The 72,089-nt window shown below is 41.8% G+C and overlaps 1 protein-coding gene across 3 annotated transcripts; it reads left to right on the forward strand.

Moving 5' to 3' along the window:
- Positions 1–20,436: 20,436 nt before the first annotated feature.
- Positions 20,437–39,818, forward strand: LOC147435186 (kinesin-like protein KIN-UB). 3 transcript variants are annotated; one of them, XM_086488295.1, is made up of 21 exons: positions 20,437–20,838; positions 21,296–21,518; positions 21,735–21,835; positions 21,957–22,079; positions 22,301–22,486; positions 23,575–23,796; positions 24,063–24,228; positions 24,307–24,456; positions 24,656–24,744; positions 24,881–25,093; positions 25,611–25,760; positions 25,841–26,020; positions 26,101–26,226; positions 37,627–37,761; positions 37,862–37,997; positions 38,104–38,196; positions 38,443–38,568; positions 38,649–38,774; positions 38,853–38,996; positions 39,087–39,215; positions 39,286–39,818. In XM_086488295.1, exons 2-21 carry the CDS (start codon positions 21,335–21,337, stop codon positions 39,453–39,455), a joined length of 2,949 nt encoding a protein of 982 aa, XP_086344421.1. In that variant the 5' UTR covers positions 20,437–20,838; positions 21,296–21,334; the 3' UTR covers positions 39,456–39,818. The 3 variants fall into 3 exon arrangements, with proteins under 3 accessions (XP_086344421.1, XP_086344423.1, XP_086344422.1); XM_086488297.1 differs by having other exon boundaries at positions 21,369–21,518; XM_086488296.1 differs by having other exon boundaries at positions 20,438–20,838; positions 21,352–21,518.
- Positions 39,819–72,089: the final 32,271 nt, after the last annotated feature.

Genomic DNA, 72,089 nt, shown 5'->3' on the forward strand with positions numbered 1-72,089 from the left:
GGGGATTTGTTATCATATACATGTGGTAGTGATGTGTGTGAACACACTAGGACCGCCGGGGCATTTTTTTCCTCTTTAGGAGGTTTTTCCCCCCGTGCATTGTATATACGCCCATCACTCTAGGGCTATCTTTTTTCCATTGCACACTAAGTAATACACTCTCTATTGCGTGCCTTGAGCTTCCTTCGTCTTCTCTAAGTTGTGTGCGTTTCTCTGCAACCCTAATTCCAACTCTACCAAGTGAGAGTGAGGTGCTCCTTATTCTCATGTATATGAAGAATAAGGATATGTACACATGTGGACGGCGGGCGGACATCGGATGTCCGACTCGGGCAAAAGCGTAGCACCTCTACCTCAACAGTTTCAGCATATGGATCTGTGGAGATCATCATGCGGAGCATGTCGGTCTTTTCATATCGTCATTTGGAGCTACAATTGCCATGATGTGGTTGGTCGAAGTTTCCTTGGAGGCCAACTCCGCGTCGGTTTGGTCGCCTCGATTGGTGTGCCATCTGAGATTTTTTGAGTTTTGTTAGGGTTTGTATGTGTTCTATGCGGCAAGTGAAGACCAGGGGAGTTCACGACTCGTCAGTCAGACATCGGCTCGGTCAGATACTGAAGTTTGAAAATGATGGCAGTTGTCGGCCAGGTAGCAGACAGTTTTTCCAGTTGTTGTTCGGGGTCATGGGGATGTCAAAAGGTAGGGAAAATGGAGGGGATCATAGCCCGGTGTGCAAGCTTGGAGGAGATTTTTTCGGTCCAGTGGTTGGAATTCCAAGCAAGATATGGCGAGCTGTGGGAAAAAAGAAAAAAGTTTTTTTTTAAAAGAAGTTTCTTTAAAAGTTTATTGGAGGCATTTTAGGTCCAATCAGCGAGGAGGTGACACGTGGCATGCCAATATGCCCACATGCGAAACCGGATGGCATTGTCTTGGGGTATATGTGCTACGCGATGAAGAATTTATGGTGAACAAGTGAGCTCGTAAGCTCTCGGATATGGCTACTGCCTGATGGACGTTGCTCAAGCTGAGGTGGCACCGACGCTGGTGGCCATGCCATGCGTAGCAGTTGCAGTCGACATTCGATGGTGGTTGGATGTCGTCGCGCTATCAAACGCCACTGAAATGCACATGCTAACATGGTTGCCTGGTGGTTGTTTTCGCGGCCGTAAAGGCCAAGCCTTTTTTTTAGGGCAAGGGGGGTCTCCCACCCTTGTCATGGCGTCGTGACGGGGGGGGGGGGGCTCCCACATGACTCGGAGAACAAGGGTTGCCCAAAATAGAAGCAGCGGTGCACACGCGCTAAAAAAGGAAGGGGCCATCCGAAAATAAGGGGATCTCCCACACCAAAAAAAAGCAATTTTTTTTGCACAAAGGGGTTTATCTTTTTGGAGCCGAAGGAGGAGAAGAAGGCAGGCTTTTTTGGGGAGAGGGTTGCTCTTGGAGAGGAGGAAGGAGACCTCGGGAAGCGGGTTTATGGCAAGCTCAGAGAAGACGAAGCTCAAAAGGAAGCTTCCATAGGATCTCGAAGGGAGTGGCTTGGGGCCAACAAAGGTGCCAATAGGAGGTTTCTTGACAAGTGCTCAACGAGGAGAGCCACGCGGAGGTGGTATCAGTGATTGCCCCGTTTTTTTGGTCTTTGATGCTTTCATGCCAAGCTGGATAGTAGATGTGCGTGCCTCCCCGGGCCTTTGTGTGGGTGGGAGAGAAAGAGAGAGCGGTGCGTGCTGCTGCACGATCGTAAACGGGCAAATATGGTGTGGTCTGCTATCAATTGTGCGATTTCTGAAGGTGAACTCTAGTGGATTGGGGTGCAATGATTATCTTGGGCTATAGAGAGGGAGACTATTTGGGTTCCGGATGTGTTCCCCTTTCCCCCCTTCTTCTCTTTGCTTTGTGCCAATTTTCTTGTGCCGGTGTTTGAGATGTGCGTGCCTCCCCGGGCTTTTGTGTGGTTGCAAGAGAAAGAGAGAGCGATGTGTTCTGTGGCACGGTCATAAACAGGAAAAATTTGGTGTGTTCTGCTATCGATTGTGCAAGTTCCGAAGGTTAAACTAGTGGATTGGGGTGCAATAGTTATCTTGGGCTATAGAGAGGCAAAGTGTTTGGGTTTTGGGCGTGTTCACCTTTCCCCCCATCCATCTTTTAGTGCCCCCACTGAGGATCTAGCTGATTGCTCCTATTTGAAGACGAAGTTGTGGTTTCAGAGTGGATGAAGTGCATATTTTGAAGAGCAGATATGGTGGAAGATAGTGTGGATGGGTTTTCCTACTTTTACTAGGGTGGAGGATGCGAAAACCTGGATGTAGGATTATGGTTTATTTGTTTTGGAAAACAGGTTGACGAGAGAAGAAGGTGTGGTTGTGCGCTCCTTGCCGCACTGTCGAAGCAAGGGACTTGCCGATACACCGTGTGCGAGCCACAAATGGCTCCAAGCACACAACAAGACTAATCTAGCAAGCTCAAAAGAGGGCAATGGTGTGTCACTCACCGCTCTATGCTCCTGCCGTGGAGGATTCCTCGCCGCAATGAAGAAGAAGCTGCAGTCGTGCCGCACTCAACCGCTTCGCCGCCGTCGTGCCTTCGTAATGCTCGATCGCACACACACTCTCCCTCCCTCTCTCTCTCTCACATGCACATACACACGAGGAGGTGAAGAAGAAGAAGATGGAGATGGAGATGGAGCAAGAGTACTCTTCTATTGCACAAATGAGAGAATGAGTGAATTTTAGGTTTAGTTGGCTTTTATATGAGTTCACCTCATTCACACTTGGGCGCCCATGCTTAGCCAACTAATCCCTTGAATGTCCCAGTTAGAGTGCGCCTCTCATCGGCGATCACTCTTACCCTTTTCCTATTGGTCCGAAAAGCCCGATACCTGACTCTACCAAATACATAATACACGTCCGTCGTAGGTGATGGGGTGTCCGTGAGCCGTGAGGGTTAACATGCCCCCCTTCCTGATGTAGATTCCGTCCTCGGAAGCTATTGAGTTGAAGCTTGTTCGTCGAGGTGGAAGAGCATTTGAGATGAATGTCCTTAGCCTTCTTCAGTCACTGCAAAATCAAACAACATTGGCACAGTAATTGCATTCATAAGTGATTAAAAAGCATATGCAGTTTTAGGTGGACAAATTGATTGGTAAAAGAATTTCAAACAATTTGTCAGCAATGAACATTAAATTGCAATGTAATCAAATGCATAAACAAATGTAAAGGTAAAAAATTAAACAAGTCTGGGGTCGCTAATTTGATGGTCGAAAGGCACTAGAGATCGAATATTAATACCATGGGTAAGCTTCTTAATTTTCTGTGGTCAATTAAGTTGTTTAATCGCGAGAGCCAAGTATTCATGTTCGAGGGCTGACTAGAGGCTATATCTATAAGACCTTGTAGTTAAGCTACCATAAAAGGAATTTCTCATGAAATCATCACCTGACTGATTACTTTTTCTTTGACCCCCCAAAGTTTTTTCACATTGATTCACTTGATGTGTGTGCTTATTTTGTATGCCTTGGGTTTTTTGCTTTTCAAGGAAAAGCGCCCACACTGGGAACCTCTAGGGCTCTAGTACCATAGGCAATACATGTGAGTGAAGTATCAAATCAAGCTGAGATTTCTCTTCCAGCTTAAGATTTTACAGTGTGGCACTTTGATTTTTTGTTTGTTCATTTCCAGCATTTTAATTTTGTAACTTTGGGGGGTCATATAACACTGATACACCTCCCAGGCTCATCACACCAGTAAACTCCCTTTATAATACTTAAGCTAAAGGTCAATAGAGTCAAGCCCACTAAAAAGCCCTAGTACATTTCACACAATGCTGCCTAAATCGGATTAAGAACCTAAGTAACCATTAATTATTAGGAAGGCATTCCCCATGGTATTAAGAGAAGATTTCTAACACCTAACTTGGTCAAACTAGCTTAGTCGGACTGCTTGATTTTTAAACTTAGACAAGTGATTATGATAAAAAATTACATTGAATTAAATGTTTGATACTAAGCAAATGCGGTGAATATTAGGCTACCAATCACAATTAAAGCTGACAATCATAGATGCAAAAAAGATAAGGGGCAATGCTAATGGACAAGAAACACTTGTTTGTGTCGATGGTCGCGCTTGATTTGAAGAGTGAGTCGAGATAAAGATTCCATGAAGGTCCAAATCCTACCAATAGCAACATGCTCCTGTACACACTAGGAAACAAAAGGAATACCTCCAGGACGCACATTAATGAAAAAAGGTACCAACACTTATTGAACACAACAAAAAACATAAGGAACCCTAACCTAATTATTTGCACTCCCCCTAGAGAGTCAAGGGAATAGGATATTGTAGAGGTTGGGGGGAAACCCTACGGCTAAACCCCTATCCTCGTCGTCGAGATAAACAAAGTCATCATCCATGAGACCATATGTGACATCCGTGTAGTCCTGTAAATTTTCTTCTTCATCATAGGTGCCCATGTTTACTAAGAAGGTCACTAGACGCCTATAGTCATCTTGGTCAAAAGGGTAGGCTTGTGCAATGGGAGAAACGCTCTCTACTAAGTATGGATCAGACGTGGTCAAGAGACGTATCAGCCATTCTAACTCCTCAAAATTCCTCTCACGTGCTAGCATACCTATCAAATCCTATTCACATGCAAGCACTGGAAAGACCATGTGAAATATTCGTGAAAAGTAACGAGGGTACCTCTCACCCAAGGCAGGAGTGGATGACTCTAGCGTACTAGTCATATCTGTACACGCAAATAGATGATGGTTAGAGTGCAAATATTACAAGGGTCGTGTTCTTGTGCATAATTTGTTTTATGATTTGTGTCATGGCTCTTGCTCTTTTACTTTTTTATCTTGTTTTTGTAAGTATAAGGCTTTATATATACATTCCCTAAGATTGGAGATTAAGAGGTCAGGGAGAAAGGTTGAGAGGGAAGCAAGTGAATAATGGATGTCCACAAACACTCCCCCCTTCCTTGGGTAGATCATACCGTTTGAAATGATGTCGTCACCCTTTGAAACCAATTGTTCCAGTTGATAATAGGTGAGGATTTTTGCCAGTAGTTTTCTATTACCCTAGGTGCCTCGTCAAGTTGCAAGGGTGGTAAGGTACTCTCCCAGGATCGAACTTGAAGTGGTTCATCAGGTGATTCTTGAACACTGGGAGGTGTGGATTCTTTTGTAGCTTCATGGAGGTCCACTACTATAGATGGAGGCTGTGTAGAAGCTTTTACCTCTATGGATGTATTACATGAGGAGCTAGAAGCTTCATGGAACTCCCCCCTTCCTGAGCTAGGTGGAATAAATTGGTTTTTCTTTGGAGCCCAAACTAGCTCTGGACTAGGTGTGTAGCATTCTGTGATCTTTCCCTTCCCACGGTCTGCCATTGGCTTTAGCGTTACACTGTTTGACTCATATGGGTTTGTTGTCGATAGGGAAGGACACATTTTACGTTTAGGTACCCAAATTTGCTCATTTCCATCATAGTCGCCTTGGGTTTCTAATAGTTGTTTTGGAATCCATCGTGATTTGGTCTTGACTCTCCTAGGGCGCGCTCTTGGTTTTCCCAGGAAATTTTTTCTTGGAATGGATGGGAGGGTTGAGGTAGTTGGAAGTAAGGCCTTGGGGACCCATTGATATGTACTCTTAGGTCGTGGATGAGTACTTGCAATATTACTGCTTGCTGCAACTACAAGTGTTGAAGTGCTAGGTTCATGGGTAGCTGGCAAAGACGAGTTAACCACCTTGGCTTGTGAATGTTGGCTATCCTTCAACTTTGCTAGAGTTTGCAACGTAGGTGACTTTGCCTGAATGATAGGGGTAAGAGTCGGTGGTCGCGTCGTGACACTAACAGTATCCCAATCAATAGTGCATTTGGTTGCCAACATCCACGTGCGTCCCAGGTTTACGTTGCCTTCCATAGCTCCCGCGGGCATGACTAGAAACCTCTGCACTATGCTTCCATTGTCATAGACAACAGGGGTCTGAAGGACTCCAAGAATAGCAGTTTTCTTTTTATTAATGCCCTTGACTTGCATCGTACTCGGGGATCGGGTCGGTTTCCCTAATTGACACCAAACTCCATAGGATAACAAATTGTGTTTAACTCCCGTATCTAATAAGGCATTGTATAGTACTTTCCCATAGGGGCTATTTAGCTCAATTGGGTATCGTAGGGGTGGCTCAGATTCTAATGAGTCGTCATCTGTGTCCTCGAAAAATGCTTGTGTGATTCCCAGATTAGCCTCTCGTTGGCGTCTAAGACGTTGTTGTCGTTCTCGAGCCTCAACTCTTGCTTGGATTTTTTAAAGCTCTGCTTGTTCCTTGGCAGCCTTCTTTTGATGGATGGCTTGCAACTCTTCCTGGCTTAGAGGATCATAATATCTTTTGAATTTACTCCCATTAAGGAATCCAATGGTTTCAACTCCATCTAGAGTCTCCACACGAATGGTACCTTGCGGGGTTATTTCACACACTCGATATGGCCCCTTACCAGCGTATTTCAATTTCTTCTTTTCATTACGTACCCCGTACATAAGAACTTTATCACCAACTTTGATGTCTTTATCCTTTAAATGGTTATCAAACCACTTCTTTCTCCTATCCTTCTCCACTAGAGCATTTCGCACAGCTAATTGCCTCTCTTCATCTAGCCTTTCCAGGATATATAATCGCTCCACTAAGGGGTTACCATCCCAACCTTCTTGAGAAGCTACTCGAAAACTAGGAATGACAAACTCCCATGACATAACTGCTTCTTGGCCATACACCATCTTAAACGGTGTGCAATTAATAGCAACTTTATACGCAGTACGATAAGCCCATAAAGCTGATGTAAGCTTTAGGTCCCAATCAGTGCGATGAGCCTCAACTGTCTTTGTCAAAATGGAGATGAGAGTTTTGTTGGTACTCTCAGCTTGGCCATTTGCTTGGGGATAATAGGGTGTAGACTTGTGGTGAGATATCATGAAGTTTGATGTGAGTTCTTTTATTACTTCATTTATAAAATGAGTTCCATTGTCACTCACAAGTTCAAAGGGGCATCCAAAACGTGTGATAATGTTCTCAAAGAGGAACTTAGCTGTTGTTTTTGAATCCGCCTTTCGTGTTGCTTTTGCTTCAGCCCATTTGGTTACATAGTCGGTAGCCACAATGATATATCGTGATTGTGTGTTACGTGCAGCTGGACTAATCGGTCCTACAAAGTCTAAGCCCCACTTTTCAAATGGTTGGGTTACCTTGATGGGATGTAGAGGCATCCTATTACTTCTTTGCGGCTTCTTGAAGCGTTGGCATTCATCACATCCCTTTGCAAAAAGTGATGCATCCTTAAACAGAGTGGGCCACCAATAGCCTGACTGTAAGATCTTTCGGGCAGTCAAGTTTCCTGAAAAGTGACCACCAGCTACACCCATGTGTGCCTCTTGTAGAATATATAAATACTCATCCTCGCGGGCACAGCGTCTAAGAACATCATCTTTTCCTCTCTTATAGAGAGTTCCAGCCAGTAAGAAATAGGGTTCGCATTCCTTGATTAATTTTCGAGCTATATCTTTTCGCAGTTCTTTGGGTGGAAAACCATTAACTAAGAAGTTAACAATCTTTTCACTCCATTCAGGCATTGTCTCAACAATGAACAAAGGAGTATCAGGCAATTCATCATCAACCCCCGTAGGAGCTTCGCCATTAGGGATACGAGATAAATGATCCGCCATGACATGTTTCCTCCCAGGCCTCACAACAACGGTGAAGTCAAACTCAAGAAGAATTAACAACCATCGTGTAATTCGACCTGTGGAACACGGCTTGTTTACCAAATATAGCAATGCTTGATGATCAACATAAAACACAAACTTGGTAGCAAGAAGGTAATAGCGAAATTTCTTTACTGCGTAAATCATAGCTAGACCTTCGCGCTCTGTAGTAGTGTAGTTCATCTCGGCATCATTTAATTGGCGACTTGCAAAGCTAATAGGGTAGTCCAATTTATGTTCTCCTGGTTGAGTTAGAACACACCCAATAGCAAAATTTGATGCATCAATATGCACATGAAAAGATACATTCCAATCAGGTGTTCGCAGGATTGGAGCACTTGTTAGGGCCTTCTTTAATAACTCATAAGATTGATGACATTCTTCCGTCCAGTGAAACTCGATAAGAAGCTTGTACAATGGACGCGCTATCTCGACAAAGTTTAAAATAAATCTTCGATAATAACCAACATGACCCATAAATCTTTGAACTCCTTTATAGTTCGTAGGTGGTGGCAAATCGGTAATGGCTTTAATCTTACTCTCATCTGTGGATATCCCGTTCTTGGACACTATATGCCCTAGAATGACTCCATGCTTAACCCAAAATTGGCATTTGAAAGGGTTCAATGAGATGCGATAAAATCTACACCTTTCAAATATTTTTCGTAGATATAACAAATGCTTCTCCCAAGAAGAATAAACACAAAGGTCGTCTAGGAAAGCTTCACAAAACTCCCTTAGAAATTCTTTAAACGCAGTGTTTATTAATCGTTGGAATGTAGCAAGGGCATTTGTTAAGCCAAAGGCCATAACACGAAATGCAAACACTCCAAACTCTGTGATAAAAGCAGTTTTAGCTTGGTCCTCTAATGCAATTGTGATTTGATTGTAACCAGAGTACCCATCTAAAAAGCTATAAGCTTCCTTGCCCGCAACTCTTTCAATAACATGTTCTGAATATGGCAAGGGATAATGATCTCTCCTAGTGGCTGCATTAACTTTCTTGAGGTCCACGCACACTCTTAGTTTCCCATTCTTTTTTGGCACAATGACTATTGGAGAAACCCATTCTGAGTGCTCAATAGGGTATATGAATCCACATTGGATAAGTTTTTCAATCTCCTCTTGTACAATTTTGGCATACTTAGGATTCATTGGATAGGGTCGTTGCTGGACGGGTTTAGCAGTGTTGATCATGGGAATTGTGTGTTGCACCACAGAAGGTGGAACGCCCTTCATGTCATGATATGTCCAAGCAAAGATATCCTTGTATTCCTTGAGGAGCTCCTTAAGTACAGCCTCTTCAGTTTCGGTAAGGTCTTGAGCAATAAAGACTGGTTTAAACTCCTCACCTGGTTCTGCTAATTCTATCTCTTTAACTACCGCTGGACCATCATAGACTCCACTGCTTCCATTGGTAAGTATTCGTTGGGCTTTGGCATACACAACCTTTCGCTCCCCCGTGGTATAAGATTTAAAATGTTCAGGAGCCGTATGTAAGTCAGCAGGCTCTCGTCCTGACGGAGACCTTTCTTTTAGTTTTGCCTCCTTTTGTTGTTGTGCTAACTCTCGGTTTTGACGTCTTCTTATAGTTCGACTCAATTTCGGCTCTGTAACCTCCAATTGAGCGAGGTCAATGGGTCGCGGGCTGCACCACATGACATTCTGGAGATGTTCACCCCAATTGTCTACTAGCTTTCGATGAGCATCACATGCCCCTAGATAGCTAAGCCATTCTGCAGTAGATCTTTCCTTGTTTATCCTAGCTCTCACATTTGCTCGATATCGTCGTCTCTTATATGACCTTTGTTTCTTGTTAAGGTTTTGATTTTGGTAAATGTTTGAACTCGACTCGCTTGATAGGTCTTCGCTTGTATCTTCTTCACTCTCATATAAATTACCATAGATGGTCGTACTAGACCTTGAGTGTTCAGTTTCTATACTTGGCTCACTCGATGTTTCCTCAGGTTCTGAATCCATTTCTTCCTGAGATTCCGTTTCCGATGTGTATTGGCCTGAAGCCTTTGAGGAATCATCAGTTTCACTCTCAGGTAGGTGTGCCTCTTTCTTATCATCAGATGTTACATGCGCTACACCTAACATGTTTACTGGTGCAATGTGTGGTATCTCTTCCCCATCTGGTGTTACCCAGGTTGTTCCTCTAGCTCCCCATGTATCTATAGTTACCGCTAGGTGTACCCAATCGACATTGTCTGACTCAACCATTCCGGGTAGGATATCCATATAAGGAGAGTTCTTCCCAATATCCGTGTCTTCGTTACACGTGTAACAATATTGTAATGGAGCTGAGTGAATTGTTGTGTCTGATCGATTATCAATGATGAATTTATTTCCTAGAGGATGCGTTCGACCACTTAAAAGATCAACTCGAATGACAAAGTCTTGGAACTGTAAGTAGACGTGGTTTTTGGACCAGCCATGCACCATTTTTGCTTCCCTCATGAATGGACGCCCTAAGATCATCTCAAATGACATAGGATGCTTGGAAAAATCCATAACAATGAAAGTTTGCCTTACCTTGTGTCCCAAGACCTTGATTCTGAGATCCTTTAGCATTCCAATAGGCGTAACAATAGATCCATTAGCCATTTTTACCACTACGCTTGTGGCTTCAAGGTGAGGTCGCCCCATAGACTCCCAACAACTCTTTGTCACCATGTTGACTCCCGCACCACCGTCAAGGACTCCCTTTACAGTTAATCCTTTAGTAGTGATTGGCAGAGTAGCATTAGATTCATCACCTTCAAAGTATTGCCCCAACTTGTTAACGGGTACTTCAATTACAGATTCATGTCCCGCTAGGTCAGATGGTGGTGCTAAATGTTCCTCATCATTCATTACCGAGTCAGGTTTGTTCATCTGTGCAAACTGTGGTAATCCGGCCTGTAATTCTCCATTGAGGAAGGCTCGAAGAGCTAAGACTAGCTCGGGGTCTTTATATAGTTTGGACATGATGGTGGTTCTAACCTCTGAAGACATGAAATCCATCAATTTGGCAACATTTAATGGCATCTTGTGGGACGTAGGACCTTGACAAGAGAATGGTGAAGATGGAATCTCCACTTCCTCAAGGGGGTCGGGCATTCCCTCACCAAACATTCTCTCTAGTAGGAAAGGTGTGTGTCCACTTTCAGATGTCCTACCCTCACTCTCTTCCCGAATGATACTGGGTATAGCTAACGGCCTGTAGTTCTTGTGAGGTTGAACTTGTGTGGGAAACACTATGTCCGACATCTGGATATGTTTGGGTTCAGGTTCTAATGTTCGTTGAGTTTCTTCCACCAAACCCCTCAGTTGTTGGACTCGTTCAATTTCCACCGTTGGGTTTGGATAGGTTTCAATCTTTCTCTCGCAATCCTCATTTTTGGTCTCTTGTGGCTTATCTTGGGGGTTCACAACTGGGTGGTTTAACTTTGAATACTCTTTTGGTGCTCGTCGTAATTCCCTCTCGTGATCCTCCTCACTGGCTTTTTCCTTTGTAGTAATAGTTTTGGTCTCCGTGGTCTCTATCGAATCTGAGTCATCCTGAGGGTCATTCATATACACGGGATCCTCTCCTGTCCCTATGTTAGTCTTTGAACTAGGTTTTGAGCTAGAAGCGTTAAGGGATTTCTTTCTTCGTGTTTTCTTCTTTCTTGCTCGGCCAATGGATGTAGCATCTCTCTCTTCGAGGATGTAATTTTGCTTTTGGAGCATCGACCGTGTGAGTGCATTCACTGGTGCTATGTTTATAGTTGGTGGTGTCCCATCAACAATCTCTATTATGTTCAATGGTGTGATTTTCGGTGCGTTTGGATTGTTAGGACACTGTGCGATCAAATGATCTATGCCACAACGATTACAAGTGAGTATTGGCATTGCCAATGCACTCCCTTGACTTGTTTGCATTAGTGCGGCATTCTTTTGTATTCTAATGGGGCACTCAGCTACTCGATGTGGTCCACCACATTCGTAGCACTGAAGAGGTGGTCTCCTGGCAAAACTATTAATGTTTTGGCCTCTTGCTGCTAGCGCAGTAGCTTGATATACCGGTTTGATTTGTCCCCAATGGTCTTCCATATAGTACATGGGACACTCCTCAAGCATGTCGACTCCATAGGTGATACTAGAGTCTATGTCCTCTTCGCAATCTACATAAGTATTAGATGACTCGCAACCTATTTGGTTCATAGGTGTAACTCTTGGATGAGGGGGTTGCAGTCCTAGCACTGGAGGTGGCAACGGTGTGGTTTGGACCACATTTTTGATTCTAGTGACCATGTGCTGTAATGGCAACTGTTGCTCCATGGGTGGGGTAGGCATCAATGCAGGAACTCGAGGTGAGTCTGCCCAAGCTATAGGCGGTCTATTTTCCATGATGCGTTTAAGCATTAGGCAATCCTTCGCTTGATGGCCATACCTACCACACGCGTTACAAGTCCCGTTAAACTTTACTCTGAAAGTAGGGCATTCACTCGTAGTATGTGGGCCCAAGTAAATTGAGCACCATTGTTGCTCCCTTCTTGGATACATATGAGTGTTTTGTGGAGCACGATTACCCCTAAGGCTTTCTTGGATGGCCTTTGTGAGATCTGCCAAAGTCATCTCAGATATCGTTTGCTCTTTCACGATTGGCTTTATCTTCATTGGCTCATGCCCTGAGGCTTGCGAGCTACTAGACTTCGGCTCGGCAAACACTCTTTCTCCTGCAATCATTAAATTATCCTCCAATTGGATTGCATTCATGGTGACTGCTTCCCAAGTAGTGATACCTCTAATGACTAGGCCATTATAAATACTTTCATGTCGTAGTCCCCTAATGAATCTATCGAGCAATTGGTTGTTGTTGAATCGCTCGTTTCGATTGCATCGAGAATTCAAATTCTTTAGGCGACTAATGAAGTCTCTCACGGATTCGCCTTCTTCTCGTTGGGCTTTCTGGAGCTGAGAGGCTACACCCCAAAGTACTCCCTCTCGTATGTATTCTTTTAAGAACAGTCTCCTAAGAGTAGAGTAGATCGTTTTTTCTTCTACTCTTAAGGTTCTATACCAATCTCCAACCTTTCCGCTTAGGGTCAAACTCAAAGCCTTACACTTATGTAGCTCATTGTGCTCTTCCAAGGAATCGCACACATGTTCAAAGACTTCCATATGCTTTCTAGCATCTCCGTCTCCATTGAATTTCTGTGTGAGCTTAGCTACTTGAACTGCCTTGCTCCTAGGCTCTCTATCATGCGTACTACGCATGTTTTTCGCAATAGAGCGACCGATAGTTTGAGCAAATGCTGCCAAATCTCCTATTTGAGCAGGTATAATGGGTGTATGTGCTCCTGGAACCACATGTGAGATGGGAGTTGGCCTTGGCCCTGGCATACGCGCGGCTCTTGGGTCCCATATTTCGTATGGTGGTGTACCAGACGGTGGTCCAAAGTTTACAGGCATGGCCCTAGGCATAGGGGGTGACTGATATGGCATGTTATTATTAAATGGCATGGCTCCACTTGCATAAGAGCTTGGATAATTCCATTGTGGATTGTAAGCTCTTGGAATAATCGGAGGTGTAGGAGCTACATGAGGCTGAGGTACGACAGGTGCACATGATTGATACATACATGTAGGTATAGTTGGGGGCACTGTGCTACTAGGCATCGGCGCAGTGTTAACAAATGAACTCCATGGTGTACTTCTTGTCATGCTCACCACTGGGATATGCATGGTAGCCGTAGTGTCATTAAGAGAAAGATGAGCTAGATCTGGGAAGGTAAAGCTGCCACTTGTGGGCTCATATTGTATTGAGGCTCCTGGCGAAACAACATATGGAGGATCAATGGGGCTCACTGAAGGAGTTTCCATTTGTGATAGGGTTGGTTGGTTGGCCTTTCCCGTATCCAAGAATCTCATTAGGCCTGTTGAAGGCATGTTGATCCCTGTGTTCTGTGTTTCTAACTCGACAATCCTATGGAGGACATCACAGACTTTCTGTTGTTGCTCATCTATGCTAGTAGCACCCGATGTGGATTGTAGAACATCTAACCAACCCACATGATAGGTGTGTTCTGTGTACCGATCAGTTAAAGCTTCTGCTTGTAGGTCATACTCCCAATTTTCGTTAGGAATATCCCATCTAGGCCTGGCGTGCTGGAGGTCTCCCTGGAAGTGGAAGCATTATTGCTCCCCATAGCTTGCCCCTCCGTGACTGCTACCTTGGGAGCACTCGGTTGCTCGGCTGGCATGATTGTTGTCATAGGAGCCTTTTCTTTCAGGGCTCGACTTTGTTCCAGCCTTCGTAGGTTCTCAATTTCCCTCTCCCTTGTTGCTTGCATATAGCGTTCGATCTCTTGCACTTCGGCAAGACTCCTACCGTCGGGTAGTAAAACCTCAGAGGGAGATAGTCCTAAAGGATCAGGAGGTACAGTGGATGGAACATTCACATGCACACTCTCAAGAAGCATAGGGTCCATTTTAGGCATGAATGACGAATTTACTTCCCCACTCTCTTCATTTATTTCATTAACCGCATGTTCGGAGCGAGTAGCTCTACTAAGGGTCTCTTTTAGGCGGCTAAACACGCTGGACCCGGGCCGTGGGCCCATGGTATGCATGTCTTGACTTGAACTATCAGGGTTTGGTGTAGGATACCCCTCCATGACTTCGTAGTCAGAGGAAGAATCACTAGACGCGATATGAGGATCTTGGGTCGCGCTACCTTGAGTCCCGGCCGAAGGTCCAAAACCTAGGGTGGAGGAATAATGGGTGCCCGCGTAAATGGAGGCACTACCAATATGCTCGTGCTCTAACACTCGTCCAGAGCGTAGGTTCATATGACTTGGATCCCCTAGAAGTGTCAGCGAGGGCTCGTGAAGGCTGCTCACCTAGTAATTTTGGGTGTTTTGCAACCCAAGTCTTTTCTTATTTTTTGATTTTTTGGTCTTTTTTTTCTGACCCAGCTATAGAATAGAACGTATGATAGCTCAAGACGAGTGTCTCGGTCAGAGGGACATGCCGTGCTTTACAGCCCTCCGTTTGGTCACTTTATGCCCTCGGAATCCCTAAAACCGTCAATTTCTAGTAGGGAACTAGGCCCGAATTAGAAAGTCTAAGGGTGCAAGTGGGAAGAGAAGGGAGGAGAGTGGAGGACTTGCCCCACATGCTCTCATTCCCTCTTGAGGGGGTAGGGTATATATATAAGAGTGAGTCTAGTATATATCATAAGACTGAGGACTGAGGCTCGGGCTTGGGCTCGGGCTCGGGGAAATGATCCCGATCCCGATCCCGATCCCGATCAAAATTTTAGTGTAGCCCCCCAGTCACTCACGCTTAAATATTTTCGCTTTTTTTTTTGGAAACGATCGCGCGCGGATTTGGTGACCCTTTCTTGGCCACACACACTCTCACCTACCTAACCTCCCAGTAAACAGCTCACAGCTCACAGACAGCTCACTACCTTATCTACTTACTAACAATGCTGCTAACCATTAACTAATCTGTTAACTGTCTACTGACAGTGACCTAACTGTCCACCTACTTCCTTTCTCACTACCTTACTGTGCAAAAAACTGTGTGCAGGCAAACCTTGACAGAAACTGTGTGCAGACTGTGTACAAGCAGAAATTACTAACTGCCTTCCTACTTATTCATTCACTGCAAACAAGCTAACGACTACTAATTGTGCAAAGACTGTGTGCAAACAGAAAACACAACATTATGCAGAAATCACAGAACTTGCAGACAACACAGAAATTAACAATTTACAGAAAAACAACTCATTCCTCTTCCTCTTCCTCTTCTTTCCTACTACAAACAACTCATAGGAGAAGCACAAAGTGCCTCTTGGGCTTAGTGCAGGGCGTTTCCCCGGCAGCGGCGCCAAAAATGTGCGCTCCTTGCCGCACTGTCGAAGCAAAGGACTTGCCGATACACCGTGTGCGAGCCACAAATGGCTCCAAGCACACAACAAGACTAATCTAGCAAGCTCAAAAGAGGGCAATGGTGCGTCACTCACCGCTCTATGCTCCTGCCGTGGAGGATTCCTTGCCGCGATGAAGAAGAAGCTGCAGTCGTGCCACGCTCAACCGCTTCGCCGCCGTCGTGCCTTCGTAATGCTCGATCGCACACACACACTCCCTCTCTCTCTCTCTCTCTCACATGCACACACACACGAGGAGGTGAAGAAGAAGAAGATGGAGATGGAGATGGAGCAAGAACACTCTTCTATTGCACAAATGAGAGAATGAGTGAATTTTAGGTTTAGTTGGCTTTTATATGAGTTCACCCCATTCACACTTGGGCGCCCATGCTTAGCCAACTAATCCCTTGAATGTCCCAGTTAGAGTGCGCCTCTCATCGGCGATCACTCTTACCCTTTTCCTATTGGTCCGAAAAGCCCGGTACCTAACTCTACCAAATACATAATACACGTCCGTCGTAGGTGATGGGGTGTCCGTGAGCCGTGAGGGTTAACAGCGGTACAAATTTTTCATGTTGCTTGTTCGTGGGAGTGCAAAACTGTGGTTCAATGATTCCCGACATAGGAAAAGATGAAATGTGAAGCTTTGGAAAGGGCTTTTCGGTGCCAATGCGTGCCAGCGGTGCAGATGCATGAGGTAAAGAGAAAGCTAGATGGTCTAAAGCAAAGTCTCAATGGGAATTTTCAGGCGTTCATATGGGAAATTCGAAGCCCTTTGGAGAGAGCTGGCGAATGGGCCTGTGACGTATGCTGAGGCAATGGAATTGGCCAGAGGCCGAACCATAAAGATATCGAGGAAGTGGAAAGCCAGGCAGGGGTTGTCAAGCCTAGCCCAAGTGAAGCGATGAGAGTCGAGCTGAAGATGGTGCAAACAAATGTGCCGGTGCGGGAAGAACCCAGGGTTTTGTGGATGCAAAAAAATGGAGTGGTTCCCATGTGTAGACTGCCAATTAGGACATCTCCAATTGCGCAAGAGGTGGAGGCAATTCCAAATCGGGGAAGAGAAGTAGTGCAAAATCAAGGTATGGATGTTTAGTCTTCTTTGAATAATGGTAAAGACCAGAGGGTACGATTTGCAAATGAAGTCGAAGCGATAAAGCAGGAGGAGATTCTTGAGTTGGAGACAGAAGATGAGGTTGAGAGCTCCACGGATGCACATACAAGCTGGGAAACGGAGTCAACCTAGTCTAGGTATGAAGAGTTTGATCTTTTGCACGTGCATGGAGATACGATGGATATGTGTGAAGAGCAGGGAGTAGTGCATGCCAATATGCCTAGTGAGGATCAAGTGGAGGAGTCTATGTCCACCTATGAGGATATGCAGGTAGAAGTGGTGCAGGATTTTGTCAAAAGGGATGAGGTGGCCTTTCCTACTGATGAGGACCAAGGTGATGTAGTGTGGGGAGAGTCTCTCTCTACTTTGGCAGGGCATGATGCAATGGTAGAAGAGGTGGTCGAAGAACAAGCAGTTGAAGATGACAGACACATGGAGCAGATCAACCTTGAGGAGCCGGTAGTTGAAGAAAAAGGGCTTGATGATGCTGGCAAAGAGGAGAGTACAAATTCAGAGGAGGTGGAGAGTCCATCGCAACGGGTATATCATATGGAAGATCAAGAAGATTCCCCAATGGTGTCTAAGCTGTCTATAAAGGTATGGAATTCATGGTTGAGATATATGCTTGTAAGTGCAGTAGTGCAGTTTGTTATCCATTAGGTACAGAGTTCCTTGGAGAGGAGTTCTACTTTACATGGTTGGGAGGGAGAGTCAGAAGTGTTGGTCGATGCAGATGGTGCGATTGCAGAGCCATATGCATTGGTTGGTTCGGGTAATATGCTTGTCGGGCCAAGTGTGTTGATGAGGCAGGTAAATGTGCGAAGAGATGCTAAAGTGCTTTGGGCATATCGTGTGCATGGATGGCTGCGGACATGGGTGAAACACTACTGGAAGGTGCTACAGATGGATGAAAGGAACCAATGGTAGGTTTTTGATCCAGGTGGAAGCTATGTGATGAAGGGGATGGAGCAATCCCCTTGAGGTTTGCAAGCGTTAGGCACGATGTAGGGCCTTGTACATACGGTAGTGGTTTTTTGGTTTGCTAATAGTGTTTACCAGTTTTTGCAGTTGGTGGAAGAATAAGACAGTTTTTTGGTTGAACATTGAATGTTCAACAAGGGGGTGGGGCAATGATGGTGTAACCAAATTGTGTCAATCCTATCAGAGGGTGCAAGCAATGATGTTTATGCTGACAAATGCATGCTAGAGTGCTACAACAGATGGAAAGATGTGGCAGCGGTATGTGGTTGTTTAGACGAGATGGGCTCCAGGTAGGCTCGATAGTATGGAAGGTGAAGGATGTCCAAATTGCTGGTTTTTGGCTTGGGAATCTAGAGCTTGAAGTGCTGAAAGAGCAGGTCCAGACGCCTCATCAAATGGAGCTACAGAGAGAAAGATATGTTAGTTTGAAGCTGGAGTGCATTGCAAATCTAAGACGGATAGGGCACGTGATGATAGGTGGTCAAAGCTAGTTTCAGCATATGGATATGTGGAGATCATCATGCGGAGCATGTCGGTCTTTTCAGATCGTCATTTGGAGCTACGGCTTCCATGATATGATCGATCAAAGTTTCACCGGGGGACCAATTTCATGCCGATTTGGTCGCCTTGATCGGTCTGCCATCTGAGGTTTTATGAGATTCGCCAAGGTTTGTATGTGTTCTATGCGGCAAGTGAAGGCTAGGGGAGTTCACGGCTCGTCAGTTGGACATCGGGTCGGTCAGATACCGAAGTTTGAAAATGATGGTAGTTGCAAGTCAGGTGGTAGTAGACGATTTTTCCAGTTCTTGGGCCGCATCGTTCGAGGCCATCGAGATGTCAAAAGGCACGGAAAATGGAGGGGATCATAGCCCGATGTGCAAGCTTGGAGGAGAATTTTTCAGTCCAATGGTTGGAATTCTAGGCAAGATATGGCGAGCTGTGCAAAAAAAGGGAAAGTAAAAGAAAAAAGTTTCTTTAAAAGCTTTTTGGAGACCTTTGAGGCCAAGTCAGCGAGGAGGTGACACATGGAATGCCAATATGGCCACATGCAAAAACGAATGGCATTGTCTTGGGGTATATGTGCTACACGATGAAGGCTTTCTGGTCAACAAGTGAGCTCATAAGCTCTCGGATATGGCTACTGCCCAGTGGGCATTGCTCAAGCTGAGGTGGTGGCGGCACTGGTGGCCATGCCATGCGTAGTAGTTGCTGTCGATGTCCGGTGGTGGTTGGATGTCGTCGCGCTATCAAACGCCGCTGAAATGCACATGCTAATGCGGTTGCCTGTTAGTTGTTTGCGCGGCCGTAAAGGCCAAGCCTTTTTGTTGAGGGCAAGGGGGGCCTCCCAACCCCCCCTTGTCACGGTGCCCTGACAACAGAGGGCCTCTCCCACATGACTCAGAGAACAAGGGTTGCCCAAAATAGAAGCAGCGGTGCACACGCGCTAAAAAAGGAAGGGGCCATGTGAAAATAAGGGGATCTCTCACGCCAAAAAGAGGTAAATTTTTTTGCACAAGGAGGTTTTATCCTTTTGGAGCCGAAGGAGAAGAAGAAGGCGGGTTTTTTTTGGGGAGGGCTGCTCTTGGAGAGGAGGAAGGAGCCTCGAGAAGCGGTTTTTTGGCAAGCTCAGAGAAGACGAATCTCAAAAGGAAGCTTCCACAGGATCTTGGAGGGAGTGGCTTGGGGCCAACGAAGGTGCCAATAGGATGTTTCTTGACGAGTTCTGGAGAGCCATGCGGAGGCGACGTCAGTGATTGCCCTGTTTTTTTGGTTGTTGCTTGATGCTTTCATGCCGAGCCGGGTTGCAGCAACAGGTGTTTTGGATTGTTGTAGCAGATGATGATTTTGCCATAATTGATGCAAATCGTGTCAGATTCTTGTGCCATTTCTTCTCCTTTTTCCCCTTCTTCTCTTTGCTCTGTGCCAATCTTCTGGTGTTGGTGTTTGAGATGTGCGTGCCTCCTCGGGCCTTTGTGTGGGTGGGAGAGAAAGACAGAGCGGTGTGTGCTACGACATGATCGTAAATGGGCAAAATTTGATGTGATATGCTATCGATTGTGCAAGTTCTGAAAGTGAACTCTAGTGGATTGGGGTGCAGTGATTATTCTGAGCTATAGAGAGGCAGATTGTTCGGGTTGCGGGTGTGTTCTTCTTTCCCCCTTTCTTCTCTTTGCTCTGTGTTAATCTTTTGGTGCCAGTGTTTGAGACGTCCGTGCCTCCCCGGGTCTATGGTGTGGGTGGGAGAGAAAGAGAGAGCGGTGTCTGCTGTGGCACGATCGTAAACATACAAAATTTGGTGTGGTCTGCTATCGATTGTGCGGGTTTTGAAGGTGAACTGTAGTGGATTGAAGTGCAATGGTTATCTTGAGCTATAGAGAGACAAATTGTTTAGGTTTCAGGTTTGTTCCCCTTTCCCTCCATCCAACGTGCTCTTGCTAAAGACAAGGGGAGTCCCACTGATGAGTAGCTAATATGAAGCCCAAGTACCTAGGCTTGGCAACGAGCCTCAAGGTGGTAAGGAAAGGCATGTGTGCTTAGGAGAGTACTCAAGCAACATTCAGACTGCCTGGGCAAGCGTGCCTTGTAGACATCCACCTAAAATTGAAAGGCATAGTCTACATAACCTGCCATATATAACATAAATTTCAAGGAGCACATCAAATGGTAGGAAGTTTTTCTGAAGCACCTGTTTTGACAGGCGAAATAGCCCTTGATAGGAAAAACAGGTGTTAATTTTAGGCCATGGATGATGATTGGACTCCTCGGCTGTCCGCTTGAGAAACACCCTTCCAATCTCATGCATTATATCACAGTTTCACTGCCTGGGCTTGAGCAAGAGTGCTCCCATCGAGCTTGCATGCCATCTCGGATCGCAGCCAGATAGCGGCGACAGTGCGATTATGACGGTAGCTATCGCTGGTGCTACCTCCAAGCGCGGCTTGCTGCAGAAGCTTGTCAGACTGCATTGTGGAACTTAAGAAACAATGGCGGCCTTACCGTCGAGTGCTCTTCAAAATGCCCTCGCTGAAGCAGAGAGGCAGCTGGCAGTCATGGCGATTTCTTGAGGAGTCGCTACAAATAAGTGTACTCGTCTTTACCCGTAATTCCCTCTTATATAGAAAATGTTTCCTTACGTCGAGCTTTGTAGACGTGCAAGCCACTTTCATAGCATTCTGCCGTTAGCTTCCGCTTCCATGGCCATGGCGAGCTTCTTTCACGTCTGCCATATATCTGAGAGCGGTGCCATTCTGTGTCATCCGCTTGCACGTCTTCTGGCCTTTGGACGTGCATCGTTGTGTGCTTCTATTTTCCGTTGGTGCCGTGGGAGGGCCCGTTTGAATCTTCTCAATTTGTTCGTGTCCATTCTAAAAGCCCCAAGCCTGCCATACATTCGCAGGTCGCTCTGCATGCACCACACACACACACACACACACACAAGCGCGGAGGCAGAGAGAGAGAGAGAGAGAGAGAGAGAGAGAGAGAGAGAGAGAGAGAGAGATGGATTCTGCCACACTCTCGCAGTAAGGTTTCTTTTGTTTAGTGGGGATGTGGAAGTATTTTTGCACTGTCGAAGATGTAAATGGCATTTTCTTCCAGTCGAAGTAACGTTTCAGGAGGATCTCCAAGAGCAGGAATGGTGCGACTAGAAAGGCCTCCTTCTTTGAACTCCAGTTCATCTCCAACAACTCCCCGCCCTAAGGCCATACCTCCGGCGCCTTCCCTAGGCAGGCGAGCAAGTCGGAATGGAAAAGATGACAATGGAGGTTGTTACTTACTTTATCATCGAACTGTGCATTCTGCATGACAGAACTTGCATTATCATTGAGTCAAAGAAAAAAGGAAAGTACAGTAATGAGATTTTATGAGGTTCAATCTGCATTTTTATATAGTACATTCCTCTTCAAAGATATCTTTTTCATGTCCTTTCGGGGCCTCCTTACCATCTTTTACATCTTAAACTCATGCAAGTGTACGTTCAGTGTCAGGAAGAGTAAGAGTTGCTGTGCGACTTAGGCCCAGGAACTCTGAGGAGCTGAAAAATGATGCCGATTTCGCTGATTATGTGGAGTTGATGCCAGAGGTCTTCTTCTCCTTCCCTATCTTGTTGCTTCATGGGAAAATTTACCGGCATTAGCTCAAGACAGGTTATATATTGTGCCAATGCCTTGTCTTAATCGATCTGTCTTTTGCACTTGTCACAGCTCAAGCGACTGAAGCTGAGGAAGAATAATTGGGACTGTGAGACGTTCCAGTTTGATGAGATTCTGAATGAAACTGCTTCTCAGAAACGAGTCTATGAAGTAGTGGCAAAACCTGTGGTTGAGGTCCTTCATTGCCCCCTGCCATTTCTATCCATCCTATTCAATAGATAGTGTTATAGACAGGGAAATAGAATCTTCGGGTGCTGTTCTTCGTGTTTAAAGATATTTGCTTAGATGTTGGTTTGGCTTGTGATAGTGGCCTGTTTTGCAAGATATTCTGTATGTTATGTTTAAAACTCTATCTGATTGTATATACTTGGCATCCCTCTTCTTTTTGCCTGCAGAGTGTGCTAGAGGGGTATAATGGCACTGTCATGGCATATGGTCAAACAGGCACAGGTAAAACTTTCACCCTTGGCAAGCTTGGGGAGGAAGATGCTGCTGACCGTGGAATCATGGTTCGAGCCATGGAGGATATTCTTGCAGATACATCTTCTGAGCAAGGTTCAATAACAGTCTCATATCTGCAGGTGACTGCTTTTAGCTTCAGTTTACTCTGTACATGTACATGCTTTGCAGTCTCCTTAAATCAAAGCTACCTTAAATTCATTAATCTCTTGAATTTTGTGTTCGTAGAGAAATGCCTCTCACTTGTTAGTTTTGCAACAATGTGCTGTGGTGCGCAGTTGTGGTTCATTTTGAACTTGTTAGGGTGTATAAAATTAATCAATTATCTTCAAAATTCAGATGGCTGAACTTGAAAAGTTTTTAGGATATTTTTCTTACTCCGAAAAGGCCTCCCAAAGAGCTACTTTGTTTTGGAAACAGCCTAATAGTGGTTTACAATGTACACCTTATAATGAATCTTTGAGTTGCAAATACTGCTGTTTTGGGCCGATGATTCGCCCCACCCTTGACTGCATGTAGCTCCTATATCTTGGAGTGCTGAACATACAACTGTCCAGCTCACGATGAAGTTTCTGTTGTTATGCAACCAAAGACAAATAACAGACTGCTGGTGGAGGTGTCAAGCAATGATTGTTAAAACATTCAGTCTAAAATAGTAAGAGGCTCTAAGGCAAGCTTATGGTGACTCCTATTTGTGAAGGTCATGTCATCTATCATACAATTTAACATAGACTATGGTGTTATACCGTCTACATAATTGCAGTTAGTTATACAGACCTTTGGGAATGATGCCTGTCACCTGTGCTGGTTTGATGTCTGAAGATATGCCAGAGAATTTGCATTTAATTCTCTGGATGTCTATTACCTAGAGACGTTGCCTCATGAGATTTCTTCTCACAGATATGTGGATTGCCAAGAACATGAACGTCTTGGACCCAGGAGGTTACACTAAGTTGAAATGCCTAAGGTTCAAGGAACTGATTCATTTGCAATAATTGTAGCTCTGTTTAATGAATAATTCATAAAGAAAATGACCCAATCTACATTCATAATTTATAAAGAGACATAAATCTTGAAAGAGATTAATAGTTTCATGGGTCATGTCTTGAATATTTTTTAGTGGTTCATGTTGTTCTTTTTTCTGCTCCTTTAAGCTCTCCACTACCAATGATCCAATTTACACAGTTTGTCCTTTTTCTTAAAAAAACAGCTATATATGGAGACTGTGCAAGATCTTCTTGCACCAGAAAAAGACAATCTAACCATAGCGGAAGATCCTAGGACAGGTGATGTATCACTCCCTGGAGCAACTTCTGTTGAGGTGAGAGACCCAAAGAGCTTCCTTGAGCTCTTAGAAGCAGGGGAAGCCAATCGTATTGCTGCAAATACCAAGATGAATACTGAGTCTTCCCGAAGTCATGCTTTGCTTCTGGTAAGGTTAGGTAACATGACTATTTTTTATCAGAAATTTTGGAGCTCTTTAGAGTTTTGCTAAGTCACATTGTCAGTGAGAAAGACATACTAACCAACCCTGGTATGCTCACATTTTTGAATTCAAGAAATAATTTATTGTCAAGACAAAGTATCTAAGTTATCTAATGGAATGTCCTTGAATCACAATAGCACAAGCTTCAGCTCTCTTGTTGTACTTGACTATACTTTTAAAGTCCTTTGGTCTTTGCTTGACTATTATCACAGGTGAATGTCAAGAAGTCTGTAAGGGTCAAGCAGGACAAGGATATGACCGTTCCAAATGAGAATGGGGCAAGTTTGCAAATCTCTAAAGCCCACAATGTTCCAACAATAAGAAAAAGCAAATTGTTGATAGTAGATCTGGCTGGATCTGAAAGAGTGGACAAGTCTGGTTCGTATAGTTGTTGGATTGCTTTTTTAGTCTTTTTTGCTCAAACTCTATGTTGACTCTTAACATTTCTTGTCTCAGGAAGTGAAGGCCATCTTTTGGAGGAAGCCAAATTTATTAATCTGTCATTAACAGCTCTTGGGAAATGCATCAATGCTCTTGCTGAGAACAGTCCACATGTTCCAATAAGAGATTCCAAGCTGACCCGACTCCTTCGGGATTCGTTTGGAGGTACTACGTGAAACTCAGATAGGAAGGATTGGTGAGAGGTTTGCATGTATAGACAGCTCCTCCCCATGGCATAATAATAAAATGCACTTTCAAGTTAATGTTTAATTTAGGTTGTTCTTACGATTTTTTTTTTCACATGTCAGTTTGTCTCATTCTCTCGCTTCCTCGGCTGTTAATTTGCTCCATTTGAATTCTATAGGTAGTGCAAGGACATCCTTAATCATAACAATTGGGCCATCACCACAGCATCGGGCTGAGACTATGAGCACCATTCTGTTTGGTCAGCGGGTATGCTGCCTTATTTTACTTTGATCCTGAGTATTTTGATGCAAGTGATACAGTTTGCACTCCGTGAAGTGAACTTCATGCTTTGGTGTTGAGAAGTCTGAGTAGATTGCACTTATCCTTGCTAATCTGGTTTCAGGCTATGAAAGTTGAGAACATGGTGAAGCTCAGAGAGGAGTTTGATTATAAGAGTCTATGCAGAAAGCTAGAGGCAGACCTTGATAGGTTGATAGCAGAGAACGAGAGGCAAAACAAGGTGGTACTCGATGCAGAGGAGCAATTGCAGAGGGGGATGGAGGAAGCTGAACTGACAGTTCAGCAAGCAGAAAGAAGAGCAAAAACCTTGTTGGAGGTCCACTTTTGTTCTTACTTGGATCATGAGTACGCATGGAATTTCATTCTTTCTTGACAGAGAAACTCCATTGTAGAATCTGCATAAATATGCCAAGTTTTTGGATGCTTGCATTGGCCTGATTCGAGCCAGTTGTTTGTTTGATTTCTGGTATTCTAGCGTAAGGACGTACAGTGAGGAAGGTTAATGACAGGTTAAAAATTGATGACCTTAAAGGTGTCAAAGCATGCTACAGCTAGTTATGTTGTTGACAGAGGATCTATGACTTAGACGTCAGGACGCCTCTTGCTTTAGGCAACCCTGGGAGGTATAGATACTTCGGAACTTTAATAGCCAAGACAATCTTTCAATGCTCAAAACTGGTCTACGCCTGCTTTTGAGCTTCGAAGTTCCCGTGATTTCTCTCATATGCATTCATTATGACGCAAATTTAGGGTGACTATGGAAGGTTTTTTAAAACATTTTTTAGCTTAAAACAAAAAGTATACTCATCCAGCTTCTGACATATTCTCCACAGGAATCAACTGCAGAAAGAGTAAGGCTTCAGAAAGAAAACATGGAGAGAATCAGAAGATTACAGCAAGAATGTTCTCAGCTAGAAAAGGAGCTCACAGAGAATGCTCACAAGCTGCGTTCTGAGAAAGAAGTTGCTGTCTTAGAGAAAGAGGTTTTCTTTCAAATTCAAGATTATATGACACTTGTATTTGTCATTTTGTGGTAACATTTCTCTCCCTTCAATTGTAACAGATGCATCTGCAGACTGAAAGGGATAGGAAGCACAAAGAAATGGAAGAATGGATGCAGGAACATCAGCTCAAACTAGCAGAGGTTGCTGGAAAGTTTGAGGCGGAGCGTGTGCAAAGGGAGGCTGTAGAAAGAAGACTGCAAGAATTAGAGGATGGAACGAAGGCTCGAAGCAAACTTGAGGTAGTTACAGGAAGTCTGAGTGATAAATCTTTTTGTAAATTTTAACCTCAACTAATCACATTTCCTTTCTTCTTAAACAGTTGGAAGATCAAGAACATCTTCACCAGCTCTCAAGAAAAATGGAGGAGGAATCACGGCTAAGAGAAGAAGCTGTAAAAGAACTAGGGGAATGGAAATCACAAAGAAGTGCTGTCAATATCAAAGAGGTGTGCTGTTTTGTACAGTTATGGAAGCATGCTTAGGTGCCCCCCACACGCGGGGAGGGGGTGGGGGGGTTGGGTAATTGTTATTGGGCTTGATTTGACATGGAAGTGACAAGGTCTCACACACCCACATGAAAGGAAGAGGAGGGGGTGTAAACAAGGCAAAAATCTAATAGGCGTAGTACACCTCTTTGAGGTGTAATTATTTGAGGGGAGGGGGGTAACTCAAAACAGTTAACCTCTCCTCGTGTGGGTTCCCCTTAACTCTAATTTATTCATACATGCAGCCCCCCTCACCCACCCACACCCACATCCGTAAGCACGCACACACCAACACACACCCATGCAACATGAGTGCGTGCTCACGTGCACACACATTTCACCCACATTTAAGTGGCATTAATCAAGGCGAGGAGAAACTTACAATGATAATGCAGGCATGCCGCACACACACGCTCCAAAAGTTAATGTCCAAACGTAGTGTAGTGTACTTTACCTTGCATTACCTTGATGATCTCGTGGTGGTCCCTTCATGGATACCCTGATCTGCATATGCTGCTATCTACACCAATGCATACCTTTGCTATGTCTTGTCACTATGCATACACCTGCACACCCTCCCTGCAAGCTGTTACTTTGCTTTTTTTGTACACGCATTGTCATTCATACCATGTATACACCACACATGAGCAGCTAAATCCTCGACACAGGCTCTTGCTCGTTTGTTTGCCTCAAATAGGCATCCCGTACACTGGGTTGCATTATGATAGGCTGATCAACACATCCCCACTTTGCATGCTGCCGCCTCCAGCTTCAGAAAGCCACTACATTTGTCTTCGTATGCACTCCCAAATGAGCCTTACTTGCCAATGTGCGTCAAGGGCATCATTTGTACTTACAAACCCTTCATTTGCCGAGTGTAGTTCAAAAACATGCCTGATTGCTGATTGCTGTCTAGCCACAAGCATTTCTTTTAGAAGCATCCCATCTGTCATATACTTGCCTATTGTAGCAGGCCTTGTCACAAAATTGTGATGTGGCGTGGCCATTGGGCAGTAAATACACACACATACACTGGCCAACTCCCGGAAAACCCACAGACATGCTGACGTGGCCTTGTACGGCAGAACCCGAATTTTGTGGCGCCATTTCCGTTGACAGGTTGAAGTGGCTGAGTGTACGGAATCCCGTGATTTACGGGCAACTGTACAGAGATTTGCTTTACGCAAGGGAAAAAGCCTACGCAGGGGAAATTGGAAGCTTTTGGAATAGTTGCTTTATTTTAAGATGTTTTTAGGATTGGAAGCTTTTCATTTTGAAGCTTTTGGGGCTCTGCTTTTAGCATCCCTTGTAACCTTTAGGGAGCTCCCTCTGCAGAGCATCTGGACGCTGAGTCTGAGAGCAAGCACCCGCGGGAGTCGTACTTTGCTTGAAGGTTAATATAAAAAGAAATACCGAAAGGGGCGCCAATCTTTGGGGCCAATACCTCTTGGCACAGAACTTCGTCGGGCTGTGTCAAACTATTTGTGAATTGTGAACTGTTTTGAAGTGAATCTCTGTTGTGTCGCGGTAGAATCTTGACTTGGAGTGTCCAAGTTCGTCACAATGGTATCAGAGCACAGAAAGATTCTTCTTCTATGAAGGATCCGATCTTTTTTGCAGCGCACATAGCTTTTGGGAAAGAATCTTCGCGTCCCGACCCCGGACTTATTAGCCACTCCCACCCTTCATACATCGCATATCGAGCGTGCTCCCGTCTTCATCGCTTTGTCTTATAGGGCATAAAGCCATAAAGAATCCCAGATTACACATGGGTTCTTGTGAAGAATCTGACAGAGATGACACCTCTTAGTGGGAAGGCAAAGAAAAAGTTGAAAATGCGGCATTGGAACTGAAGAAAAGAATGAAGATTTGGGCAATTTTCTTTTCCTGACAAGTTTGCCAGAAAGGAGTACAAACGTCAACTGCAGATTGGCATATGTGTGAACAGTACTCAATGGACTCGAGGTTGGCGAAACACCTGAAGAATTACTTGATTGATAAGATTTACTTAAGATGGCGTCTGGCCATCGCTTCTCCTCTCAGGTGGGGAGGAAAGCCGAAAAGACAAACGAGTGCAGAAAAGCGGAACCTCTACAGAGCCAACCAATATGACTTCCTCCAAGATAAGAGCAAGAAAACAAAAGAATTTAAAGAAGGTGGACAATCGATTAAATTTGAATCCTTTTTTGGGTTCCGAGATGCTCGAATATGGTGGTCCACTCTGAGGAAGGAAGCTCCAATTACATGGTTGAAATTCAAAAGGCTCTTTATTTTTCTTCTTGGCTGAGTCGGGAATACAAACAATATATTCAAACCACTTGGACACATCTTCGGATGACCAAGGAAGATTCTTTGGACGCTTATTGCGAGAGATTTTGAAGCTCTTTTCTACCCGTCTCTTCATTTAAGAAGGTCTCGTTTAAAGAACAGATTGAGCGGTTTTGCTGCGGACTTCCTACAGAGATTCGAGACTATTGCTTGGAACATAAGTCAAATTCTATTCAAGAATTGATGGGTCATGCGGAACGGTTTTGCCATACATTCGGGCAATCTGATTTATCCCATAGATGAGATCTTGACTCAGAGAACCCAATTGACTTCTAATAATGAAACTAGAAAGAGAGAGAGTTCCCAAAACAAAGAAAATAAAGATACACGTCCTCGACAGACTCTTCGAGAAAGAGCTATCTATCTCAACGAGGGGAAGCGTTCTGGTTGCGGGGAATGTGGACACATCTCTGCAAAGTGCCTCAAAAAGGCACATCAAGAACAGACTGAGGACATGCCAGAGAGTTCTAGAGTAGCAGAAGAATATGGCAGAAAAGGGAGATGAAAATAGAACTGGTACCACATTGAAAATAGAACTGGTACCACATTGCGTGGGACCCGAACTGAATCAGATGAACAAAAGTACAAAACTTTGCCGCACTTAGGGCAAAGTGAAAGATCAAGAAGCCCTGTTTTCTTTGATGGAGGAGCCAAGGCCAACTTCTTTTGGTGGCTCGATTTGAAATTACGCCCGATAGGCTAAGGCCACAGACAGAGGCAGTTCTAGCGGCACCCGGACGGGTTGTTGGCATTACACCGATCATTGGCAAACTTCGTTTGCAATGTCAGGGGTGTTTAGGGCACGATGACTTCTACGTAATGCCCTTGGGAGGTTGTGACGTCCTCCTCGAAATCCCTTGGTACCACAAGAACAACGCCGTGGTTGACTATCGGGTTGAGAAGGCGACTTTGACAAATGAAGGGCAAAGAGATTGTACTTCATGAAATTCAGTTTCTTTACTCGATCTTTTTGAAAGAGTTAAATGATGATCATAGGACAAATATGTCTGATTAAGAAAAAGAATGCCAAGATTTTCTCCACACTCATGTCGATTGCTTTTCTGAGGGCCTGCTAGGCGAGTTGCCACTAGCTCGGTCCCGAGGATCATACCATTGATCTGATACCTGGAAGCACACCACCGAACCGGCCACCTTACCGTGTGAGCCGAGCCCAAAATGAAGAGATTATGAACCAAGTGAAAGACCTCTTGGAAAAGTGTCTTATCAAGCTGAGTACTTCACCTTACTGCTCTCCGGTGTTGTTGGTTTTGAAGAAAGACGGATCCTCTTGTTTCAGCAGGATCGATTTGAAGAGCGGATATCATCAGGTCCGAATCGTGCCGAGAGATGTCTACAAGAGAGCTTTTTGGACGACCTTCGGTTTATTCAAGTTTTTGGTGATGCCTTTTGGGCTTACCAATGCTCCAGCGACCTTTAACAGAATGATGGACAGGATTTTCAGAGAGTAAAGATCTTTTGTGAGCACTTTCTTTGATGACATTATTGTCTTCTCCAAGGATAAGGCAAAACATAGAGAACATCTGCTACAGGTCTTTCAAGCATTGCGGGATCACAAGTTGGTGATCAATGCAAAGAAGAGTGATTTTTTCCTACTAGAGATACACTTTTTGGGACACATCGTCTCAGCAGCATGAGTGCAGATGGACTCGGCCAAGATAGAGACTATCCGTGATTGGCGCAATTTGAAGAATGTCCATGAAGTTAGAAGTTTCTTGGGCTTATGTTCTTACTACCGGTGGTTCATTGGAAAGTTTGCAGAGGTTGCTTCCCCTTTGCATATGTTGACACAGAAAGGAGTCTCTTTCTTGTGGGGATCCATAGAAGTGATTGCCCTTCAAACATTGAAAGAGAAATGGACTACAGGACATTATGGAGATTCTTCAAATCGAGCCAATCACGGATAGTCTCTATCTTAGCTAGGTCCATCTGCACTTCTACTGCTGAGACGATGTGTCCCAAAAAGTGTATCTCTGGTAGGAAAAATTCACTCTTTTTTGCATTGATCACCAAGTTGTGAATCCCGCAATGCCTGAAAGACCTTTAGCAGATGTTCTCTATGTTCTGCCTCATCCTTGGCAAAGAAAGTACCCACAAAAGATCTGTACTCTCTGAAAATCCTGTCCATCATTTGGTTAAAGGTCGCTGGAGCATTTGTAAGCCCAAAAGGCATCACCAAAATCTCGAATAAACCGAAGGTCGTCTGAAAAGCTGTCTTGTAGACATCTTGCGGCGCAATTTGGATATGATGATATCCGCTCTTCAAATCGATCCTGCTGAAACAAGAGGATTCCTGTAGTCGTCTAGAATATCATCGATCCTAGGAATCAGAAATCTGTTCTTGATGGTGATTTTGTTGAGAGCTCTATAGTCAATGCACATTCTCCAAGTGTAAGGTGCAACGGAAGTGAATGTTGAACTTTGCTCAAGATGAGTGCTCCGAACTGTGCTCAAGGGTTCCTTTTACTTACGGAAGGGAGAGCCTTTCGTTCCTTTAGTGAGAGAGTGCAATGGATTACAAACAAAGTGGATAAACACCGTGAATGAAGGTACTGAGATTGAGAGATAGAGAGAGAAGAATACTACACCAGAATGTTGTCAAACCCTCCTCCGAAGGCCCCACTCTCTATGGCGAGAGCGGTCTACTATTGATTGCACAAAACTCTACAATGCTTTGGACTTGGCGACGAGAACGACGACGAGAAGGGCTGAAATTTGAAAACGCTAATGGCTGAAATCTGCAAATCTTTATTTGTCGAATTCTGAATCTATGTCGGTGACGATGTCGATGGCGACGATGCGAGGACGACGCGCTGAAAATGCAGATGCTGAAATCTGCATTTTCAGGGCTGAATCTGCAAATTGCTCTGTATCTGACCGTGCGGCGAGGGTTTGCAGCGGGAAGGTGAGATCTGCGAGGTTTGGGGGTTCTACTGTGGAATCTTGATGCTGAAAACTGAAAACACTGGTGCTAAAAGTGTTTCGTCGCGAAGGATCTGCAAAACGCTGAGGCTGATCTGCAAATCAAAAACGCTATGGCTGAATTCTGGTCTGCTACAAAAACGCTAGGCATTCTGCTGCCTTCCGGGCTGATCTTCAATGCTAAAACAGCAGGCTAGCTGTGGTCATGCAAAAACACTAGGCTTTGCAGATGGCTGAAAACGCTAGGTTTGTTGCGGGGGCGGTTTTGCTGAGAAGGTGCCTATTGAACGTTGGGTTCCTGTTGCCTCTTTTGTTAGAAATGCTAGCGCTAGGGTTTTCTTATATATTTGCTCTGCTAATTTGTCCTACCTAGTTCCCAACAAAAGTCACTTAAAAATAATAAGTGAAAATTGGCTAAAATAGGGAAATATAGGTCTATACATTGTAAAAATGCTCTTGATAGGTTATGATGGAAATCTGATGGTCATGCTGTGTGCAACCAGAGGATATGCATCTACTCTAAGTGTTTGGACATGCACGGTCTGCGAACAGACTCACAAAAGTGCCAGAACACTTCCTAAGCTAACTGAACTGAACCCATGTCATGAAGTGGCTTGTCCACGTACACATGGGGTTAGATGTGCACGTGACATCTCCAAGCATTGTAGAGATTAGTGCAATCAATAGTGGACCGCTCTCGCCATAGAGAGTGGGGCCTTTGGAGGAGAGTTTGACAACATTCTGGTGTCGTATTCTTTTCTCTCTATCTCTCAGTCTCATGCACCTTCATTCACAGTGTTCACCACTTTGTTTGTGTCCATTGCACTCTCTCACTAAAGGAACGGAAGGCTCTCCCTTCCGTAAGTAAAAGGAACCCTTGAGCACAGTTTGGAGCACTCATCTTGAGCAAAGTTCAACATTCACTTCCGCTGCACCTTACATTGGTATCAGAGCTTTGGTAGTGTTCTATATCATTCAAGGAAAGAACCACAAGAACCACACAATTTTTTCTGCTTGTTGGGGTTGCACGTAATCCAAGTCCTTTTGGGCGTGTCGATTCCTAATCGTGTTTTTGAAGAGTGACAGGAAACCCAAGAAAGGACTTGTCCAGCCTCCCCTTGTCTCTCTTTTCACTCATTGAGAGTGGATCGTGCACTTAGCGGCCAGCCAATCGACGTGAGGTGGGAAAAAGCAACCTTGGTGTGAGCGTAAGGCCGCAAAGGGGTGCGCCCGCGGAAAAGACAAGAGCTCAGGTGAAGAGAAGATCCTTCTCTAACACAGATTACAAGCTAAAGAAGAACCTCAAGAACCTCAAGAATCCAAGACCCACAAGTACCCAAGTTCCTCGTGAACTTAAGAACCCAAGACTTCAGTGTATGGTCATTACCCGAAGCGGCATGGATACTTCGCATGGAGGTGATGAGCATGAGGGTGGTGAAGAAGAATTTTCCCCACCAGGAGGTTTTTCCTACCCTCCCCCTTCCCCATCTACGCTTAGGATTGCACTTAACTCCTATGGAGGCTTTTGGCAGGATGATGACGGACAGGAAGTTAGCAAGCGAAGAAAGAACAACAGCCATAGAGCGCAAATATGAAGAAAGAATGTCAGCCATAGCGCATGAGCACGAGCAAGCACGCTTGGAAGCCAAAGTAATAAAATTGACAACGCTGGTGCTAAAAGTGTTTCGTCGCGAAGGATCTGCAAAACGCTGAGGCTGATCTGCAAATAAAAAACGCTATGGCTGAATTCTGGTCTGCTACAAAAACGCTAGGCATTCTGCTGTCTTGTTGTTGCCGGGCTGATCTTCAATGCAAAAACGCCAAGCTAGCTGTGGTCACGCAAAAACGCTAGGCCTTGCAGATGGCTGAAAACGCTAGGTTTGTTGCGGGGGCTGTCTTGCTGAGAAGGTGCCTGTTGAACGCTGGGTTCCTGTTGCCTCTTCTGCCAGAAATGCTAGTGCTAGGGTTTTCTTATATATTGGCTCTGCTAATTTGCCCTACCCAGTTCCCAACAAAAGTCACTTAAAAATAATAAGTGAAAATTGGCTAAAATAGGGAAAATAGGTCTATGCATTGTAAAAATGCTCCTGATAGGTTTTGATGGAAATCTGATGGTCATGCTGTGTGCAACCAAAGGATATGCATCTACTCTAAGTGTCTGGACATGCACAATTTGTGAACAGACTCACAAAAGTGTCAGAACACTTCCTAAGCTAATTGAACTGAACCCATGTCATGAAGTAGCTTGTCCACGTACACATAGGGTTAGATGTGCACGTAACACCAAGATCCGTCTTTCTTCAAAACCAACAACACCGAAGAGCAGTAAGGTGAAGTACTCGGCTGGATAAGATCCTTTTCCAAGAGGTCTTTCACTTGGTTCATAATCTCTTCATTCTGGGCTCGGCTCACACGGTAAGGTGGCCGGTTCGGTGGTGTGCTTCCAGGTATCAGATCAATGGTATGATCCTCATGACGAGCTGGTGGCACTCGCCTGGCAGGCCCTTAGAAAAGCAATCGGCATGAGTGTGGAGAAAATCTCGGCGTTCTTTTTCTAGATCAGACATATTTGTCCTATGATCATCATTCAATTCTTTCAAAAAGATCGAGTAAACAAAAAGATTGGATTTCATTTATTTTGAAACGGTCGAAGCCGATACAATAGGGACAGACTCGCCCTTAAGTTTCACATCAAGTAAAATGGATCGGACCTTTTCTGTAGTCAAAGTTGCTTTTCTCGCGCGATAGTTGACCACGTCGTTGTTCTTATGGTACTAGGGAATTCCCAGGAGGACATCACAACCTTCCAACCTTCCAACCTTCCCTATTGGGTGCGGCTAGAATTGCCTCTGCTTGTGGCCCCAGCCGATCGGGTGTAATCTCGAGCCGTGCCGCCAATTCAGGTGAAATGAAGTTGGCCTTGGCTCCTCCATCAAAGAAAATCAAGGCTTCTTGATCTTTCACTTTGCCCCAAGCTCGGCAAAGTTCTGTACTCTCATCAATCGTGCTTGGGTCAGTACCCATGCAATCTGGAACTAGTATTGCTTTCATCTTGCCTTTTGGTCCACGTTCCTCAGCTGCTTTTGAACTCTCTGGTCTTTCTTCATCTTGTTCTTTCTGTGCCTTTTTAGGGCAGTTCGCAGAGATGTGTCCTTGTTCCCTGCATCCAAAACACTTCCCCTTTTTAATGTAGTTGGCTCTCTCCCGAGGAGTGAGTGCATCCTTACCTTTCTGATCTTGGGGGCTATTCTTCTTTCTACTTTCATTTTTAGAAGTCTGTTCTGTTTTCTGTGTCATGATCTCATATGTAGGGTAAGTCAAACTGCCTGAGTGTATGGCAAAGCCCCGTTTTGCATGACTCATCAGTTCTTGAATAGAATCTCACTTTTGCTGTAAGCAGTGATCTGGGATCTCCGTAGGAAGTCCCTCTGTTCTTTAAACAAGATCTTCTTAAATGAAGAAGCGGGTAGAAAAGAGCTCCAAAATCTCTCGCAATATGCGTCCAAGGTATCTTTCTTGGTCATCGGAGATGGTTCCAAGCAGTTTGTATGCTGCGTTCGTACTCCCGAGTCAACCAAGAAGAAATAAAAAGCCTTTTAAATTTCAGCCATTCAATTGGCGCTTTCTTGTTCAATAGAAGAGTGGACCACCATGTTCGAGCATTTCCCTTGAAGTAAGAGGTAGCCCTCCGAATCTTGGAGTGCTCTGAGTAATGCCCTCCAGAGAAAGCTATATCAAAGTGCTGTATGAAGGCCAAAGCCCTCGAAGCATCTCAGAATCTAGAAAAAGTGTCAAATTTAATTGACTGTCCACCTTCTTTAAATTCTGGAACTTTCTTGCTTTTATCATCTAGAAAGTTATACTGGTTGGCTTATAGAAATTCTTCTTTGGATAAAATCTGTGATCATCGAGTCCGAACTATCTGAAGACGAGTCCTCTGTAGAACTATCAGAAATTGGACGAAACTTAGGCTTCTTTGCCTTTTTCTTGCCCTTTCCGAAGCTTTGCTTTTTGCTTCGCTTTTTCCCTTTCCTGTCTTCTTTGCTTTAGTCAGAAGAGCTAGAAGAATTGTCAGAAGAAGAAGAAGAATTGGATACTCCTTCAAATCGCACATGCTTCTTCTGCTTTTGTGCCGAGGCAAAAGCAGATTGACGACCCAAATAACCCGGGAAGTCAGTTCCTTTCTTTTGCTTTTTGTCGTGCTTTTTGGCTTTGTTGGTTGCGTCAAAAAGCTGGTTAATCCGTGTATCAACCACCTCTTCTAATTCTTGCTCTGTAAACATCCTTGGAGTAGGAGGTTTCTTGAGTGCCGGTTTGAAGGGGTGGTTCTGTGGCCTTCTGCTACTAAGAGTGTACTTCGTCGAAGGATGTCTGAGTCAAAAATTTGGCAAATCTCGGATCCTTCGCAACATTGATCATCATCTTTGTCGCATCGTGAACCAATCGTCGACGCTCCATTTCTCCAATCTTTGCCCGAGTAGGCCGAGGCGGGGTACGAAGGCCGAGGCGGGCCGTACCCCTCGTGAGAATCTTCTTCGTGATCTCTTCCCGCATCCCCAGATGCACAGGAAGTCGACTGATCTTTGCTTGAATCCATAAGTGTCGCGAGAAAAAGGATCGGATTTCCCAATAGAAGAGAAATCGGCTACGCTCTGATACTACTGTAACAAACTTGGAAACTCCAAGTTAAGATTCTGCCACGACACAGCAGAGATTCACTTCAAAATGGTACACAGTTCATAATTTATTCGACATTGCTTGGCGGAGCTCCGTGCCTAGAGATATTTGCCCCAAAGACTGGCGCCCCTTTTGGTATTTCTTTTTGTATTAATCTGTGCTCAAAGTACAAGGGAGTGGGAGGGGTCTCACTATTAGACTTTGCGTCCAAATGCTCTGCAGAGTGGGAGCCCAAACCACTTATTTAATTGTTTACAAGGGATGCCAAAAGCAGAGCCCCAAAAGCTGTCCTTTTTTTTAAAAGCATATAAAAATAAAGCAAAAGCTCTCAAAAGCTTCTCAGCCAATTTGCGTAGAATTTTAGCCTTCTTTTTCTCACGCAAATACAGCTGGGTTTTTTTTTGGTCCGTATGCACTGCCACGTCAGCATTTCTGCGGGTTTTGCTGCCAGCCGGGGTGTGTCCTCTGCTGCCCCACATTGTCCAGGCATGACACGTCACCAATTTGTGACATTGACGACGTCCAAAAGCAGCGGTAGGGGCAGTTTCTCTCTCTTTCTCTCTCTCTCTCTCTCTCTCTCTCTCTCTCTCAAGTTTCTTGCACCCCTCATTATTTTGTACCTCTCTATTGACTAGAGAGTCTCTAGTCTTTCCCCCACTTACACTCTCACTACAACATTTTGTTTAGGATGTTAGTCTTTCTTTTAGCACACAGACTTTGCATTAGATTCACCACTTTGTAACTTGTTGGTCTCATAGGTCATTTTGGCCTTTTGTAGACGTTATTATATCATTTCATCTCAACGACCATGATTCTGGAGAGGGCTTACACATCATCGACGGAGACTACAACAGAAAATTCGAGCCACACTACGGATTCTAGTAGTAGTAGTTTTTTTGTTCTAGTCTTTTTGTACCCAAACACGGTATCAAATTCACTATTTTGTAACAGATTGGTCTCATAGGTCATTTTGGCCTTTTGCAGACGATAATATAACATTTCATTGCATCTGTGTGTGTGTGTGTGTGTGTGTGTGTGTGTGTGTCTTGAGTTCAACTCTCCTCGTCGGATAGATCTTTAAGGTCTCTTGGGATAGTTTCCTATGACGTTAAAATACTCTTCCTCTCTCTCTCTCTAGTGCTCATGTGACGTGGAATGATCATGTTGCACTATTGGGAAAAACCCTCCTGGAGAATCATGGTAAAGACTTTGAGTCTTACTTGCATGCAATGCATGCTTGTCTTTAAACATTTTGTTTTTCTCTTCTTTACCTTTCACCTTAGTTTGTTCTTCTCCTTATAGTTTCCTTGCACTATAATATATTGAATCTAGTTTTGAAAGTCATTAAGAAGAGATATAAGTAAGAAAGTAATAGACCTTCTGATATTGTGCTTATTTGTGCCTGGGATACAATAGAGTGCAGGATTGAAAGAGGAAGTAAAGTTTTTGAGGCAAGAGGTTGAGGAACAGTTGAAGCAAAGAGAGTTGCTTGAGAGGGAAGTAAAGGACCTGAAGCAGCATCTGCTTCAATTAAGCTATGATGCTGATGAGGTGAGCATGAGTGTCATCAGGCTTGCTCATGTGTTTTACACGTCAAGCTTTGGAAACGAAGTGTATTTTACGTATCTTGTATCTTTGTGTGCTAAACCAGACAAAGAAGTTTCTTGAGAGAGAACCCAGCAAAATATCCTTGGGATCAGAATCACCAATGAGTTTGAGCAAACCACACCATATGCGAGAAACCATAAATGGTCAAAGAGCTACTATTGCAAAGCTCTTTGAACAAGGTGGGTTGTTCAAATTCTCTTATGGGCAACATTTCGTCAAACCTTGGGTACTCCTAGAAATGTTGTGTTTACATCAGGCTAACAGTCTTTTTGGGTGTCTTTTCAGTGGGTTTGCATAGGATATTGTCTTTGCTGGAGTCTGAAGACATTGATGTCCGTGTTCATGCTGTGAAAGTGGTTGCCAATCTTGCAGCAGAAGGTTCAAATCTCTTAACATTATAGGGCTCTCATTTTCTAGTTTCTATGGATGATAATTTTACTCTTATAAAGTAGCCATGTGCTGTCTGCAGCCTTTGTCAATTTGGGAATTTTGCAAAAAGGATTTTCCAGAAGTAGTCTTAGCAGGATCGTTTTAGATTACTGCTGGATGTATCACATGCTGATGTTGTGTTTATTTCGACTTAAAGGTTGCTAAATTTTTGATATTAATGGCAATGCAAAACAGAATCTAATCAAGAGAAGATTGTAGAGTCAGGGGGTATAGGCTCCCTGCTAAGGTTGCTTGATAGTTCAGAAGATGAAACCATCAGGCGGGTTGCTGCGGGTGCTGTCGCCAATCTTGCCATGACTGGTAACACAAGTAGACCACTTTTATCTGGTGAATTGTGCAGTTTTTCCTAAATATCATTCTGACCCTCTATACAATTTCAGAGACCAACCAGGAACTCATCATGGCACAAAATGGAATTAAGTTGCTGTCTAGGACAGCCAATGAGGCAGATGACCCCCAGACATTGCGAATGGTGGCAGGCGCGATAGCAAACTTATGTGGAAATGGTACGTAGGTATGCTTCTGAAGAAACACCCTTTTCATGTCAAATCATGGCACTTAAAAAAAATAAAACTGTTGAGCAGAGAAGCTGCAAAGAAAATTAAGAGAAGATGGCGGCATCAAGGCTCTTCTTGGTATGGCTCGATTAAGGCATCCCGATGTTCTCGCCCAAATTGCCAGAGGTGTTGCTAATTTTGCCAAATGTGAGTCAAGAGCAGCTGCCCAAGGTAAGGGTCACTAGACTTCACTGAACACCGACCAAGAAAGAGCACAAATCAATAAGCCCTTCACTAAAAAGTCATGGTCATTAATGGCAGGTCATAAGAGAGAAAAGTCGCTTCTTATAGAAGACGGAGCTTTGCCTTGGGTAGTTACAAATGCGGGTAATGAAGTGTCACCAGTGCGGAGGCACATAGAGCTTGCTCTTTGCCATTTGGCTCAGCATGGTACAATCAAAACTCTTTCAATAATACATTATCAGGCAATGTTCTAACAATGTTCTCTGTTTTTGGGCAGAGGTGAATACTGCTGACTTGATTGCAGCCGGCGCTTTATGGGAACTTGTTCGCATATCTAAGGAGTGTTCTCGTGAGGATATTAGAGTCCTTGCCAGGAAAACCATTACTGCAAGTCCCACTTTCCAAGCAGAACTAAGAAGGGGGCAAACAAGCCAAGTTTATCAATAGACACTATTCAGATTTTGCTCCTTCAGTTCCTCCTAATATAACAGACACCCTCGTGAAAACGACAACTCGCAGGAGGAGACGATGCTTTAGTAATGGAGCAATCGGGTTAGGGAGGGGCCGGCAGAGTTTCGCTCCCAGTGCCCACCCATTCAAACTGCACTACAAAAGGGGGGGGTGTTATGGTGTTTCTACAAATTAAAGCTACTTTACAAACATTTTGAAAGAAAACATTGTTACAGATTTCAGGTGGTCTGTGCAGTGGCTTAAATAATAGGCCCAGAAAGTGAAACACATCACCCAGCATTTCCGTGTAAATATATTTTTACTTGTAGAAACGTGAAATCAATCACAGACCAGTGATTCTCTCTCTCTCTCTCTCTCTCTCTCTCTCTCTCTCTCTCTCTCTCTCTCTCTCTCTATATATATATAGATATTTGTGTGCATGCACGTGCGCACCCCATAAATATTTTTGATTTATTTATCATCATGTAATATGATGACTAGAATTGAAGTTACACTCGAAGTCTAGTAAATGAAGCAAAATGAAGGTACATAGCTTTAATGAAACAGGTCGTGATACAACTGGATTTTGTTGGGGGGGGGGGGGGGGGGGGGGCAGAGAGAGAGAGATGAAATGTTATATTGACGTCTTCAAAAGGCCAAACTGACCTATGAGACAAAAAAAGTTACAATTGGTGAATATGATATCATGTCTGAGAACAGAAATTACAAAGTTACAAAGAACTAACACTAAAACACTAAGGAGAAAGGAAATAAATCTGAAGTTGATTCGGGATAGAGACGAGATAGAAAGGGGGGGGGGGGGGGGGGGGTCCGGATATAAATGAAATCTATCATCGGTCGTTGTTGGTTCTCATCAACCTCCTCCATGGTCAGTACTCTGGTTGGGTGTCTTGCATGTCGAGCTAGAGTGATCTGTATTTTTTGTTGCAGCCTTCGTCGGTGGTGGGAGAGCCCTCGAGGTCCTGGGCGTCTGGATCTGCCTAGCTTAGTGGCTCGGTCAAGCAGCGTACCTCTAGTATGGGTGGGCTCTGAGATCTGCTATAATGACATGTGGTTGACGGTGAGATCGGCTCATTGTTGTTTAGTATATATGAGTGCGTGACTTGTCCTGAGAGAGAGAGAGAGAGAGAGAGAGAGAGAGAGAGAGAGCTCCTTGCAAAATTTAGATTCACATGATACTAAGCGAAGCGAATTCCTACATTTTCAGGTTCACTAAGGGGGTTGTAACCACCCACAGCCAACCTTGTTTAGAAAAAGAATTTATTCTCTTGATGCAAGAAATTGAGGCCTATACATTACTTCAAAGCAAAAAAGAAAACTTTCTGTTGATTATGTAGTCACCCTTGGTTGGACTTTCGTACTACATGAATATTTAGAGAGTATTTATTGACAAGTGGGGACTCCTGTAGCCTCTAGTGGTAGTGTTACCTATGTTAGTATAAGCAAAGAAGTTACATAAAGCCTCATCCAACAAATTCATATGTATTTGCGTGCCCATGTTAGTATCTTGCATAGTGCCACTTGTCTGTAAGATGCACACACAGATGATCACATTTAGAGAGTCGCCCACTTTAAAGTCACATCGACAGAAGCTCTGTAAAGCACAATAATAGCTTCTAACTCTTAATTCCCTCGTGAATTTGTTTGCCAATGTTTAACATTCCTTGCTCTATGCCCTACCTCTATTCTTTTCTCACACAAATCTCGTCAAAGCTACTTAGGCAATCCTACCTAGCCTACAATAATACACATTGCATTCCATGTAGCGCCGCCTCTTGTTTCCCTTTCCTTTCCGAGTGCAAAGAGTGTGCAATAGTTTTACATTGTTAATCTTTGAAAGGATAACAGGAAGGGCTTAGACACTCTTTTACCTTGTGGTTGCTACTCATCCTTTCAGTAAAAATCTCCAAGAACTCATCCTCTCTAGGATATAACTTCTTATGGGTGCTACATATTATTGTTCGATGTACTATATACATTTGGCTTGTTGACTTCTTTCTCCTTCAAGTTTTCTCTCAAAAATCTTGCTTCAAGAACATGTGAATGATGTAGGTCTTTCCAACCATAGTATATGCTCTTGTTAAAATTGGAGAAAAGAAAACAAACAACTTTTGCAATCAAAATTCCAAGATCTATAAAAGAACAAGATGGGCGGCTCCAATATGCCCTCTTGTGTAAGTAGAAAGAAGTTGCATTCTTCAGATGGCTACTAGGATGACTTCTTTTTTAAACATGTTTCGAGAGGAAGGTCAAATTCATCACTTGTTGATAGTTGAGCGCGCTTTGAACCCGTAGCCTCCTTTGACCCAACCTTTTGTGTTAAAGCCTTTTTGGGCGTAGGCTTCTGTGGTGGAGCCTTCTTTGGGGAGAGGCAAGCATTCCAACAATGTCCTTCTTGATCTTGATCTCCTCCAAGGTCTCTGACAGCTGCAACTTCGTGCCCGATTCTTGGTGTAAAAATGTACCTTCAGTGAAAATAGTTGATACACTTTTGGGTGTCTCAAATATTGCATAATCCTTAAACCCCGATGTTTCTTTGTCTAACATAAAACAAATGAAGTACGTTTGTTGCAATGGAATGTTTCCCTTTATTGGTTACATACGCATAGAGCAAAACACTTACCACATATGATGTCTTTCTTGGATGTTGTCGTCGATGGACAAAGGCCTAGGACATTAATCACCCTCTCAGGCAAATATTGGCATGGAAAGCACATATAGTGCAACAACATCAAAAGCAGCACCGCATCCTGTGCATCTCGAAAAGCCTCCAATAGAGATGACCAAATTCTCCCTTAGGCTCACAAGGAGGGAGTGCCGTAAAGGCATCCATTCTCCTTGACTCAACTTGGTTTTCAACTCAACACAAAGTTGGGAGTTCTTACATTCCTTCTCCAGGTCAATCTGACTTGAAGCTAAGTAACCCTGCAAACACCATAGTTCATGTTATAACAACATTGCATAAGAAGACATTAAATGTTGCAACAAACTATTTTGACTATGAACTTGCAATAAATTTATTATAGCTATTATGAAAATAGAATAGCTGTTGTAGAACTATATACATATATATATTTGCTGCAAAAAACGATATAGATATGGCAAGAGCTATATAGTATTACATAGGAGCTATATAGCTGGAGAAACAACTATATAGATTGTGCAAAACTTAGTCTTCCCAAGCCAGACTATGTACTTGCATGGCTTCCAATGAAAACTATATAGATTGTGCAAAACTTCGTCTTCCCAAGCCAGGACTATGTACTTGCATGGCTTCCAATGAAAACTATATACTTGCATGGCTTGCTATAATAGCTGAATCTTAGAACCCTAGAGACTATATAGCTGAACTACAATGTTCCAACCAGCCATTCATGTCTTGTTGCATGCACACCAATGGTCCACCTTATGTTTGTTTCTTGTCACCTTGATCGCTAGCCTAATTCAATATATACCTGCAATTTAAATTATGTAGTAGCAGTGGCACTGTATGGCTGACTCGTAATGATCTAACAATTATGTAGTAGCAGTGGCACTATATGGCTGACTCGTAATGATCTAACAAGCTATTTTAGATCATATTGCAAGCACAAAAAATAATAGTGTCATTTTTTGTCTCTCATCACGTAGATACCTGGCCTAGTTCAACATAGGCTTAACCTTTGAACTATCTAGTAGCTGACCTTGTACTTGAAGACGACTGTTAGCTGAGTCGACGTTAGTTAACAGAAGCTGCTAAAGGCCCAAGCCTTGCAAATGCACATCAAGGACAAATATGAAGAAGTAGTGACGATTGGAGCTACACATTTTTTATATTTTCCCAAAATGGTCAAGTATTGTAATTTCTCGATTTATTTTAAGCCATTGTAATAATTGTAATGCGTTAGGGGTTCAATGAGAGTTCCAAGCTATAAAGAATATGTTAATTAGTTTGCCTAGGTTGTAGATACAGTAAGTTGATTGGAGCCCTAAAGGTCTTGGGCGCCCGCACACTTCACATTTTAAACCCTATGGCTAAGGTACAAAAGCCAACTTTTGTAAGAGTTTTGCAAGTTTTTTTGGAGAATAAGTGTTACGAAGGTTCTGTAGAGCACTGTGTACTCTCCTCTTGTCTTCTAGAGCTTGTAACTCTCTCGTGAAGTGTCCATTTTAAGTGCCATTTGCTTCATCACGTTCACATGTAAAATCTGTTCGCAATTTTGCGCTTCTGTTGCAATAAAATTGTGCTTTTTTTGTAGCTCACGTCCTTCTAAATTTGCTCATAACTCAAGATTTACATAACAAAACTGCATTTTATGCATAGGAGGGGTGTTGGGACATCATTGCTAAGCTCTAGGGTACATTCGAGGCTGAAAACGACCTTGTATATAATAAGCGCGATTTTGGCAAGTGGTTGAAAGGGGGATTTATGGGCATAGGCATATGTCTTTAGATGTTGCGTACCCATCCCATAAGTTTCATCTCATTTGGACTTCGTTTGCTTAGTGAATCGACGAGATTTTCTTGCGGTGTCGTAGTTAGCTTTTGCTACGTGACATGCAGTTGAGTGTAGCTTTGAGTAGATAGGGATTGAGTGTGTTTTTTGAGAGCCTAACAACCTCTCAAAGCCTCCGTGCACTAGTCGGGTCAACTCCGTCCCATTTACGTTCGTGGTTCTCACTGTCACTACAATAAGATAGCGAAGCTTTGCATTTGGGGAGCCCCATATTTTGGCACCGTTGTCAGGGATGAAGTAACCTAAACTAAGGAAAAACTTAGTGTTCAGTAGGATTGTCTAACACTTCCTCTAGGTTTGCTTGGAGTACAAAAACCACCTTTTAGAAACTGCACAGTTGGGGTGTGTCTACTTCAGCTGTGTAGAGGTGTCGTGGGGGTAGTCATACTTGTCGAGGACCTTTAGGCTTAGACTATGTCATTATTCAATATTTCAAGAAGATACAGAAAAGGTTCAACCCAAGGACACCACTATAACAAAATTAATCAGTACAGAAAGAAATCCCGAGAAGATGAAGTACAACACTACTGGTGAACATGAAGAAAACTATCAAGAAAAGTAAAGCTAGAATTTCATCTAGACAAGAACCTCATGTCTTTTTGCACTTGGAAAAAATGTGACCGACCGCAACTAGAAGATGCTCCTGAAGTTCTTAACATATCTAGAAACAAAAAGGAAGAATGTGTTGGAATCAGGGTTGTAGGAAAACACACGCAGCTTGGGGAAGACGAAGGAAGCTCAAAGCACACAATAGAGAGTGTATTACTTAGTGTGAAATGGAAAGATAGATAGCCCTAGAATGATGGGCAAAATATACAATGCATAGGGGAGAAACCTCCTAGAGAGGGAAAAAAGGCCCTGGCGATCCTAAGTGTGTTCACACACATCACTACCACATGCATATGGTAACAAACCCCCCCTGGAGTGATGCGGTAAATGAGAGATGACACATAGAGTAAAGGGAAGTTCCATGCTCTGAGGACGTGATTAGTCCAAGCCCAAAGATTTACGGAAAGCTTCAAATTTCTCACGAGAAAATACCTTTGTGAAAATATCTGCAAGGTTGTCATGTGTTGACACATAAACCAAGCTGATATCTCCTGCCAAGAGCCTATCCTTGACATAGTGGTAATGCACCTCAATGTGCTTTGTGCGAGCATGAAAAATTGGGTTCCTTGCAATCGCCAATGCGCTCTGACTGTCAGCGTAGATAGTGTTGGTAGTGTCGCTGTTTAACACCCAAATCAGCCATGAGGCGTCTGAGCCATACACACTCAACCATAGCTGTGAAGACTGCCATGTACTTAGCCTCACAACTAGAAGTGGCCATAGTAGGTTGCTTCTTGCTCAACCATGATATACATGAGCTGCCAAGCATGAAACAAAAAACACTTGTGGACACTCGTGTGTTATAACAACCAGCCCAATTTGAGTCCGAAAAAGCGTGTAAGTCTGGCGGCAATGATTCCCCCTTCGGATCAAACAAGCCAAGATGTAAAGTGCCACTCAAGTAGCAGAGAATCCTCTTGTCAGCCTACCGATGCTTAGACCTTGGGCTATGCATACATTTGATGACCTGTGAGACTACAAACTGAATATCCGGCCTTGTGTCGCATACATAAATGAGACATCCAACAACAGTTGGTAAAGAGTGACATTTGCAAGATCACCAGCATCATGAAGACTCAATTTAAAACCTGTTTCCATGGGAGTGGCAATAGGTTTTCAATCCTCAAGTCTAAACTTACATAGTGAGGCGGTTCGGGGCGGGCAACAAGAGACTTGACCTCTAGACACCCCTCAAGGCTCCCGTGCTGCTCAATTGGGACTGGGGCAACCATAAGCATAACATAACAACAAACCCATAGCCAAACCCGAACAAGATAGGGACACCACCTAGCTATGGGATGCGAGCGAGGATGCAAGAGATATTTTCACAACCAAGAGGAGGTGCAACAAAACGCACACAAGCAATCTCACACGAGGACACACACCAAATGGCGCAAGAGAGAGTCAGAGAAAATGGAAGAAAGAGAGAAATGAAACTTACGTAATACCTTGTTTGTGACTTGCAAATGGAGATGATTCGCTATGATGCTTTCGTAGAGCTTGTAGAAAGCTAACTCAATGCTTAGTGAATGCTAAACATTGCCAACACACACACACACACACACACACACACACACACACACACACACACCGTCTTTAGGGTGTGGGAGACCTCTCACCACAATACCCTCTTACAATGGACACAAAATTGGCAATGAGAACACACTAAAACACTTTCTCAAACAAGATTAAATAATAGAAACTTAAAATACACAAGTCACCTTGAATTCACCAAACTGTATTACACAAGTGGAAGGACGAAGATTTTAATGTTGAATCACGCCTTCGTTGCACCAAACCTCAATTTATTGATGATGGAGGAACATATACAATAGTGGTTTTGAGATTTTGAACTCATACTCTCTCACTTGCAATGTGTAGCTTGAAAGCTTCTCTCACACCAAAAGTGAAGCTCACAAAGTGGTTGCTATGCTTAAGTCTCTCCTCATGCATACAGTGTTGGGGTGCTATGTGAGATATTGGGGGTGATTTACAAGAAGAAGAGGGGCCTATTTATAGGTTGGAGACATCTCATTAAGATTATTAGAAATCCTATTTTACAAGGTAACAAATCAGGATTATGATTTTTTTTGAATATCAAAACATTACGGGCCTGCTTTTATGCTTGAGTCATGGATGTGGGCTCAAAAGAGAGCATTATTGATGGTAGATAAGGTAAAAGTAGAGTTTTAAGGGGAGAGAGAGAGAGAGAGAGAGAGAGAGAGAGAGAGAGAGAGAGAGAGAGAGAGAGAGTTACTATGCACATGTAGGCTTGAGGTGAGGTGTCTTTTATGGTTAGGTCAATGGCTATTTTGTGTTAGTATGTTAGTGGTTAGTGTTAGTAGTTTGTAGTTAGTAGGATGGGGTAAAATTACATGGCATATGCACTCAAGGTGCATTATATGATTTATACAATGGAAAAGTAAGAGAAGGATTAAAATATACACAATTTGATGGAAACCACAAGATGGAAAGGAAATTTTTCATCTATCTCCTCCAGCGAATGATCGAATGTAGAACTCTATCGGTGTAGTTCTTGTGACCATGGAAAAGTTGAATTCTCCATGATAAAACTCCTCCTTTTGTAGAGCTTGAGCTTGGTTATTTGCTGATTTTTTCTCTTTTGTGAAAGGAGGAAGTGGTTATGGTAATATGAGTTTGATCCTAGAGAGAGAAATTGAGCCATATGTGTGAAGAGATGATAATTTTATGCTATGGAGTAAGGGAGAGATGGGAATGGTGAAGAAGATGAAAGAAGACATGAAAGTTGCAAGTTTGAGTGAGGGATTGAGAGGAATGAGTGTGTGTGTGTGTGTGTGGAAGTAGGAAAGGAGGTGAGAGAAGACTATGGGCTACTTGTGAGAAAAGTGGGCAGACTGGGGTCCATTTAAAATATCCTATCTCACCGGTGGTAGCTCCAAACATTATCAAAATTTTTGAGGTGATTATTTAAATCTTGGTCCACATTTTGTCTTTTAACCATTGCTTCAAATTCAAAGTGGAGATGGATATAAAATTCCCACCAATAAACCTATTTTTCTTTACAAAAAAAGTCTTCAGTGGCCCCGTTTTGTTGAATTTTCATAAGACTCCAAAGGTGAGCCCCTCCTTGCATTAAAGCATGACCTAATAGATTCTTAAGGGTTTGAAAATATGCATGGTTATGGATTATGCATAAATATAATATATGGATATGATGAAAAAAAAACAAGCTAGTATATATAAACAATTCATGGAATCTAAAATAGTGTGGGGTATATAAAAAATAAATAAATATATGAAAATATAGAGAATCAAATGAGGGGGGCTTTCATTTGTTTTTATTGATTTATATTTATTTATTAACGTAAAAAAGAATATCTATAGAAAATAGAAATTTAGTGAAAGGCAATGACTGATAGTGGAAGGTTATTTTTTGGAGGTTTTTTCTTGAGGTGGATTCACACAAAAAATAAGACAAGTTTGCATGAAAATATTTCTATTTAGAATAAAGAATATACAAATTGGTAAAAAAAATTGTGGTAATAGTAAGTTAATGTACATAGCATATATAGACAGATAACGCACACCTAGGTAGAAATATTTAAATAAATACCAAAATAATTATGAAAAATCCTTATATCTAGGCCTTATATACAATGAAATATTTACACACAAAAAGGATCATAATATATTTTATTTTTTGATTTTATTTACTTTTTTTGGCTCAACTAATTCAGTGACTAGTTAGCTGAGGGTTTTAAGAAGATATGGGAAAAGTTCCATAACTCACACACGTCTATGTACACTGAAATGGTAGGGATAGCCACAATGTTGGGTGATTTTGGTAGGGTGAGGGAGCTCACTGTGGCAATTTGGATAGCCAAAAAATGGCTATCATTAGCCCTCCCCCAGGATGGTGGTATATTTATGTACCATCATAAAGCATCTTTTCCAAATAGAGTGCTTCTGAGTCCTTGACAAGATTTTCATTGTGTGGTCCTTTGGCATTTTGTCTTGAGTTACAATCATGCTTCATGCAACAAAACTTTTGACAGATCTTTGGTAGATCTTTTGGTAGAAGGCGACTCAAATAGGGCTTCATGCGATACCCGTTTATCTTCCTAGAGTGCTCTTTATCATTCAAGTCCATAAGCTGATAGTAAGTTGAATTGAAAGCCTTCTTGACTATGTATGGCCCCTGCCATTTAGTTTCAAACTTGGCATCAAAACGATTATCGAGGTGATTGTCATAACTTAGCACAAGCTCTCCTTCCTTGATGCCTTTGTCCTTGAGTTTCTTGTCAAGCTTCTCCTTTGCTTGTGTAGCTTTCCTCTTGTAGCACTCGTAAGCTGCTTCTCTTTTTCACTCAAGCTCACCTAAGGTAAGAAGTCGATCCATCCATGCTTCTTGATTATCTTGTGCTGCTTTGCCATGAAGTCGCATTGTTGGAATGTTGAGCTCAATTGGCTGTAAAGCCTCTTGACCATAGACCAAGTGAAATGGCGTGAACTTTGTGGCTTCCCTATATGTGGTTCGATACGCCCACAAGGCACCATCTAAGAAGTCATCCCATAACTTTGTCTTGTTTTGCACAATCTTCCTAATGATGTCTGCAATGACACCATTAGCCTTCTCCACCAAACCATTTGACTGTGGGTAGTAGGGTGTGCTATGACGATGTAGAATGTGAAGCTCTTCACAAACTTCCGTGAGTAAATCCTTCTTGAACCCTGGGCCATTATCAGAAACAATCTCCAAAGGTGTGCCAAATTTGCAACAATTATTAGTGTAGACAAAACCGCTCACTGTTTTCCCATTTACCCTTGCCACACTTTGAGCCTTTATCCACCTAGTCATGTAATCTACAACCACAAGAGTGTAGAGTTTACCATTTTTTGTTCTAGGAAGAGGATCCATAGCATCAATCCCCCACTTTTCAAAGGGTCCATTTGCAAGCACGATTTGCCTTGGACCATGTACAGATCTTCTATTTCCATTTACCTGACAGTTGTGACAGCTTTTACACCAATGCTGGACATCCACATGTAGACTTGGCCAAACATACGCTGCAAGCAAAATCTTCTTCACAGTTAACTCTTGGGCAAAATGACCACTACATGCTTCCTTATGCAAACCTTTTAGAATGGCTGGAATTTCCTGGATAGTTGGTACTCTTTTGCACACTTGATCCTTCCCTCTTTGATAGTGGGAGCCTTCTAGGAAGAGATAGACACTTGCCTTCTTCATGAGTCTCCTCTTCTGAGCTTTTGTGAAGTCTTTTGGAAACTCGCCAACCAAAATGTAGCCAATAATGGGAGCCAATGACTCCAATCCCTGGTATCTTGGTTGCTTGACAACTGCTGCCACCATGATGACCTGCACTTCTTTCTCAACATATGTAACTGCTTGTTGTGCAAATAAATCGACATCTTCATTTTGTTTCCTAAGAATATGATATAGTTGCACTTCTTCAAACTGATTAAACAACCTACTAATGGCATGAACTTTTGTCCTTAGGCTTTCATTCTTGCATGCCCAAATGCCTAGAATCTGCTTCACAATGAGAAGTGCACCCCCCTTTACCATGAGACATTGTATACCTTGTCCAATGCACATCTTTAAACCATGAAGTAGTATGTCATACTCTGCTTCATTGTTGCTAGTTGAACTTGGTAGATTGACCTTCTCTTTCATGAAAACCTCTCCACTTGGGTTTAGCAACACTAGCCCCCCCCCTCCCCCCCCCCCCTCGATTTTCCAGTGGCTCGTCAAAAAGCTCCATCAAAGAACAAGGTAAAAGAATTAGGAATACTTTTAGGTGGTGGCAATGGTAGGGTCTTTACTTGAGGCACCTTAACACTAGTTTGGTACCAAAACATGACATTTTAAAATAAGACACTTTAAGTGTCCTTTTTTAGCAAATTTAAATTAAATGCTACTTGCATTAGACGGTTTATTTAAGAAACCCTCTTGAGATGCTTAAATATGTTAGCTAGAGGGTCTTTTAAAAATATAGCTTTACATTTTAGAATCTATCATGATCAAGAACTATACTCATCAAGTTGACCCTCGTAAGACTGCGATTGATGCTTTGAAAAAATCGCCTTTATAAGCTCAAGAAAACATGAAGCAACCTTGTAGAAAATTTTAGGTGACTCTTTCACAATTCTGCTATAGATAATTGAAAGTTTCATGTGCAAAAAAAATGACTTTGGAGTATATAAAATAATGGAAAGTTTCATGTGTTTGATATGGTCATTTCAAGCATATTGTTGTATATTTGTGAGTTTTAGAAAGTGATACATTGCTTGCTCTTTCCATTGAGTACTCAAGGTGGCAAGTAGAAGGACTTTGGTATGCAACAATTATTGGATTATTTTAAATATTCAAAACTGCATAAGAGAAAACTTCATATTTTCATTCTTGAGACATAAGCATTCAAAACCTCAAATAATATCAAACTTTCCATGTAGATCAACTAAGTGTATCAAAGTACGTGATACATGCACAATTGGGGTGCCTAAAACCTTGGTTTCAATGTTATTATGGAGAACTCAAGATTTTCAAGAATTTTTGCATGATAAAGAATTCAAGATAGAGTTCAAGCAACGAGATTTAATTGAGTTAGGGAGCCCAAAAAATACGTAGTTTATTGGTTTAAACATATAAAGTAATTTTTAATTGAGATTTAATTTAATTTAATTTAATCTCGTTGAGATTTCAACGAGATTTAATTGAGTTAGGGAGCCCAAAAAATACGCAGTTTATTGGTTTAAACATATAAAGTCATTTCTAGTTGTCCAATTGCACTAGAATAGTACCAATTTCATCAGGGGACCTTTGGAAGACCAAAATTATGCTCTTATTTAACACGTGCTCAAGTATGAAATTATTTCTATAGCTTTCATGTGACTTGAAAACTTATCTTTGAAGTGGATTCCATTGTTTTATAACACTAATGCTAACACTTGGCTTTTATAAACATAAAAAAGGCCATCTCTACAAAAAGATATAATAATTTTATGATTTTTTTGCCAAACTTTTACTAAATTTTATGTCTTAGAACCTACCAGAATTCTCTCCATACAGATTGTATTTTGATATGGAGAAAAATACAGTGTTTTCTTTCCCTCATAACCAATCTATGGTAGAAGCAAAGTGTAAAAAACTTTTTTCTAGCTTGACAAATAAATTGCCAAAACTTGGTAGAAAAACAGGACACTGTAGTGTCTTAGGACACTTAAGTGTCCAATTAAAAAACTAGTGTTAATCTCCTTCTCATGTACCCTATAAGTGAGAATCCCTGCCAATTGTGCGCGCACACTATCTTCTACCTTGAAAGAGTATTGGAACTCTTGCAACTCCACAATCCACTTTGAGATCCTAGTACTAAGATTTATTTGAGATGACACCCAAGGGAACAAATTTTCTGCAGTGAGAATTACAAAAGGTTTTGGTAGCAAGTAGGATCTAAACTTCCTCACCACAAACATGAGAGAAAGCATCATGAGTTCTGACTCCGTGTAGCCTCTCTTCAAAACATTCATGACCCTACTAACAAAGTAGATGAGTCGCATCATGGTACTGTGGGTATTTTGTTGTAATAAAACTGCACCAATTGTTTCCTTCCCAGCACTAAGAGCTAACAAAGAATGTGTACTCCCAATAAGGAGGCATGAGTGTTGGTAGCTCTGACAAAATGACTTTAATGTTACAAAAGTACTCAACAGACCATGCAAATTCTACTTGTTGTGTCAACTTTTGCAAAGGGTGAAGTAACTCTGAGGCTAAGTGAATGAAGCGTGACATATACTTCACCTTTTGAATGAATAAGATGACCTCCTTAAGACTCTTGGGTGATGGTAACTCAATAATAGCCTTTGCCTTTGAAGGATCCACTTCAATGCCTTTGTAAGAAACTTTGTGACCAAGCAAGATCACTTCATCCTCATCGTGTGGCACTTGTTGGGGTTGAGTTGACCTCCCATGTCATAGAGCTTCTGCAATCCTTCTTCTACCCTCTGTAGATGCAATGATTTTAAGCTATACATGCAAAAATCATCAATAAAAATCCTAATGGACTTTCCAAAGAATGCTTGAAACACCATGTTCATAAAGCGTTGGAAAGTTGTAGGAGCATTTGTTAGGCCAAATGGCATGACTCTGAAAGCATAACAACCCCATGGAGTGATGAAGGTTGTTTTCAATTGATCCTCTAATGCGTTACCTATTTGAAAGTAGCCCGAGTAGCCATCACACACAATGTACTTCTCATCACCAGCTACCTCATTTAGTATCTCATCCTGAAATGGGAGGGGAAAGTGATCTCTTTTTGTTGCCTCATTCAGTGGACGATAATCCACACACACCCTCCACTTGCCATTTTTCTTGGGAGTGAGAGCAACGGGAGAGACCCACTCTGAATTCTCCATTGGAGAAATGAAACCTGCTGCTGCTAGAAGCTTTCTTACCTCCTTGAGTAAAGCCTGCTCCTTGATGACTCTTAGCCTTCGTAGCTTTTGAGCCTTAGGTGTGGCCTCTAGCTTTAGCTCGATCTTATGTTGAACATCATTAGAGCTCAAGATATGATGATGACAAGCACATAAGAGTAGCCTCTATCAATCATACTCTCAAACTCAAAAACTTCAGTGTCCCTTTCCCATTTACAAGAATGAACTTTATACCTAGGGCTTTTTTGGCCAATGGCCGACTTTACAAGGCTCAGACTCAAGTAAAGACTTTACAGCTCAGATTTTGCATAGACAGACTCAAAAAATATCTGATTAAAATCAAACGTTCTCTTATAATTACAACTATTTTTGGAAAAATAATGGTGGACATTCATTTTAGTACCATCAACTTCGCGAAATCTCCCAATAAAGATGTTTGCGGGTATTTTGGCCATCTCTTTCTCAGAGATGTGGGCTTTCCCATTTGAAGAGATTTCCACCACATGGTTGAGAGGAGCTTCCCATTGCTTTCTTGGTTGTCTCTGTGAGGCATTCTGTCGTAAAAAAATCATGTAATTAGCTCTAGAATTTGGTTAAAGGTTATCGATAAAGTTGAAAAATGCAAACTTGACCATAAAATGAAAAATGAGCATAACTTGATTAAAAGAATTCCAAACTTAACCAAACTTCACTAGTGCATCTAGGCCAACTACATGCACTAGGTCATGTGGTTACATGACAATTTTGGCTCAGGGGATCATGGATTGCAATCCATGTTTGAACACATTTTTGAATTTTGATACCATCTAGTAAAGCTGCTTTTGGGGTGCCATGGTTCACTTCTTTTTGAGTTTGGATCACTGGTTGGAAATTCATGCCATTTTTTGGAAATTTTCTCAGACTTACAAAATTTTGGCATTTTGGAAAGGGTTTTGGAGTTAAAATGACTTGAAACTCTAGGATTAGGTCATCTTTTGCATTTGTGACTTGAGGGTATGATTTTTTCTTGGAAAACTTCCAGAAGGTCATGGATCGCAATCCATGTTTAACAACCATTTGGAGCGAAATTTGGGGTACCTGTTCCTATAGTATATCCTAACACACTAGTGGAGTCGTCTTCAAATTTGGACAAGTTTCTCTTAAGTTTTCCCAGTTTCCCAAGTTATGGCCCAATTTTGTCTGCCTTTGCCATATTTGGTTTTGGTTGGCAATTTTGATCCTTGATGGTGATCAATCTATTTTACATTTAGCTCTTTTGATGATTTGGGATTGGAGAAGCACCCAATTCCTAATTGTCTACTGAATTCCATCCCAGTTGGAGCTTGTTTGGACCATCCAGACCCTCTGGCAAGTTTGATTCATTTCTCAAGTACTTTTTCTTCCATTCCCATACTTTAAACTTACCAACTTTGTTTGGCATCAAAACATTGCCCAAGATCATAATTCTGCCATAGACACTCTGAAACTACTAAACTTAACAATTGAAGCACTTTGCACTTGATTATGATAAAATCTAGTTGTGGGGGTCATGGATCGCAATCCATGTTCAACACCCAAATTTGACAAAACTTTATGAGTAGTCTTCTGATATGTTTGCAACCCGTTGATGCCCTTTTTTTCCAATTTTGGAACAATTTTTCTAGCTGTTGGTCAAAATGACCATTTGATGATTGAAATTCTGACTTCACTTGGTTTTTTGGTGCTGTCAATTTCTCCCCAAAAATTTTCAAGGCACGTTTCCCAAGGCATGGACAAACTCTTTGCATTGAAATTTTCCTATTTTGTCATGTTGGGGGTGATGGATCGAGATCCATTTCCAGCAACATTTCAAATCTTTGATTGTTGCAGTGTTTAGGCGCATTCAATAGTAGACTTTGTCACCACTTACCTTTGCAAAATGAGGTGGGGGGTCATGGATCACGATCCATGGTCCACTCCATCGGGAAACTTGACCTGCATGGACAGATTTTGTAGTGAAAATGGAGCATTTCCATGTTCTCATAATTGCATTTGAACTTAGTTTGCCCACCCCAAAGTGCTCTGACAATTTCCACAGATCTCGACTTTTTTTTGATTGATTGTGTTTCTTGTGCACTTGTTTGGTGTTTTTGACAATTTGTAGGTATTCTAAAGCTGAAGAGGTTGATACTTGTCCAATCTGGTGAAGTATGGGTGTTCGGGGTGACTGTAGCAAGCAAAACTGATGTGGGAAGCTCTAGGTCTCCAAAAACTCTATAGCTCTCCCTTGACTGACTGAATGCAAATGAGAGCTAACCTGCCCCATTTTGACTATATGTTCCCGACTATGGGACGGGTGTCTAACCTCACTCCTATCTTATTGCAGATGTAGCGAGAACCACGATTAAATTGTCAATCATTTGGACAAAGCTGACTCGACTAGTGCATAGAGGCTACAAAAGGTTGTCAATCTCTTGGAAAACAACAAACAACTCGCATCTAACACAAGCTACACTCAACTCACTGAAATCACCAAAAGCCAATCGCTCATCGACAAACAAATCACATTCGTTACAGCATCAAATGACATCCAAATGTAACGAAACTTCTAGGACATGTTTATAACACCTAAGAGCACATGCTTATGCTCTCAAATCCCACTTTAGGTGAAGTGCAAAAATCGCAATTATTAACAACAGTGGATTTTTGACCTAGTCATTTTTGACCCAAAATGCATCTAAATGCTTAGCAATGATGCCCCAACACCCCACCTATGCTTAGTTTTTGATTTTAAAGTGTAAATTCCTACTTATGATGAAATTAGGCCACGGGTCTGCGACGCCAAAAGCTACAAAATACCGTGAAATGCTTACGTCAATGCATAGAGCTCTTACCTGCGGTTGCAATGCAATAGATGCGACTACAATGTGACAATCGGAAAGGGAGTAGAAAGCGCAAGAAGGAGAGAAGTGAGCGCCGATAGCTCACGCTGTGTATTTCATTATCCAAAACCTTAATATTAACTTACAAAAATTGGTTTTTATACCTTAGCCAAGGTATTTTGGTCAAAACTAATAATCTGGGAGCTCTAACTAAAGACAGGTTGATACAATCTGGAAGCTTGTAGCCCTGGCTCATCAATTATAAAGTTTATCCAAAAAATAGGAGTTACAATATTCTCGATTTATCAAAATAATTAATGTTTTTACAAAGAGAGCTCCTAAAATTGGTATTTGGGTTAGCCTGTTGCAAAATTTCTCCCCTCCTTGCCTGTGTCATCCCTTGACACAGCTTTATGGATTGAAATAATCTTCGAGTTAACGGCTGGCGAGGCTGTCTTTATGTGCATGTAAAGCTTTCTCAAATGTGATCTTTCTTTCTTTGTCTGGAACTTGCAAAAATTGCGTAGAGACTCTGTTCTTGAGCTCGATGGTTGAGTAACCTACAAATCTGAAAGTTAGGTTACTGATCACTAGGCCAAAAATCTTCATTCGCCAAGTGGAAAACCTTGTATAGAACGCTTCGTCAAACGCCAACATATTATGAGATGGCAAGAACATGTAGCGGGCGTAGAAGCCATAAAGGACTTTTTGGAAGGTTGGTCACTTAGGTCGTGGCATAGACCTTTATTTCCCTCGAGGGAGGACATCCACGGTGCTTCTGCTTGCTCTGGCTTGTGAAAGGCTTCAATGCATGTGAGCAGCATTCGGCAAATTTTGTAGAGCATAGCACATGAGAGATCAAGGAGACTTTTGAAGAATGCCATGGCGCCCGTTAGGGTTTTCACCATGTATTCCTCTGTCGACGTTCCCTTTTTTGGAGCTGGCAATCTCGGATAATTCAGCCATGTAGGCCGCTTCTTTGTCATTGCCTCATGTGATTGCCACGTCCTTACTTTTGGTACATGACAAAAAGCTGGGTCTTTTTGAAGTGCTGCATGTGCTCTTGTATCTGAGATTCTTGTTCAGCCAGATTTTTCTCCACTTGGGGTGAACTTCATCTGCACCTTCTGCTTGCATATCTTTATATAGTTGTTCCTTAACCTGTATAGCAGCTGTACCTTGATCAAGGGATATGGCAGTGATTGTTGATGCCATTGTGCATTGATTTGGTTGGGAGTGAGTTGAGTAACATTGAATGAATGGAGAACTCTCAACTCCCAATCCATCACTCCTTTCCATTGCTCATCTGCCTCCTGAGAAACCTGCTCCTTAAGTGTGTCTTCTTCAGCTTTTGACAGCTGGACCATTGGCACTTGATTGGCATCTGTTATTGGTACTTGAAAGTATTCCTCTCCACCTAGCCCTTTTGACGGTGTTGTTTCCATCTCAATGAAAGAGACTGAGGGAATTTCAATGTGTGGTTGTTCTGATGTACCTGCTTCTTCCTGATCTCTTTCTGTCCATCTCGCAGCAAGTGATTAACTCTCTTGAGCTCTGTTATCTCCTTCAGTATCTCTTCTTATCTTTGTACCCGCATTAATGCAAGGTCTCTTTGTTGTGATTGCTCTAGCTTTAGCTCTAGCTCGAGATCTTCATTCTTCTTTTCTAGTGCTTTATACACTTCGTCTGTACCTTTGATCGAGGCAACTGCGGGATTTTTCTTATTTGTCGCAAGAAGGTTGCCTGATCGTTGATCCTTTGCTCTAAATATTGTAGTGAAGCATTTGCCATGTCGAGCTGCACTTGGATCTTTTGAACTGACAGAGTTGTAGTTAAGATTTCGTTGGTAACCTCTGTCAGTTGTTCGTCTTTGGTCTTACATGCATCTGTTAACTTCGTGAGAAGTTCACTTAGCTCTTCTATTTCTTTTGTTGCTTCTCTTTGGCCAGCTAATGTTGTTCAGCTTTAGCTTTCAACTCTTGGATTTGTCTCTGCAGATTAGTGATGAAAATCATCCTGTCCTCTAGTTCTCCTTGCAGAGCATCTATCACCATCTCCAACTCTCTAGCCTTAGCACTGCGGCTAAGTGCTGCTGATTTCATTTTCTATGTCATTTCCTGCATTTGCTTGGCATATTTATTTACTTGGAGAATTACTTCATCATTTTTCTGCGAGACTTCTTGTTCTGTGAGCTGCCTAGATGTTTCAACAGTCTCTTGTGGCTCCTTGGGTGGGGCTGTGTTTACTTCGGCTGCTTTGTCTCCTTGAGGCTATGTGGATGACTCGGTTGTTTCCTGCTGGGTGGTGGTAGATTTGGTGGCCTTTTCTTGTGCCTTAGGTTGCTCAAAACTGGCAGTCTCTTGTGGTTCACGACTTGCTGCCCTTTCCAATTCTGGCTCTTTTGCTTTGGCTTGCTCAGATGTTCAAATTCTGCTGCTTCTTGCGGTTCAGGCTCCTTTTCCTTGGTTTGCTCCCCCTCAGTGGGTCTAAGTGTTGGTGAAGGTGGAGGGCTTGGCATGGGGTGGCCTTGTTGTTCTGTAGCAGGTGAAGATGGTATGGGAGACATCTCACTCTGTTCGTGCTGGGCTTCACTTTGTTGGGTCACTTTAGCTTGTCTCTGCTGCTCCGCCGCATCTTCCCTTTCTTTTCTTTCTGCTTCTTGAGCTTCTCTTTGCTTTAGGGCTTCTGCTTCCTGGTACATGTGTTCAAGAGAATCCTTGGGATCTTCTGGTTCTCTCCTGGCAGGATTCTTGGTTCGAGGGTGTTTTATATCTCTTGGAACCCACCGTGCTGGGTCCTCACTTGCAGCTTGGCGGCTTCTTTTGTAGATCTCTTTTTCCCTTTCAAACCTTGCCTTCTTTTGCTGAGGTTCTTCCTGATGTGCAGCCACTGCTTTTCTTTTCATCTCTTCAATCCGAGCTCTTCTTTCCTCGTTGTCTGAGCTTTTGCTTCTAGATGCTTCGTGTGAGCTTTCAACAGAGTCTTCATCGGATTTGTCAACTCCTTTTGTGGACCTTGTGGCCCGAGGGGATGGCTGTGCTGACACTATCCATGTGTTTTGATCTGGGGTAGGTGGTAATTTTTTTGGCATGCCGATAGCATGGTATGCTATTCTTGTAAGTACCTCAGGTGCTCCTAGATAGGTTATCTTGCCCTCTTTCTTGGTACCCTTCAACATGGATAACACATACTGGGCATGATCGATGGGTTGCCTGGTTGTTGACTTTAACACTTGTGTGAATGTAGTCGCAAGTGCATGATTGGGTGTTGTGTACCTTGGAGGTCTTTTAGCTAGAAAATACAAGTGTTGGTGATATAACAGTGCTGGCTCTTCCACTTGCTTCTGGATGAGGTCAGCAAATGTTACTGCAGCAGTCTGTTTGGTGAAAGTGCCTACTGTTTTCTATCTCTAGCCCTCATGGTCATCCCTTCTGTCGGCAATTTCAGAGTCTCGGCCACTATTTGTTTCGTAATTACCACTTCTACCTTTTGTCCTTGCTAGTCAGTAATCTGGGATGTTCTATCTTCTTTTATTGTAGACAAAAGCTCATAGGCTTTCTAAAAATCTACACCACATGGCTCTTGGATGTAGAATGAGTCCAAGCCTTCTGTTAGCTTCTTTCGTTTTGGGCTTTGCCGCTACATCATAGACCTCTTTTGTAGAAGCTGTAGTTCTACCTGATGTCCTTCTTCACTTTTAAATCTGCCTGTGAAAACTGTTGTGTTGTTCTCCTCAAGCTGTTCTTTGGACAGATATGTTGCCTTGGCAGTTTGTACTGAACTGGGGTCCAGTTGGTATGGTGGCATCTCTTGCAACTTCTCTTTTTGAGTGACCCTCTTGTTGGCCTTTTTCACAGCTTGCATGGCTCGTGTTGAATAGAGTGCCAAAGTTAGAAAATTTGGCAGATCTCACTCTGAAATCTCCTTCAATCTGAATTGCTGACAAATTGAGTCCAATTTGCTTCAAATCAATTTTTGAACATGCATAGATGCATAAAAACATGTAAAGATCAAAATCATAAAGTCCAAGCAAAAATTTGCAACAAAAGTAAATAATCACGATTATTTACAGCTGATGAATTTATTTAACTTTTTGCAATTTTGACATCATAGGCTCGAAATATATATCAATTAGATACTTTGAGTGAATTGTGGGCTCATTTGAGTGTACAAGGTGAGAATGGTGCTAGATTTAGGCCTTCCGTCTTTAAAACAGTAGATATAAAGGAATTTTGAGATTTTGAGCTCCAAATTTGTTCAAACTTGGTCAGTGGGCTTATGACATTATGTGCTTTGGTCCCATGAAGGCAAAGTTGCAATTTCCCTCTACCTCGGCAAAAAAGTAAATAATCGCGATTATTAACTTTTTCATAAAAAATAAACATTTTTTGGTGCAATTTGGTTGCAAGCATGATGTAGATCCTGTGTATGTGATATGAGGTGATTTGGATTGGAAAATGTGACTGATAACTCGGAAATTGATTTGAAGGGACTTCTTTGCGTTTTCTGGCATTTTTCCAAGTTATCATTGTTATTTTGGCTCATACTTGAAATGTGGTATGTAATAAGTGTGTACAAGTGATAGGTGAGGTGATGGTACCATTTTCAAGCCAAAATATTGCAAAAGTAAATAATCACGATTATTTACAATAGTCAACTTTTTTTTGCAAAACTTGAAAATTTTGACCTAAACATATTCTATATACCTAAAACAAGTCTTCAATTGAATTTGGTAAAGTTTTGTGCTGTCGGCATCACTTTGTGCTTTGTCGACTTTGAAATCACAGATTTTTGTGACTATATGGTCTGTGGAGTTGGTTAGTCACTTTTGAGGCTATGGACTTGTCCGCTACATAGTCCTAAAGCAAACCATCCATTTTTGGCCCATTTGGAGTCAGTTTGACTTTGCTTGTCAAATTTGACGCTTTGTGGCTTTCGAGCGGTTTTTTGCTTTCTGAGGACTTCCCTTGATTGGTTTTATGAAACCAACCATATACGTTGTATATAGACACAATCTATAAGATGTCTATGGAGTCAGAATCCAATTCTGGCATCTACCAAAAACCTAGCGTTTCTACTTGAGATCCCCCTCGACCCCTGCTAAATGGTTAGCTGTTGATATAGAAGTGTTCTATTATATGGGGGCATGCTATAATTCAAGTCTCGTCTGATTTGGTTGAGCTGACAGGCCGCTATGGTCAATTTTTGGTCGTAGGTCTTCGTGCACTGCTCGGATTCTAACGTTTTCTCCTGGGGTTTAGACTAGCTACCGGCCGTACAGAATGGATCATTAAGTATAGGACTTACCTCTCATGTCTCATGTGAGACGGCACTGAAAACAGGCAACTGTGGACTCCAGAAAATGCGCACGAAGAAGGTCAAAAAGGTCCTCTCCAAAGGCGACAAGTAAAAATGAGGTGATTTTAGACTACCTTAGGTATCTATACTCGGACTTCTCGAACCATTTCTCCCCAAATTCCCTTGTTAGTCCTACTAGGCCGTGAAATCTATATTAGACTTAAATTTTTTTGCAATCGGACTCTTGTAGCTCATTCTGCAAGAATTTTACAAAATTAGGCCTGGTTGCCTAATTTAGGCTTCATGCTTTCATCTCCGATTTGATTGAAATTTTTTGTGCCTATCTGCCTTATCCTTCTGATCGTCAGCGTATCTTCATTTTTTCTATGTGAGCTTATCTGCTATTTATTATCAATTTTTGACTTGTTTATTGAAAAAATCTAAGAAAATAACAAAATGCGCTCAAAAAGCAAAGTGAAAATCCAATAATTAAGAAGATCCATTTGAAGAACATAGCTTTATTTTTTTTTGTTGGATTTCTCCATTTTTAAGTCCCAATATCAAGAAAAATGATGAAAAATAACGAAAAAAGGCTATTTTTTGATGATTTTCTCACAGCATATACACTGTTTACACTCATCGGGGGTGGGGGGGGAGGGGGGACAGGGAGATATTATCAGTTAAATTTTCCTTGTTGATGGTTTATAAGGGCATTATTAGGTAATTTTGCAAAAAATCACACGTTAACATCAAACTTTTTTCCTCCCTCTTCAAACATTACCCTTAATTACTTAGTTCCCTTCCACCCCTCCTAGATGGTGTACTCCGGGACGACTGTGTGCATGAGTTGAACAATCGTGTCTATGCATAGCCTTGGTTGGCTCTACCATGCTTTGAAAATCAATGCAATTAAAGCCATTATGATGTGCAAGATTTGGGTCTTGAGTAATTAACTCAAGGGTTTCTGATGTCGAGGTTTTCTGATGCTATCTTCCAAAGAGAAAATCTTGTAGCTTGTGTGCTCTTTGCTTTATTGTACCATCAGGATTCTTTGGCATGCTGATTTCCTGAACTGTTGGTATCACTAGTGACTGTTGTCGAGCTTTTACCTGCCATTGATATCTTGGTTTGTCTTGGTCAGAATGGTGTTTTGAATCTTCTGAGACAACCCTCCATTGCTTGATCAGTTTTACAGTTTGCGGAGAAGATAAGTGCACCTTTTTCTTCCAAATCCATTGCGTGTTTTGTTGCTTTTTGGGAGATGCTCCTCTCTGTGTTTTGAACCTTGGAACCATCTTCGATACAATAGATGATGTTTTAGGCACCCAGATTTGAATCGGCTTGTCCTTAAGCTGTGCTTTTGGTACCCAAATTTGCATGACTCCTTGCATGCTACTTGTAGCATTTGCCTGTTTAATAGTCGCTATTCCTGCTGTCAAAGACCGACTTGTTGTTTTCTTGTACGTGGAATAACTGTTTGCATTTACTCGAGCTCTTGTATTGACAAATGCATTTGTGCTATGATTGTTTAGCTGTACCTTGATGCAAAGGTCCATTCCGTCTAACTAGTCATCATCCGTTGACACTGCATCATTCTGCAATTCCCATTGTCGATCATCTAGTTTTAGAGTGTTGATGGGAAGATGTATTTTTTGATTCTTGAGAGCAGCTTTCCTTTTGAGTATCCGAAGCCGAGCTTCTTCTTGGAATTTATCAATAACCTGTTGTCGTTTTATCTTTCTTTGCTTAGTTGCATGCATGCTTTCTAGCAATTCATCGGTTAGTGGAAAATTGTACTTCTTTAAATGACATCTACTAATCCTATCAGCCATTGGTTCCCCATCTAAGGTGGACAACTTAACTGCTCCACTTGGAGATACATCTTCAATGATAAACGGTGCATTTCCCTTTTTTGTTTTTCTCAATGTTTTTGACATTTTTGGATTTTCGTTTAAAGAATATCTACCTGATTTTCTCCTTGAAACAATCATGTGCATCTATCTGCATTAGAAACTGTGTTCTACTAGAGACTGATGGCATAGGTCTAGCTTTCAAGTTTTTGGTATTTCTTTTTCTTCTATACCATTTCTGTCTTCTTGGACTTTGGTTTGGAGAGTCAAAAAACTTTTCCTCCCCTCCTTCCATGAGTAGATTATCTATCACATGTTCTTTTTCCGACCCCTAATCATCTGGTAGAGGTATGAAAAGACTTGTTGAGCTTTCATCAAGTCTTTGGATTTTGGAATTTTGTCTTCAATGTGAAGGGTTGAGATCATTTGTATGGGAATTATGTCATAGCCGTCCTCATTGAAAAATTGAGTACGCATAGACGTGTTTATACATACATCCATTGTTGCTAAAATTTGAGTCCACTCAAATGGATCAAACAAATGCTCTAGAAAGGGTTAAGGTACATAGGCTTCATCTGTGCAATCCCTTCTAAGATACATTCTTCTCGTTTAAGCTCCCATTTTCTGAGGCTCCACACATCCAAATAGGAGTGTCTTTGTTCAACCAAGATGGAAGCTTAGTTTCAGCCAAAGAGACTGAATCAAATTCTTTTATGGGCATTTTCATGACATCTCTATAAGTGTGATCTTTTAGATTAACCCTTGTTATTGATCCCACTTGCTTCAAGTACAAATAATTGTTTCCCCGATCTTGGATGAGTTGTACTTGTCGCATGAAAGGTCTTTCCAATATGATTTTGTAATGAGTTTCTTTCCAAAGTCTACTATGGCAAAAGTGTGTTGATTTTCAATCCCACAAGAATTAACTATCACTTTTTCAAGCAGTCCTAAGGTATTTTGATGTGTCCATCAGCCAATTGCAATTTCATTCAAGTTTGTCTAATGGCTGGTTGGCCCCAGGATTCCCGTACTGCTTTTGGGGCTATGGCTATGCCTACCCCACTATCCAGTATTGCCATGGTTTCTATATCATTATACCTCACTCGAAGGGTTGTGTTTCCTTCTTCCCCTTTGTAGTATTCTCCAGCTTTGTTCATTGGAACAGATCTAATCTCTTTGTTATCCATTTCGTGTTTCAACTTTCCCAATTTTTTTTCCGATTATTCTCACCTTCTCAAGAGTTTTCTGTAGATCACTCCATAAATATGGTCTGATTTTCAATAGTTTTCCTAAAGTAAGAGTGCATTGAATAAGTGTAGACATGATTGAATGGATGTTTACTTCTAGGGTCTGTTCCGCTCTTTTTCCTTGAGTGGTTTTACACACTATGGATTCATCTTCGTTATCTCCCAAGTAAGAGGGTAATGTTTTCAAAGTCAATGGTTTAGACATTCCTGAAGCTTCAGATCTGTAATCCCCATACAAGGATTGTACATCCATGTTTATATTAGGAGGTAGGTTGTCTAATCAAACTTCCTCTATAGGAGCTGACTTCAGAATTAGACTCCCATCATTAATCTCTCTAACTTTTTTCCATAAGTGTCTTGGTCAGTCTTCTTCTACAAATGGAATTCCGTCTAAGGCATCTTCGCTGTCTGGCACTATAAGTTCTGGCTCTTTTGTTTCAAGGTGGGATTCTACCACCACTTCGGATTTTTCCTGATTGGTTTTTACCACGAACTCCTCAAGTTTTGCCATACTCTCGAGCTTGGGTTTTTGTTTTTTCAGCATCTCTTGCGTGATTCTTACCAAATTTTGATAAGCTTCAAGCTTAGTTGCTTCCATGTCTGGAGAAGGATAGTTTTTCCATTTTTTTTCCATGTTTTGGCCTATTTTAAGTCCCGCTTGGTAAGCTTCCAAAGCTGCATTAATAGGCTCAAAAATTTTGTCAACCAAAATTGATCCTCCAGATTTCACGGTGGTTTCTTCAATTTTGCTTCCAGTTTCTTTCACCTTTTCTTGGAATATCTTCTTTGCTTTCTCCTCAATTTCAGCCCTTTGTTTCTGTTTTCTCATCTCATACCTTTTGTTTTTACTTCACTTGGTCTTTTGAGAGGAATTTTTTGTATTCTTTGAGTCATCAGAGGAGTTATGTTTCTTTTCCTTAGCCTTGGCTCTGGTGATTAACTTGATTGTAACAATCGGTTCACTCTCAGATGAGCTACTAGGTATCACTTGGACTACGTTCATGACTGTTTTACCCTTGTTTAAAGGATTTTTTTGGACAATCTTCAGGGCAGTATCCTCCCTTTTTGCAACATTGTATGCAATAAGCTTCAACTGGCTTGAGGTTTTTGTCAGGCTCTGGGCATTCATTTTTCCAATGATCATCTACACCATAGTTATGACAGTTTCTAGTTCTTGGCTTAATCATGGGTCTTACCATAGGAGGTCTAACACCTTGATCAGCTACATAGTATATTGGTGCAAGCTCTGGTGTAGCATAAGTCACAGGTTCTTCCATTGGTGGTAGATGTGAATTATACCACTCTCCTTCTACCATTACTGTAGATGGAGGAGGCTCAGCATAGGGTGTAACAGGCACTGGTGCTTGTTCATCTATGACTCCCTTTGGATGCATGTACTTTACAGGCACTGCATTATGTCCCGTATATGGAGGTTGTTGACCCAACACGGGTTGAGGTTGTTCCATACCCATTGGTGGTCTTTGAGCTGGGGCCATATTAGGTTGATATCTGTCCTTTTGGCCTCATAGGCACGTATTGAACATTCCCATCATACTTTGGTCGGTAATAGCACTCATTGGTCTTATGGTTGGTCCATTTACCCTCAATTGTACACCATTTTTGTGGCCTAATTGGTTCTCCCTGTTGAGGTATCCCTTGCCCTGGTCCCCTCATAGGTGCTTTTTGCATAATATTCATCATGTCATTTATCCTTTTGAGCATGTCTTCTAAGGCTGAAAGCGGTGCTGCAGCAGCCGTTCCCACTTGTGCTGGTTTGGTAGATGCTGTTTTCTCGCTTTGGTTATCCTTAGGGAAATCTTCCTCATTAAAAATATCACATTCGTCTCCTAAGTCAATAGCATCTGACACACACTCTTCTAAGGTCGTATGCTTCTTGCTATACAGTATAGCATGAAGTTATTTGTTTAGCAGTCCCTCTAGAAACAACGAGACTAGTCTTTCTTGTGCAGGTATCTCTAGCTTTGGGCATCTCGTAATGTATTGTTTCATTTGAGTTGCACAATCCCTAACAGACTCACCGTGTTTCTGTTTAAAGCTATAGATTTGAGCTACCGTATTGTGTTTGATCCCCGTTTTGGAACAAGCGGCTACAAATCCTTGAGCTAATGTATTTCAGTCCACGATTGACCTTGGTGGAATGTTTTGGAACCATGTCAATGCTTTTCCTTCTAATGTCATACAAAACCCCTCGAATTGAGTATGAAAATTAAATATGCGTTCTACTTGTAGCACTTGCTTAAAGCTTGCTAAGTGGTCATATGGACCCCCAGATCCACTGTATTTTCTGATCCACCTCTAAAATTCAGGCAGTCTGATACGTCTATTTGGTTCAGCTTTCGGTCTCCTTGCAATTGGTCCTGTTCCGAGTCCTTCAAACTAGTCTATTGGAAATAGTGACTCATGTAGCCTTGGACTGGCTTTAGTGTCACCCGGTTTTCTTTGTGATGAGGTGGTTTCTAGTTTCTTAACATTACTCTCAGAAGATCTCTCATGATGTTCATCTCTTGGAATAGTTTCTGGTCCTTGGCCCAATATCCAATCCCTTATGGAGTACCCTTGGTATTTGGTTTGTTCTACCTCCTCATGAGTCATCATAACAAAGTTATTGTTATAACAATCCCTAAACAGGTAGGTTGGTAGATTTGCCGAACCCTTATCTTTGATTTTGAAGATATAAATGATGTTCATGGGTGCTAGTTGTCCTGATTTGGCATGAAAAGTCCATAGGAGATCTTTGATGTTTCTATCCTCCCAACACTATACTCTGATCCTAGGATTATCTGTACTAAGCTGTTTCAAAGGCTTCAAATAAACTTGATCGTATCCCTTGAATTCTAAAGTTGGTGGTCCTTCTTTTGCTGCCATACCTTGAATTATGGTATTTATCTCTAACCCCCACTTGTCTATCATGTCAGGGTCTTCAACTTGTAAATACCGAGTTCCGTTTCTATCCATGTACATTTTTTCTTGTTTGTTTGCCCTAATTTTCTCTTCAAACTCAATAACATGGTCATGAATGCGAATAGTATACTCTTCGTTAGGATCCAGGTAAACCTAAGCTCCATGGCATTTATTCTTATAAAAAGAAAGTATATGCTTATAACGCACTGTCGTTCCAGTTTCTAAGTGAGTTGAATAGGAAGACATTTCAGATGTTGATTCTGAAAAAGTGTTTGAGACTTCTTCAAGGATAGTGTGCAAAGGATTGCCTTGATTGATACTTTCTTCGGTGGATACTCTACTAGCGGTCTCTCCAAATATGCCTTGGTTTCCTAGTATATGACGAGATCTAAGATTCATAAAGACTCATGAAGCCGTGGATAGAGTACTTACCGTCGGATTGACTTGTTGTCAATTTCTTCCACTTGACTTGATTGAAACTTCTGTCAAGCTGTCAATTCCTTGTCTGTAACCTGATTCCTCTATCAAGTTTGATCAAGTTAGCTATTCTTTCACAAAGACTGTACACTTCTTGCTAACTATTGTGATTGGTCTATGTGTATCACTCCAAATCGAGCTAAACGAGTCAACAGTTGAGACTTCCAGATTCCACTTTTGCAAAAAGCCAAAGGACTAATCTGCAACCTGAAAACTGAGTAAACAAGTACCAATTTGGATCGGATTGAACCCAAAATTTCCCGATGGCCTTGTATTATGTTGGTCTAACACTAAAAGTAAAAAATGGTGTCTCTGTGTAGCAGTAGTAAATAATTGCGATTATTTACTTTTCTCAAATTTTTGTATTTTTTGGCTTGGTCTGCCAAGTATACAACCTGTTAAAGTCCTGGACAAGTTTTACTAAGTTTGGACAAAATTTGTTCAAGTTATCAACTGTTTCGTGCCCCCAGACTTAGTTTTCAAGAATCTGGCTTAAGTCTGACTTTTGTGATGCAAATTTCACCAAAATTGATTTGTGTGGTCTACTTTTGATATGCTTGACCTTGTGGTATACTCAAATGTGCAAGATTATCAATTTTTGAAGCAGATGTAAATAATCACGATTATTTACTCCAGCTATGTTTTTGCAAGTTTTTGTCCAAATCTTGACACAAAACTGTTAAGTATCTCAACTTAAGCTCCCTAGCCAAGTTTTATCAAGTTTGGATAATTTTTGTTCAAATGATCATGAATTTTGTAACTGTAGACTGACTTTGCAAATTTGGCCACAATTTTCAATCCAATGATCCAAATCTTACCAAATTTGGTATGTGGGCTCAATACAACATGGTAAAGCTAGTGGTATGTTGACTTGGTAAAAAAAGTTGAAAAATGGGGCAAATGTAAATAATTGCGATTACTTACTTATGGCAAAATTTTCCATCTTTTTGATCAACTGAGCATGTACACATGTCTATCACATCAATATAAGCCTATGAATCAAGTTTCATTGAGTTTGAACAATTTTTTTTCCAATTTACACTCAAGTCTCCGAAATTCATTACAGGCTTTAGTTTTTACCCAGTTTTTGGTCAATTTGGTGATCCAAATTCTATGGTCCTTAACAAAAGTTGTTTGGACACATGCACAGAGTCTTCGGTATCAACCTTGGTCAGTTTTGAGCTGAAAGTAAATAATCACAATTATTTACTTTAGGCCTGAAATGAAGATTTTTTTGAACATTTTCAATGGACAATCTTTTCATGAGCTATTTTAAGCCTCTGAGTCATGTCAAAACTTAATTTGGCCTAAAATCTCAAGAAAAAGTAAATAATCTGAGTTTTTGAAAACTTTTGAAGTTTTTACCTCAATGTGTCCTTGAGCTTACCCACTGGTTCATACAACTTTTAAGCATACTCTCCAGTCAGATTGAGTGGTTGATAATCTTTTCATGCTATTTTCATTCGTAGACCTGAATATCTGCAACTTCACATAACAACTCACAATTGATTCTTTTGGAGAGAGCAATATTCTAAAACCCACCTCGGATCCTACTTACCCTACTCTTATTGTGGAAAGTGTCCACAAACACTCGTTTTCTTGTTTTTTATGGTTTTTGAGCCTTGATCTTAAGACTTGTCTCGTCCATTAATCATTCTCAAAATCCTAACCTAACTCTACAATCCTGCAATCCTAAAGGTACTCAACAAGTACGATTATTTCCAAGCTACCTCTACACAACAAAAGACGACAATCTTAAGCTATGTGGTTTTAAAAAGAAGGTTTTTACTCTAGGAGATCCTAGAGGAAGTTAAAGGATAACTTCACAAGACGCTCATGTTTTTTCCAAGTTTAGGTCTCTTCAATCCCCGACAATGGCGCCAAATGTGGGACGGGTGTCTAACCTCACTCCTATCTTATTGCAGATGTAGCCAGAACCACGATTAAATTGTAAATCATTTGGACAAAGCTGACTCGACTAGTGCATAGAGGCTACAAAAGGTTGTCAATCTCTTGGAAAACAACAAACAACTCGCATCTAACTCAAGCTACACTCAACTCACTGAAATCACCAAAAGCCAATCGCTCATCGACAAACAAATCACATTCGTTACAGCATCAAATGACATCCAAATGTAACGAAACTTCTAGGACATGTTTATAACACCTAAGAACACATGCTTATGCTCTCAAATCCCACTTTAGGTGAAGTGCAAAAATTGCAATTATTAACAGCAGTGGATTTTTGACCTAGTCATTTTTGACCCAAAATGCATCTAAATGCTTAGCAATGATGCCCCAACACCCCACCTATGCTTAGTTTTTGATTTTAAAGTGTAAATTCCTACTTATGATGAAATTAGGCCACGGGTCTGCGACGCCAAAAGCTACAAAATACCGTGAAATGCTTACGTCAATGCGTAAAGCTTTTACCTGCGGTTGCAATGCAACAGACGCGACTGCAATGTGACAACCAAGAAGGGAGTAGGAAGCACAAGAAGGAGAGAAGTGAGCGTGGTTAGCTCACGCTGTGTATTTCATTATCCAAAAACTTAATAATAACTTATAAAAATTGGCTTTTATACCTTAGCCAAGGTTTTTGGTGGTCAAAACTAATAATTTGGGAGTCTAATTAAAGACAAGTTGATACAATCTGGAAGCTTGTAGCCCTAGCTCATCAGTTACAAAGTTTATCCGGAAAATAGGAGTTACAATATTCTCGATTTATCAAAATAATAAATGTTTTTACAAAGAGAGCTCCGAAAAATGATATCCGGGTTAGCTTGCTGTTGCTAACACCGACTTACCTTGAGTTAATTATGTATACTTACTTTACTTGCCCACATTTCTCATGTCATACCACCTGTGGCTCAGACGATCCTCATTTTGATACCTTGATTCTGCAGTTCTGGTCTGTTGTAAGTTGGTCCAAATTTTGACATGTGCAAAATCCTTCCATATTTTACATGTTCAAAGCTCTTGCTTTGTAGGTTTGGCATTTGCTTTCAAAACTCAAATCTAGATTTCCTGGCTTTGTTTATTATTTTTTGATCATTATTAGGTTAAAAGGCAAGAAACTTATTGAAAATTGTTATTAATTGGCCAAAAATTTTACCAAAATTATTCCTCACACTCATATGTACATACGTTCACTCTAGGCATCTCACCCATCGAAATGTGTCAAAATGGCTCAATACTATGCTTGATAAGAGCAAAATTTTTCTAGAAGGTCAATAAAAAAAGCTAAAATTTAAGCATCAAAACACACTTTAAACACTGTACACATAATCTCTCAACATCTTGCAACCTTATGTCTTGTAATTTACTGAATGCAATCAACTGCACATGATGAGATTGCCAAAATACATTCTTTACAAATGGCACACATAATACATTTCTTTTGATCTAGCGTCATATTTGCACTGGACAATACAAAAACAACATATCAAATACAAATTCATGGTTGCAAATGACACTAACACTCTCACACTATCTCAGGTAAACTCTTAACCATCACTTGAAGACTTTAACAAATGTGTAAGGAAATATTGATAAAAATTGAATATAATCTTCACTTAAAATTGCAATTTGTTACACGTGTAAAAAGCAGTTCAAACAAGTGGTTTATAACAACTTAATTCAAATCAAACAATACATGTTAACAGTCTGACACATCTCAGCATATATTGAATTTTTAACTTATATTTTTCTCCGTGTGCACATACTAATTCAAACAAAGCACACACTGACTTAAAAACTTCAAAAACATTTAAAACATTGGAAGTATACAAATTGGACTAGCAAATTGTGTTCACACACTTTTTTACATAGAATTTATGTAAATGTAACAATCAAAAAGCGATGATAATTGATGCTCTTTAAAGAGATACAAAAGAATATTTAACATGCAAATTGTGTGCATTTAGATTTTTTAGAGAGAATTTACGTAAATGAAGCATTAAAAATAGCGATAATGCTTGAGAGTCCTTTAAAAAGATTAAAAAAGAATATTAAACATGAAATTTGTGCGCAAATACTTTTTTACATGTAATTTATATACATGGAACATTTAAAATAGCGATGATTGATGAATAAAGTATTCTATATAAATGGAACATTTAAAATAGCAATGATTGATGAATAAAGTATTCTTTTGAATATGATTAGCTAGTATATAATTTCAAATGGACAGTTAAAAACAACAAAATCAAACAATTCATACATTTTGTATATAAAATGCTCTTCACAGCCGCGTTACTGACCAAGTATTTCATATACTTAATACTTAAAAAATTAACTGCACATGCATACGAACATCATATAGCCGCGTTACCGATCGATGCCCATATGTTTTTTGGGAAAGGGGAAGGGAAGTTGACTTACCACCATAAGGATACTAGATTCGCCGCATTACCAACATACTACCCAAATAGTAAGCC

The sequence above is a fragment of the Adiantum capillus-veneris genome, chromosome 18 (assembly GCF_014529385.1).
Source record: "Adiantum capillus-veneris isolate H3 chromosome 18, ASM1452938v2, whole genome shotgun sequence".
Taxonomy (NCBI): Eukaryota; Viridiplantae; Streptophyta; class Polypodiopsida; order Polypodiales; family Pteridaceae; genus Adiantum; species Adiantum capillus-veneris.

Excerpts from the sequence above, each read along its gene's own strand:
- LOC147435186 (XM_086488295.1), top strand. The coding sequence starts at position 21,335 with ATGGCATTTTCTTCCAGTCGAAGTAACGTTTCAGGAGGATCTCCAAGA. Across the intron at positions 24,745-24,880 it reads CCATTCTGTTTGGTCAGCGG|GCTATGAAAGTTGAGAACAT; the intron begins GTATGCTGCCTT and ends ATCTGGTTTCAG. Across the intron at positions 37,998-38,103 it reads TGCAAAGCTCTTTGAACAAG|TGGGTTTGCATAGGATATTG; the intron begins GTGGGTTGTTCA and ends GTGTCTTTTCAG.